The 72,089-nt window shown below is 41.1% G+C and overlaps 1 protein-coding gene and 2 pseudogenes across 1 annotated transcript; 2 read left to right on the top strand and 1 right to left on the bottom strand.

The window, feature by feature from the left end:
• Positions 1-36,649: 36,649 nt before the first annotated feature.
• LOC147457761 (uncharacterized) lies at positions 36,650-37,125 on the bottom strand (annotated as a pseudogene).
• Positions 37,126-40,094: 2,969 nt separating this feature from the next.
• On the top strand, positions 40,095-43,248 carry LOC147457760 (uncharacterized). The gene is made up of 8 exons (XM_086512574.1): positions 40,095-40,585; positions 40,815-41,019; positions 41,127-41,217; positions 41,302-41,447; positions 41,545-41,788; positions 41,871-41,975; positions 42,078-42,462; positions 42,599-43,248. The coding sequence occupies exons 1-8, from the start codon at positions 40,339-40,341 to the stop codon at positions 43,084-43,086; spliced, it is 1,911 nt and encodes a 636-aa protein (XP_086368700.1). The 5' UTR covers positions 40,095-40,338; the 3' UTR covers positions 43,087-43,248.
• A 1,011-nt stretch (positions 43,249-44,259) lies between these two features.
• Positions 44,260-45,352, top strand: LOC147457759 (uncharacterized; annotated as a pseudogene).
• The last annotated feature ends 26,737 nt before the right edge of the window (positions 45,353-72,089 follow it).

Here is a 72,089-nt window from a genome sequence, read left to right as displayed (position 1 = left end):
AGTTAAGGTTAATCAATTGGTCAAAAGGTGTGAGAAAGTTCCATCCATTTATGTCATTAAGTTAAATAAACCCAAGAAGAAATCAAATGGCTTACGACCCAAATGATATCAAGAAATATTTTTTTTCAAAAATATTTTGAGAAGAAAGATATCAAGAAATATTTTTAGAAGAATTGACAAACTCTCACCTTCCAGAGGTTGGTACACAAAATTGAGCTAATCTTGGGTATCCAATCCATCATTAAAGCCTACAAGATGGTAGTGCCAAAAGTGCTAGAACTTAAGAATTAACTCAATTATTTGATTTCACCCAAGAGTATCTCCCTAGGTTTCCCAATCCTCTTCCATGGGAATAATTATCCCACTCATCACGTAGAACCACTAGTTGTGGTTCATGCTGTCAAGAAGTGGCGACATTGTCTTTTATGTCAAGTGTTTGAGCTTGTTATTATCAATCACAAAGTCTGAGTTGGATTTCACACAGTCAGATCTTAATATGGGACAAAGGCAATGGGTTGAATTTTGTACAAGAGTTCACTTTTTGGACTAGGTAGGGAAACCCATTTCATGATATTTTAAATATTACTTTATTCAATATTGACTATTATGTTACAAGGTTTGATCATGCATACCTATAAGTTTAAGGATGCAAATTCTAAAGGAAGTTCAAGAGATTCCACTTGCAACTCACCCAAACTATCACAAAATAATTGCTTCTCTTAAATCAAAAGAAAAAATCTTCTTGCCTAAGATAAGAAATACAGTGGGGCATGTTAAGAAGTGTTTGTTAGACCAAAAAGTTAAAGCTTGAAGATTCAAGATCCTTGGGAAGCTACATCTTTGCAACGAACTGGGTATGGATTTTGTAACAAGGTTAATCAAGGATGCTAGAAATTTGATTTAATTTTTGTGTTGTGTTGGATAATCTTACAAAAGTGTTTCATCAACTTATTCCATTCAAGACCATTGTATCTACAATTGATATTGTTCAAGTTTTTACAAGAGAAATTGTCAAATTACGAGGAACCCCTACCAAGATAATAAGTGACCATGATGCTAAGTTATCCTCCAAGTTTTGGAAGGACAAGTTCCAATACTTAGGTCTTGAATTACACCTAAGTTCATCATATCACTGGAGATAGAAGTGAAAAACTAAAGTGTTAGGACACCGGCAAGGCCGGACTAGATAACGGCAGGGCCGGGCTAGGCAATGTGGAACGGGGAGTCCAACTAGGGCAAAGGACCAGAGGCTTGCCTATATAATGGGTGGTTGGGTGGTGGACTCTCAAGCTCTAGCTTCCCTTGTGTTACACTGGTTTTGGGAAAGGGGGAAGGACGTGGAGCTTTCTAGCCACTCAAGGCTTGCATGTCGGGGTCATAGAGAGTGGGGATCACCCCTTAGCAAGGTCGTCGATGAAGCCGTAGCCCATGGGAATGCGATCTTGGCAAGGGAGGACCACCGAGTGCATGAGCGCCAAAGAGTAGGTGCTTGGGCTCGTTAGCAGCACAAGGCCGAGCTGGGAACTTCATGTCACAGGGCCAAATCCCCTTGGGCATCACATCGACCGCCCCAAGCCCTCAAGGCCTCTATGCGCTGCCGTTAGGCGCCAGAGCCGACAATGAAGCTACGTTTCTCACTTGAAGGGCGCCCACCCCCTTAGGGGTAGTGTCCATACACAATAAATTTAATCTTAAGGGGTGGTACCCACAATGGGTATCCCACCCCCCTACTCCACTACGTACGAGTACGTCAAGGCCGAGCTAGGCGGTGACAAAGAAAATTTGGAATGGCGGCCTCTACACCAAAACAAACTCCATTGTGCCACAAGGGAAATGAGATGAGGGCACCACCTAGTCTTGGAAGCGTGGACTAGGACCGCTACACACACACACAGAGAGAGAGAGAGAGAGAGAGAAAGAGAGAGAGAGAGAGAGAGAGAGAGAGAGAGAGAGAGAGAGAGAGAGAGAGAGAGAGAGAGAGAACTATCACTATGAATGAAGCATTAACCTTAGTGTGTGTACAAGGAATGGATAACTTCAAGCACTCCCAACACAAATAGCATGTACATTACTAAACAACAACTCCGAATTAGCCAAAATCACATCAAGTACTCTCACACACACATAAAAGATATCTCTTAATTAACATAAGTAAGAGGAGGGGAGGTTACTAGCATAAAACAATTTTCACTCTGGAATGTGCAAGAATAGAGTGAATGAATGAGCTTTATGGGCTCATGATGAGTGATACAAAGACTCAATGGGGCTGAGGGATACTTGAAATTACAAAGGGGGGGCCTCTTTATATAGGAAAGAGAGTGATTAGGAGTGAGGTTAAGATCCAAGTGCAATTTGTACAAATGAAGCTTGATTAGGGACATTCAACCAATGAAGAAGCTCCTTCCAAGTGATTTGTTGACCAATTTGCAACTAATTGGCTCCATCATCACTTGTGTTTTCTTCACTCCTTCCTCCATAGCTTGAGTCCAAGAGCTTCCTTATTTTAAAATGAGTCCAAGAGCCTCTCCTTGCTCCAAAATGTGCATAATATCTTCTAAGTCCTCCTTTCCTTCCTGAAGTGGAAGTTGGATGGACACTGCTCCCACTATTGACTCATTTAACTTCGATGATGCTAGGTGGTCTGCCTCCTTGTTCTAGTCTCTTGGCACATGATGTACTTGTGCCTCCCTAAATCTCCTCATAAGAGCTTTGGCTTCTCTCATTTTAGTAGAGAGATTGGCATTTTTGCAAGCCCATGTAACTTGCATTTGCCTTACCAAAATCATGGAGTCACCAAAAGCATTTAATCTCTCAATTGAATTATCCAGGCACCAACAAAGGCCATGAATTAGAGCTTGATATTCTGCTTCATTGTTGGAGTGGACATCTTCTAGAGTGATCCCTTCACCATGAATCCTCTCTCCCAATGGAGATAAGACCACGATGCCTGCAGCCGCCTTATCCTTGGTTCTCTTGTATGCTCCATCAAAGTAGAGGCTATAAGCATTGACCAGAGCCTCTAGAGCTGGAGGTGGTGGAAGTTCCTTTCTCTTCAAATGGAAAATTTTTTCATAGCGCTTGTTTGTTAAAATGTCGGCTAAGCATGCTCGAGTTGTTCTTTCAACGTGTATTGTATAATCAAACTCTTGAAGTCGCACCACCCACTTTGCTATTTTGTCAGAGATTTCCATATGTTGTAGTGCATAGGGAAACATATCCTCCACAGTGATAATTACAAACCTCTTCGGCAACAAGTATGGCCGAAATTTGGTTACCGCAAATATGAGAGCTAACACTAGCTATTCCATCAGGGTGTAGGCCTTCTCTGTGTTTTCCATGAGGCGGCTAGAAAAATACACAGGCCTCATAAAGGATGTTTTTGGATCTTTTTGTAGGAGGGCAACACCAATGGCCTCTTCTCCCACACTAGGGTTTACAAAGAATCTTTCTTCCCAACAAGGTTGGAGGATTACAAGGAGTGACCCTAACATTTTTTTTATCTCTCTAAAATGCCCATCACTTTCTTCACTCGAAACAAGCGTCTCTTGACGAGTCAGCTGTTGTAGAGGAAATATCACTTGGGAGAGTAAGTGTATGAATCTACTCAAATATCTTAGCTTTTGCAAGAAAGAGATTAATTGTTTGATGGAAGTTGGGGGAGGTAGATTTAGCAATGTTTCTATCTTTTCAGGATCTACCTCGATTCCATCAATGGACACTACATGCCCCAATAGTGTAACCTTGCTTTCCCCAATGTGACATTTGTCCTTGTTTAGTTGTCCACCCAGCTTAGCTAAACGAGTAAATCCTTCATCAATCTTGCCGAGATGCATACTTTTGGAGCTGTAAATACAAAAGTCATCTATGAAAACCCTTATGGACATACCAAAGTAAGGTTGGAAGACCATGTTCATGAATCGTTGAAAGGTGGCTGGAGCATTGGTGAGACCAAAAAGCATGACTCGAAATGCAAAACAGCCCCATGGTGTAATGAAAGTAGTCTTTTTCTGGTCCTCCTCTGCAATGCGTATTTGAAAGTAGCCGGAGTAGCCATCACACACTGTGTATCGCTCATGGCCTGCTACTTCATTTAGAATCTCATCTTGAAATGGGAGAGGGAAGTGGTCCCTCTTTGTTGCAGCATTTAGTGGCTTGTAATCCACGCACACTCGCCATTTACCATTCTTCTTTGGCCGCACCACTACAGAGGAGACCCATTTTGAATCTTCTACTGGGTATATGAATCCTGCTTCTAAGAGTCTCTTCACCTCGGACAACAGTCCATTTTGTTGCCCAACTCCTAATCTTCTTAGTTTTTGTACTACTGGCTTGCTCCCTTCTTTTAGATGGATATGAGGCTTCACTGTAGTGACACCTGTAATGTGAGTGTAATCAGAAATAAACAATGATGCATGCTTCTTGAGAACATTTACATAACCCTCCTTTTCTTCTTCCTTTATATCCTTGGATAACATCTTCTCTAGGCTGGCATCCCACACATTCTCCATTTGGATCCTTGGGTTGTCTTCTGATGAGGTAGTTTCCTTTATGGTGACGCCCATGAATTCGAGAGTGCTATCACTCTCTTCACTTGAACTCTCTTCCTCGTCCATGGATGAGGAGCATCCACTTGAGCTCCACTCATCAGCTGACGTCTCTAGTTCAAGGTTCTCTTGTCGCCCATTCTTCAAGTTATAAACCACCTTCCGACTATGGCCACCCACTCGAGGCCTCAACTCCAAGTCTCCTGTTGCCCAATCTTGCCTAGCTCCTATACCCATGAGCCAAGGTCGTCCTAAAATAAGGGGGTATCCTTCTCCCTTTACTGGCATCACATAAGCATTAACCTTTGTAGTGATTCCAAAAACAGAAACTCTCAAAGCTTTCACTACACCCACACAAGTGAGAGAGACATTATTGGCCATTTTTTCCCTAAAGTTTGATGATTCCATTACCTCTAAACCCAATTGATGCATTAGCTTTTCTGTCATGACACAAACCTCTGCTCCACTGTCAATGTAAGTTTTTGGAATCCGTTGTCCCTTGATTTGAGCCTCCACCAAAGGCACTATATCCTTGAGACCATATGCTTTGATTACACTTACTAGCTTACTTCGCTTTGCCCTCGTGCTCACCATTTTTGACCATTGTCGTCGCAGCTTTGGGGAGATATGAAGTAGTTGTGGCCAAGTAATCTTTGGTCCTTGAGAACTCACATCAGCTGTCAAGTCATAAGGTTGTGTCTGAGATCCCATAGGGAAATCAGAGATGTCAATTTGAGACCTAGTACGGGTCTTTCTCTTCTTGGCTTCATCTTTAGTTGCTCGAGATGTACTTGCTTAATTGCTTGCATCCTTGCTTGTTTCTTTACTTACTTCATCTTGGACACGCACACGCTTGATAGGCATTGTAGCCACTTCATCTATCTTCATCTTCCCTTTAGCTATTTCTTCTTGGTTGCTTCTGCCCTTGACGACCTCCTCTATCCTTATGATGCTCACATTTGGTTGAGTAGCAGGGGCTTGAGCTTGAGCACGAGGTGGCTGCAAAATTTGAGGTTGTGGTTGCTCTTGTGCTTGAGATATAGCATGAGGAGGACTTACTTGTTGTCGAGGACCTCTGACAGGGTAGTCATATCTTCTGGGATGAGGGCAATTATACATGCCGTGGCCATTTTCCCCACAATTGTAACACAACATTTCCCTTGCTTGACGTCGTATTGGTGGCCGATTCCCACCATTCCCCTCAATAGGCCTTCTTGAACCCTGCACAAGATTTACTCTCAAACCCTCTAGCTGGTTTGTGAGATTGTTTATTTGTTGGAGCATATCTTCTTGTTGACCTTTATTGAGGTCTGGTGCATTAGGCACATTTGGAGGTACGTGAGAAGCTTCCATAGTTGTGATATTGCCTCCCAAAGCTAGCTGGCCAGCTTGGGCTTGATAGAGAATCTTTTGATTCTTTTCCCTAGCAATCCTTAAGGCATCTTTAAAAGTATTTGAAAATTTGCTCTTTACCTTCTCCCTTAGCAAGGGGTACAAACCTGAGATAAATCAATCCTTTTGGAGGCAATTGGGAGCTCGCTCACTAGGGTTTAGTGAGTCTGACCATTGCCCCCAAAGTTTTAGAAAACCTTCCTCATAGGTTGGATAACCATGAGGGTCAACTTGATGAAGGGCAAAAAGCCGTTGCCATAGTTCTTCTGCCGAATTGGCTTGTTGAAATATTCGTAGGAAAGCCGCCTTCAATCCCTCCCAATCAGCTCTTTGGGTTGGATCTAGAGACTGGAACCATACCCTAGCTTCTTCTTTGAGCACCAAAGGAAAAGCTCTCAATTTAAATGCTTCGTCATCCCTCCCAGAGACAAGGAAATCCATCTCCAAGTGATCCAAAAAATCCCTAGCATTTTCCCCACTACGCCCAAAAAAAGTAGGGAAAGCCATCATAAAATGGGTTGCCTTCCTCTCAATACAGCACAAAGATGAAAACGTCTAGGCCCAAATCATATCTTATTAAGGGTAGAATAAATGGATTGATAGATGCATTAATCTCAGCTAGACGAAGAGGGCCTAGTAAGTTCCTTATGATGTTTTGGAAGCTAAGCTTTGTGCTAGCTATTATATGCACAGCTTGTCTAGCAAGAGGTTGGAAAGGTCCATATAAATCCCTATGATTCATTGAGTATGCTTAAAGCAAGATGAAGATGTGAACATCAAAAGATACATTATACTCCAAAATAGGAAATATTATAGGGTTAGGGGACAACAATATCTCTCTCAACCTCTCAGCTCCAAAATAGAAGACCAATCTTTGTTAGAAAAAAATCTTTCTATCAATGCGCACATTCACCCTAATATTCTGAACTGATTGAAAGTTGTAGAAAATGGGATTATTCATTGGTGCATTAAATACAAACTTCCATGAAGCAGTTCATTGAAGTTCAGCTCTCTTGGATCCCACCATTTAAGAGATGCGAAGAATTTTCTCACCAGTGATTAGCCTAGCTTTGGTGTGACCATCTTCAGCTTTGTAGAGTTCATAGGGTTCAATGGCTACCCTCTCAACTACCTTGAGCCTTCTTGCTAGTAGTAGTTGGAGTGCATCACCATATGTAGCCTCTTGCCAATACCGCACCCCATTGATGTGTAGCTCCCCCTCCAAAAACTTGTTAATACCCGAGTTTGAAAGTTCTTTCACCACTTGAAGTCGAGGCTTCAAAGGAAGTGTCTTCACACTAGCCACGAAGCACTCAACACAATGCTTTGACCTAGGGACTTGATGACTACAAAATTTTCCTTGAAGCAAAGAAGGGTGTATGTAGTTAGCTCTCTTTACCCGCATATGTGCTGTTTGTTGATAAAGATGCTTCTTTTCTCGAGCTTCTTGGGGAGACCATAGTGGAAGTCTCGGAGAATTTGATGGACCTTCCTTCATAGGATTGACAGAGCGCTGCTTGAGAACTCCTCCGTGGGGGCACCAATTTATGACGAAGGAAATTTGGAATGGCGGCCTCTACACCAAAACAAACTCCATTGTGCCACAAGGGAAATGAGATGAGGGCACCACCTAGTCTTGGAAGCATGGACTAGGACCGCTACACACACACACACACACACACACACACACACACACACACACACACACACACACACACACACAGAGAGAACTATCACTATGAATGAAGCATTAACCTTAGTGTGTGTACAAGGAATGGATAACTTCAAGCACTCCCAACACAAATAGCATGTACATTACTAAACAACAACTCCGAATTAGCCAAAATCACATCAAGCACTCTCACGCACACATAAAAGATCTCTCTTAATTAACATAAGTAAGAGGAGGGGAGGTTACTAGCATAAAACAATTTGCACTCTGGAATGTGCAAGAATAGAGTGAATGAATGAGCTTTATGGGCTCATGATGAGTGATACAAAGACTCAATGGGGCTGAGGGATACTTGAAATTACAAAGGGGGGGCCTCTTTATATAGGAAAGAGAGTGATTAGGAGTGAGGTTAAGATCCAAGTGCAATTTGTACAAATGAAGCTTGATTAGGGACATTCAACCAATGAAGAAGCTCCTTCCAAGTGATTTGTTGACCAATTTGCAACTAATTGGCTCCATCATCACTTGTGTTGTCTTCACTCCTTCCTCCATAGCTTGAGTCCAAGAGCTTCCTTATTTTAAAATGTAAAGAATTTACATAAAATCAATGCATATCTAGTAATAATAGAAAGGGGTTGAATGAGAACTTATGAATTACAACAAGATTAAGCATGATTTGAGAGGTGATTAGAAGAGGAATTTGTGATGGTTTTTTGAGCTTGAGAGAGAGGAGGAAGGAGGGGAGGGTGAGAAGACTAATGGCTGATTTTTAGAGAAGGTCTCAATGTAGAAAAGGAAGGGTGTGTGTGTAAAGGTAGAGGGGGTGGTCTCCACCACAGTTGAAAAAATCGGCGTCCGCCATTTTGGCCATATCTCCTAGACCGTAGATGCAAAAATTATAAAAAAATATGGTCAAAATCTATAGCTCATCAGCTACAACTTTGATGAAGACAACTTTTCTTGGATCGGAGTGAAAGTATTTTTAAAAATCCAGCAAAATCATGTGTCTGTTTCCTTCCTTTACCAAGTCCTCCGCTTGGGTCCCATCTGTTTGAATCACCATATGGCTCCAAAGCCATGACGATATGAGCCACTCATGACCCTTGAATCATGGGTGCATGGCTCCACAACCACATCATATCTTTTCTTTTCACATTTACATATTTTCCCTTCCCTTTACCACTAGGTTCTCCCTCTACCTTTCACCTCCGGTGAACTAGTCAAGAAAAAATTCCCATCAAATCATTTTTTGAATTTTTGCAAGACGTTGTTCTCACTCTTTCTTTTATTGTAAACCTCTAGAAGCAAGGAAAACCAACAAAATATAGTAAACAAAAATTTGTGATAGGCTCGGATCTGCGGCATCAACAAAGTCGACACGCATTCCGATGAAAATTTCCTACGTATTAGACAGAAACTCATAAATTTCAAGACAACCAAATCGATGAAGTAGCAGTACATGTTTTTGTCGGCATCGATTACCGCTTCCAAGTCTAATCGATTCGACTATCAAGAGCTAGTGGAATTCCATATACGGCGGACAATTCAAATCATTTTCCACCGGATTACTCTTGATTTTGACGGAGTTAGCAAGGCTTCTATACTTTGCAAGTGCTCTCACTATCATGTATTTTTTTTTCCTGAGTACTTCTTTCACAGCACTGTGTAGCCATGGATTCAGATATCAGTATGACATTCAATTTTGAGCAAAGTACTCCTGATCCTACCAATGATGCTCTGCGGCCAGATCCTCTCATGGAGAGTACCCGCGATGCCACGACAGGAGAAGATACTTCCAAATTGCTCGATATTCAAGAATTTCGTGCACTTCAAACACACATGACAGTCATGGATGAAAATTTTAAAGCTTTAAATGAAAATTTTACTAAACTATCCACATTAGTAATTCAATTAATGCATCAACAGTCTAAGAGTCCTGCTGACACCCACATATATGAGCATGTTGCCACACAAGGGCAGGGAATTTCTAATCTAGGGCAAGGCCCAACTGCTGATACGTTGCATACTCTCACTGCCAAAGAGGTGGATGAATTGTTAAAGAACACTAAACCACCAATTTTTAACGGAGAAGACCGAGGTCGCAATAAGGATGCTGTGAATATCTTTCTCAACAAGTGGGATGGAATTCACATCTTACGGCGTACTCCGGATGCAGTCAGAGCTCTGCAAACGAGCTTAACTCTGGAAGGCAAGGCCTACAAATGGTGGATGTCTCTCAAGGAGAAGAACATCATACCACAAAGCTGGGTAGCTTTTGAAGCAATGTTTAGCAAGGAATTTTTGCCTACAAATGAGGCTGATCGGAATTTGATGTCTTGGGACACATGCTCCATGCGCCAATACCCATCACTTCTTGAATATATCTCTCACTATCGGGATTTTATCCGGGGGGCTCATACGAGTTCTGACACTCGAGCTTAAGAAGTATGTCAAGACCCAAGACCCTAAAACACTTGAGGAAGCCATAGTGAAATCACATATTCATGATGATCCTGATGAGAAGAAAACACATAATAGTCACGTGCCTGCTAGAATACATGGTAATACACGCACTCAGTATGGGCACAATAAAAGAAAATTTCTAGTTGCTAATTCAGATGCATCTAAAAAATCCAAGGGGTCCAGGGGTCCTCTTTCTCCTGAGTATTTTGATAAAGCAAAGAAAGAAAGGTTATGTTTTCAATGTTTAGGAAGAGGTCATGGAAAAAAGGATTGTCCCAAGGGAAAATCTGCTGCTCAGGGAAAGGAGAAAGTAGTGCACACGGTGCAACTGCTGCCTGTCGAGTCTTCCTCTAGATTCTCTACAGTGGAAGTAACACACACGGAGGTGGTGCATGAATGCTGTCTCACAGCTTGCATGTGTCAACTAACCTTTGGACCACATGAGTTAGTACGTATACACGAATATCTGCAAGGGCACAAGGTGCACATCTTGGTAGATGACGGTGCTACGCACAATTTCATCACTTACCGATTGGTGAAAAAGCTCAAATTGCCTCAAACTCCAAGTACCCACCGCTACAAGGTAGCAATGATGAATGGACATGATATTGATATATGGAATACTCAATGCCAAGTTGTTCCATTGGGGGTACAAGGGTACTCTACTTGCTTGGACTTTCAGGTTATGAACATGGAAAGGGATGATGTGGTTCTTGGTAGGGAGTGGTTGCATAGCCTAGGAACATCACTGAAGCGTAGCTATGAGCACAACACCTTGATGTTTGAGTCCCATGGCACACATGTGTTGTTGTTAGGAGAAAAAATTATACCTTCATCACCACTGATTTGTACCGCTGAGCTTATACAACTCGTTTCTGGTAATGAAATAGATTACGTTTTCTTGTGTTACTCACTATCTCATTTTATTTCTAACATTGAGTCTGTTGAACATTCTTCAACGCCGCATGCTTCTCTCTCCTCTATTCCACCAATTGCTAATTCTAAATAAGAAAACGTTGCTAGTCCATTATAGAAATTATTAATGGAATTTCAAGATGTATTTCCTAATGATTTGCCATCAGGATTACCGCCGACACGTTCAGTACAACATAGCATTGACGTGGCTGTAGGCTGTAAACCTGTTAGTAAACCACCGTACCGTATGAGTTATTCAGAGGCTGCTAAGGTGGATCGTCAGCTTGCTGACTACCTTAGCAGAGGGTTTATACAACCCAGTTCTTCACCATGGGTTGTACCTATCCTATTAGTGTAGAAAAAGGATGGCAGTATGCGCATGTGCGTAGTCTACCAGGGCTTAAATGCCGTTACACTTAAGAACAAATACCCATTGCCGAGAGTAGATGAGTTGTTTGCTACGCTTACTCATGCTCGCATTTTTACGAAAATAGACTTGCGGTCACGATATCATCAAGTCCGTATTTGACTTGCCGATATATCTAAAACTGCATTCCAAACACGGTTTGGACTTGGTAATGCCCTTTGGGTTAACGAATGCGCCCGCAATATTTATGACACTTATGGATAGTGTCTTGAAGCCATATTTGGGCAAATTTGTCATTGTTTTCCTCGATGACATCCTAGTCTATAGTGCTTCTGAAGAAGAACACTTACAACATCTCAGGTAGGTCTTTGAGTTGTTACACACAAACAAGTTATATGCCAAGGAATCTAAATGTGATTTTCTAAAGGATGAAATTAATTATTTAGGGCATGTTATTTCAAATAATGGCCTATAGATGAATCAATCCAAAGTGGATACCATAAGGAAATGGCCTCCTCCTAAAAATCTAGAAGAATTATAGATATTTTTAGGATTTGCATGTTTTTACCGAAGGTTAGTTAAAAACTATGCTTGAATTGCTGCTCCTATGAGACGAATCAACTAAAAGGCAAAGGTAAAGCTTTTCAGTGGGGATCCGCTCAACAGCAGAGTTTCGATACGCTCAAGGATGCATTAGCTACAACTCCTATACTGGCTATTGTAGATCCTTTGAAACCATTAGTTTTGGAAACGGATGCCAGTGACCGTGCTATTGGAGCAGCCCTATTACAAGACACACAACCGATTGCATTTGAAAGCAAGAAGCTTGATGCAGCTCATCAGAACTATTCTACTTACGAACGCAAACTCTATGCAATAGTGTCTGCCTTGAAAACATGGCGGCATTATCTGTATGGTGCTTAGTTCAAGATTGTGTTTGACCATGAAAGCATCAAATGGTTTACACAACAAACAGATTTAAAGGGTCGAAAGCCAGGTGGGCCGAGATCCTTCAGGAATATGACGCCAAGCTAAGGTATCGCAAAGGCCAATACAATGTAGTGGCAGACGCTCTAAGTCAAATTCCAGAGATCAATTTTCTCTTGTTCCCGGAACTTCGTAGTGAATTTTTAGATTCTCTCAAGAGCAAATATGAGCATGATGAAGCATATTCCAAAGTGTGGAGCCATGTTCAAAAGAGGGATCCTTCTTACTCCAATGATGGTAGTGTATAGTTAACCTCCACACCTAGTTCTCCTTTATCAAGTGATGAACTATAGTGATGGAAGCATTTTACCATCGACAATGGGTGCCTACTCCACAAGGGGAGAGCTTGTGTATACGGACACAGACATTTGGCGCCAAATTTTTTATGAATGTCATGATAGTCCAAGTGCAGGGCACTCGGGGATTAGAAAAACTTATGCTCTTGTACGACGACAGTTTTACTGGCCAGGTCTACATGGATTTGTTCAAGCTTATGTCTTGCACTGCCAAAAATGTCAAGTTAACAACGCAAAGCACTTGAAATCAGGAGGACTCTTACATCCTTTGGAGATTCCCAATGGAAAATGGGAAAGCATCTCCATGTATTTTATTGTAGGTTTACCAACCACTATACCAGGTCATGACTCAGTATGGGTGGTCGTAGACAGGTTGACTAAACTATGTAAGTTTATTTTGACCAAATCAATGATTAAGACACCAGAACTAGCCAAGTTATTTGTGGACGATCTATACAAATTGTATGGTTTGCCAAGTAACATTGTTAATGATCGTGATCCCAAGTTTAACAGCCACTTTTGGGGAGCTTTATTTAAATGATTGGGTACACAACTAAATCTCAGTACAGCTAATCATCCGGAAACAGATGGTCAAACAGAAAGGGTTAACCAGGTGCTAGAGGATATGCTAAGAGCATATGTTAGCAAGAAACAGTCAGACTAGGAAGAATACTTACCTATTCTCGAGTTTGCCTACAACAATGCTAAGCATGTCACAACAGATTTTAGTCCTTTCATGCTCATGTACGGGTTTCAACCTAGGTCACCAGTTACGGTGGGGTTGGCAACCAAAAAACTCCAACAGGTTAAGGATTTTCTCCAAGACCACATGGATATGCTGAAACTTGCTCGTCAGAATGTCCGCAAGGACAAGATCGGTATAAGAAGTACGCTGACGAGAAACGTCGACAGGTTACCTTTGAAGAAGAGGAGGAAGTATTTTTACATGTGCCAGAACATTCAAAAAGTCTGAAAACTGGGCTGAAGCCTAAATTATCTCCCCGATATTGTGGGCCTTTCAAAATACTCAAGCGAGTAGGTGATCATGCCTACAAATTATTACTACCTTCACATTCTCGCATTTATCCGGTGTTTCATGTAAGTCGTTTACGTTGTGGACAGGATGGAAACACACAGAGAATGCCTCTATAATGACCCGACACACACTCTTGGGATGATAGACACACACACTATGGGGCACCACTCGGCTTACACAATCCACCTGGCCGAGATAGGGAACACACCTATGGAGTGAGAGGAGAGAGACTACCCATTTACCCACTCCACACAGAGACACACACACACACCCAAAAAACTCAGCTCAAAAGAGGATAATTTCTGATGTTTAGATACAAATGATCTTGAGAAAACACCAATGGGGCAACTAGCTCACACAATATGGGTAAAATAAGCCAGATACAATCACAAACGGTGGAAGATCTCAAAGGGATCTTTGGTGGTTGCCAAGGGTGAAAAAGTCGGTACACTTTACTTGTGTACTGTTAGCACGCAACCTTCAGCTTGTGCAGCAACTACAGAAGTTGACAGTGCGGTGTGGCACTACCGACTTGGGCATATGAGTGCCAAAGGAATGCAAATCCTTCAAACAAAGAAGCTTCTACCAGGTTTGAAAGAAGTGGACTTAGAGTTCTGTGAAGATTGTTTTTATGGTAAACAAAAGAGGGTAAAATTTCAAAAATCAGGAAATGAAAGAAAAAATAAAAAACTTGAGTTGGTTCATTCTGATGTTTGGGGTCCTGCAAGTACACCATCACTTGGTGGCTCATTGTACTATGTAACATTTATAGACGATGCGACTAGAAAAACATGGGTTTATGTCATGAAGAATAAATCCGATGTATTTTCCATATTTCAAAGGTGGAAAGCCTTTGTGGAGAATGAAACAGGTACCAAGGTTAAATGCCTCAGATCCGACAATGGAGGCGAATATTGCAGCCAAGCTTTTGAAAGCTTTTGTGCTAGCAATGGCATTCGGAGGCAAAGGAAAACCCCAAGGACACCTCAAAAAAATGGGATTTCGGAAAGGATGAACAGGACAATCATGGAACGAGCACGAAGCATGCGGCTACATGTAGGCCTACCGCTTGAGCTTTGGGCAAAAGCTGTAAGTACATCTGTGTACTTAATCAATCGGTCACCCTCAACATGCACATAGATAGAAGCCTAAGATCAAAGTTAGATGCAAAGTCCAAAAAGTGTTTCTTCATTGGCTATGGAGAAGGAGACTTTGGGTATCGCCTATGGAATCCTGAAGATGGTAAAATCTTAAGGAGTAGGGATGTAATTTTTAACGAACAAAATATGTACAAAGATTACTTGGAAAGAAAACAAACAAAAGAAACAGGTGATGAGTACATGGAGCTTGAGGACGGTGAAGACTCAAGGATTGCAAACGGTGACAATGTGCAACAACGTCAACCAAATGAGGAGCCTCAACCTATTCCCCGAAGATCTACAAGAGCAAGTAGACCTCCAGAAAGGTTTGTTCCTTCCTTCAACCATCTCTTGATCTCAGATTCTGGAGAGCTAGAATCATATGAAGAAGCTATGCAACATGAATCCAAAGAAGAATGGGCGAAGAGCATGCAAGTGGAGATGGACTCACTACATCGCAACCAAACATGGGAGTTGGTTGAGTTGCCTAAAGGTAAGCGGACACTTCAAAGCAAATGGGTGTACAAGCTAAAGGAAGAAGAAGGTGGGAAGAAAAGGTACAAGTCTAGGCTTGTGGTAAAAGGTTTTTCTCATAAGAAAGGTATTGACTTCAATGAAATATTTTCTCCTGTTGTAAAAATGAACTCAATTAGGCTTGTCTTAAGCCTTGTGGCTTCTCATGATCTAAATCTCGAGCAAATGGATGTAAATACGGTATTCCCTCACGGTGACTTAGAGGAGGAAATCTACATGCTTGAACCAAAGGGGTATGAAGTAAAAGGTAAGGAGAAAATGGTTTGCAGATTAAAGAAGAGCTTGTATGGTTTAAAGCAAGCATCAAGACAATGGTACTTGAAGTTTTATCGATGGATGTTGGATCATGGATTCACAAGATGCAACTCGGATCACTACGTCTACACGGAGAATTTGGGAGATGGGAAATTCATCATCCTAATGTTGTATGTTGATGACATGTTGATTGCAAGTGCTAACATGCAGGACATCAAAGACCTAAAAGAGGAGCTGTCCAAATCTTTTTCAATGAAATATTTAGGTGCTGCAAAGAGGATACTTGGTATGAAAATATCAAGGGACAGGACGAAGAAGACAATAAAGCTATCTCAAGAAGATTACATCAAGAAGGTACTAGAAAGGTTTGCAATGCAAAGTGCAAAACCAGTTTCTACACCTTTGGGTCATTTTAAACTAACGAAGGATATGTGTCCAAAGACACAAGAGGAGATAGCCTATATGTCTAAAGTTCCATATGCTGCAGCGGTAGGTTCTCTAATGTATGCTATGGTCTGGACAAGGCCAGACATTGCACATGTAGTGGGAGTTGTGAGTAGGTTCATGGACAACCCAGGTAAAGAGCATTGGCAAGCTGTGAAGTGGATACTTAGGTATCTAAAAGGGACAACAACAAATGCTTTGTATTTTGGAGGAACGGATATTTTTCTAGAAGGGTATGCTGATGCAGATATGGCAGGTGACAAAGATACTCGAAGGAGCACTACTGGCTATGTGTTCACGATTGGAGGCACAGCAGTAAGTTGGGCTTCAAAGCTGCAGAAAGTGGTTTCACTTTCTACCACGGAAGCAGAGTATGTAGTGTGTGAAATCTATCTCTCTCCATTAAGTAATCTACTCAAAAATCTATTTAGCTACGTCTTATTTCCTAACAAACGAGAGAGCACCTAGGAAGCCTCCTTGCAAGACTTCCAAAAGAGGTCTCTCTCCGATTCGGGAAGAAGAAGAGGATCCATATGAAGGGCTCAAAACTTTACTCCGTGATGACACGTCTCCTTCTCAAAGGAGAATTCAAGAGCCCCCACAGAAGGAACAAGAAAGAAGTGAGTCTCTTGCCCTCGGCGGAGATGGCTCCACAAAGACGGCAAGCTAAACACTCTCCATCACCTCCAAAATGGAGAAGACCATTGCATGCTTCTCCACACCATAATTCAAAGAGGGATGACAAAAGGCAAGAGAACAAAAAGGCAAGAAAGAGGACACCCTCCTCTCCATCTTGTTTATCCTCTTTCTCTTATGAAAGTAATGGTGAAGACAAAGAAGATCAAGGCAAGAAAAAGTCAAGAAAGAGGTCACCCTCTTCCTCAAATTCTTCAACTTCTGAAGAAAGTGATGGTGCAACCTTTGAACCATCAAAAAGAAGAGGCCATAGGAAATCCTATGCCTCATGGAAGAGGACGTCCAAGCTCAAGAAGTTTAAAGAGGGAGGGAAGAGAATCTCTTTCCTTACCTACAATGGTACCTTTGGTGCTACGGACAAAGTCTTGGCCTTCATCCAATAGTTTGATGCGGCGTTTGGAGATGAGGGCTGCACGGAGTCCTCTAAGTTGTGCCATGTAGCTATGCACTTTCAAAAGTCCACCAGACAATGGTGGACTAGCCTATGGGCCAACGGTGAAGCTCCACGAACATGAAAAGCTTTAAGAGCTTCCATTATGAAGTAGTTTTTGGCCACCGATGCCAAAGACAAAGTACTCAACGAATGGAAAATCTGGAAGCTCTCTCCCTACAAATCCATTCACAAATATGTAGAAAAGTTTTGGGACTTACAACTCAAATACACTGTCTTCAAAAAGTTTGATTTTGGAGAGAAAAAGCAACAATTTTGTGCGGGCTTAACTGAAGATATGGTAGAGTATGTCAACTCCCTGGCGGAGTATGTCAACTCCCAAGGCCACGCACCATATTGGCGGTTATACACCATACTATGGTGGCTTGTCAAATCAATTTCCAAAAAGGGGGCTAAAAGAAATTTTTAGCCCACAAAAAACAAGGGTTCCAATGAGCCTAAGGGGAAGGACAATGTCCAAAAGTCTCCTAAGGGCAACTCCAATAAAGCTAAAGAGAAAGGATTTTACAAAGCCAAAAATAAACTCTCTCTTGAAGAGCTTGAGCGTTATTGCAAGGATAACCGTTGTTTCAAGTGCGGCAAGCAAGGGCATGTGTACATCGCTTATCCCCAAAAGAACACCCTCCATGAGCCTCCTAGAGCTACCTTGGTCGAAATCCGAGAGGAGGAAACTCACCACAAAGGATCTCCTCTATGCCATGCTTCGGGAAAGGTAAGAGAACATGATGCTTTTATTATCTTTGACCCTTGTTCTACTCACAATTTCATATCCACTGAGTTGGCCACCAAGCTAGGCATACAAGCTTATGAGATGGGAGATTTCCTACCCGCAAACGGTGCTTTCAAGGGGCAAGAAGCTTCAGTCACTCCCTTAATCAGGAAATTGAGGCTCCATGTCCAAAGCTATGTGGACAAAGAGGACTTCTTTGTCTCTCCTCTCAAGCATGAGGATGTAATCCTAGGGGCACCATGGTTTGGTTGCATGCTGCCAATGTTAAACTCCCTAAAAGGAGAATCTCCTTTAGGTTCAAGGAAAAAGATATGTACATAGATGCTAAGCAAATGGGTAACACCATACCCATTGTACATACACGAGCTTTGAATAATTCAATAAAGAGCTCTATTTCCGTGTACATGATTTTTGTTAAAGATTCTCAAAATGAACCTAATGTTTTAACAAAAGAAAATAAACACACTCACAAGTAATTAGAGCTATCCAATTTTCTCAAGGGGTTTGAAGATGTCTTTATTGACAACATCCCTTGTGAGCTACCTCCTAAACGAGGCGATGATGACCATGCAATTGAATTTTTTCCAGGAAGTTCACCGCCTAACAAACCTCCTTATAGAGTTTCTCAAGCTCAACAAGAGGAGATTATGCGGTAAGTGCATGAGTTAGTTGAGAAGGGCATGGTTAAGCCTAGCTCATCTCCATTTTGTTCTCCTGTGCTATTAGTGCAAAAGAAAGACAACACATATCATATGTGTGTCGACTATAGAGCACTAAATAGGATCACTATCAAGAATATTTTTCCCGTTCCATGGGTAGAAGACCTATTTGATAAGCTACAAGGGTCCACCTACTTCAGTAGGATTGACCTAAAAAGTGGCTATCATCAAATAAGGATAGTTGATCAAGACATTCTAAAGACCGCATTTTTCACTACGTTTGGTCTTTACGAATACATTGTCATGCCTTTTGGCTTGACCAATGTACCAGCCACATTAACCGCTTGATGAAGAAGCTATTGAGGCCTCACTTAACCTTTACTAGAGTGTTCTTCGATGATATCATCGTCTACTCTAATTCATTAGACGAACACAAGCAACACCTCTAGGTAATATTTCAAGTTTTAAGAGAGAATAAACTTTATGTTAATCAAAAGAAAAGTGAGTTTTTCTTACAAGAGATTCAGTATTTATGTTACATTATCTCTCAAGATGCATCCAAATGGATCCATCAAAGGTAGATGTAATAAAAGGATGGCCTAAACCAAGGAATCTTCATGAACTAAGAAGCTTTATAGGTATGTGTGCATACTATAGACGCTTCATAGAAAAGTTCTCACTAATAGCAGGACCATTACAGGACCTAACAAAGAAAAAAGTTAGGTACACATGGTCTTCCAAAGAGAAAAATTCTTTCAAAAATCTTATCTCTCAACCTGTGCTTACACTATCGGACTCTCAAAGCCATTCGAGGTCCAATGTGATGCTTGCGGTGATTGCCTTGGAGCTGTTTTTCTCCAAGAAGGGTACGCCATAGGCTATGAAAGTCAATGGCTCGACCCTGTTGAGCAAGCTCTAGGCATATATGAAAAGGAACTCCTCGCAGTTCTACATGCCTTAGACTCATGGAAGGACTATCTACTGGGGACTCCTTTCATTCTGCAAACGGATCGCCAAAGTCTTAAGTACTTCATGACACAGGCCAAGCTCTCTGACAAACAAATGAGACGGGAAAATTTCCTTTCACAATTTCATTTTCATATTGCTCACATTGCTGGCAAGCATAATCAAGTAGCCGATGCACTCTCAAGATGGCCAAGAGTGAATGCGGTTTCCATAACAACTCACAATGATCTATCTTCTATGATAGATGAGTATGCTATTGATCCCGATTTTAGAGATGTGATTTCAGCCCTTGTATTAGGGAAGAAAGAGGAACCATTTACTTTACACGATAGTTATCTTCTCTATGGCAATAGACTATGCGTTACTAGCCCACTACGTGAGAAAGTAATGTATGAATCTCATGCTCCTCCTTATGCAGGGCATAGAGGGATTCAGTCTACCCTAAAGGGGATTGAAGCATATTTCTATTGGCCTACCTGAAAGCAAACATACAAGAGTATGTTTCTAAATGTGTGGTATGCCAAAAGAAGAAGTTTGATAGAGGGAAGCAACCTGGATTTCTTCAACCTTTGCCAATCCCTAATTCACCATGGAAGAGCATATCCATGGATTTTATCTTTGGATTGCCTAAGTCTATCCATGGGAATACGGGAATATGGATGATAGTAGACAGGTTTAGTAAACAAGCTCATTTTACACCTGTCAAAAAGACTATCAAAGCCCATCAAATGGCAACCCTCTTCATTTCACAAATCCAACTACCATGGCTTACCAATGTCCATAGTGTCAAATAGAGATCCTAGAATTTAGGAACAAGGCTAAACTTCTCTTCGGCCTATCACCCGCAAACGGATGGCCAAAGTGAAATAGCTAACCTAACAATTCTCGATCTACTAAAAGCCTATGTAATGGAAGTAGATCAAAGATCCCAATGGGAGAAGTACTTACCCTTAGTGAAGTATGCCTACAATAACACTGTACATACTTCCACGGGAAAAGCACCTTTTGAGGTAATTGAGGGAAGGTCAAAAAGTCCCCTGCTACTTAAGGTACACAGGAAGATCTTCACTCTGCAGATGAGTATAGCCGAGATCTACAAGAATCTTTCCAAAAGATTAAGGATGCTATCTCTATCTCACAACAAAGGCAAAAGGCCTGGGGGATTCACTCTATATAAAAATGGGACGCCACCTGCGAGACGAGAGCGGACAACTTTGATAAAACCCCTATATACGACTTATATTAGGGAATATGATCCCCCTTACTACGCTTATACGACAATCAATGAAGAAAACTAGCATACCCCTATCTTACATATAAAATTTAGGTCTCAAATGATCTAACTGAATAAATGTAGTCAAAGAGTGTGTAGCATAGTGACTGGCAACTTACTAAGGAACCACTTCTGTGAATAACTAGATGTACTCTCAATGTGTCTTAGTTTGACTTCCAAATTATGTGGCCAATCAACATGCACTCTAGATACTTGTCCAATTCTGACCCATCCAAAGATGGTATAAATCAACACTTGACCTGCTCCAAATCAGCCCTTATCTATGACTAGCTTGATAAAAAATTGAATGGTGACTTGATAAAAACTTCCCCAAAATTCATCCAAGTTCTAGTGCACATCGGTGACCAATAATCAACCCGGGTCAGTCCCCCCCCCCCCATAGGTCTGATACCCCCCTCCCTTATTTTTAAGCTTGGGAGATAAATTATTGGGGGCCTGCCCCTAACTTATACGCTTATGTAACTTGTAAAGAAACCCCCCTCCCTTGCACTTACGTGGTGCAGTAAGTTTTCCATGGTGAATCCCCCGGGGCAAAAGGCTGCTGACAAGCACAGAAGATCCCAAGTCTTTAAAGAAAATGATTGGCTCTTACTCAAATTTCCCAAGGCTCGATTAAGACACACGACGGGCAAGAATCCTACGGGACACCAAAAGTACTATGCTAAGTTAGCAAAAAGGTACTATGGTCCCTTCCAGATTCTTAGGCCAATCAATAAAATGGCCTATCAACTCAAGTGCCCAGCCATTGGCTCATACACAATGATTTTCATGTGAGCCTATTAAAGTCTTACAAAGGAGAGCCACCTCAAGAACCTACTATTGAAGACCCACCAGAGATCAAGGACCAAGAAGAGGTGCTGCAGCCTGAGTCTATTCTCCGACATGAAGACAAGGTACTAAGAGGCGGTAAGACTATCCGATGATATCTTATTAAGTTTAAGAATTATCCTTTTGAAGATGCTAGATGGATGCAAGGCATACGATTAAAGGATAACCTAAACCTTGTCAATGCTTACAATGCTTCCCAAGAGTAAGCAAATGTACAAATGTTAAAAATCAACAAAGTTTTTGTCTTATACGACTCATTTTTCTTTATTATGCAAAAATGTGAAGTAGTATGCATGCTTAGATCAAGTTTGTGGAGACGACATCTCCCAAACACCAAGTAGAGCTTGTCACTCTACTATGGAAGATTGATAGGACTAATGTGTTGCGGCAGCTTAGGCTCTCAAGCGCCAAATGGACTAGTCATCCATTCTGAAACGATGTCGTAGGGTAGCATAGGGATCCTCTACCCGCTAGGAAAAATGACTAATGAGTATGCTTTATCTTCTCTACCGCATATTCGAGGACGACTATGATTTCAAGAGAGAGGTAATGTCATAATAACTAATATCTAGTTCTCCTAAATGATTTTCTCATATTAAACTGATCATTTAATATGGGGAAGTGTCAGGAGAGAAAAAGCTAGAATATTGGTTAAGCTGGCAGACTGGCCATAGTAAGGATCCAAAGGAGGAAAAATAGGAATCCAAATGGGGGGTCATCTGCAAAAGAGCTATGTGCAACAATGGGCTCCAAAGACCTTAGGGTTCAGCCCATCAAGACTTCCAAAATGCTCAGGTTCCAAAATTCAAAGGTTGTGTCCAATGGTCAAAGGCTTAGGAAAATTGGATACTTTTTGTGTGTCCCAGAAAGTCTTCACAAACTCCTACATAGGAGGGGGCGAGCCCAAGAAGTAGGGGATGAGAGAGAAACACACACACACACATACACACTCACAAGCTTCCTTTGTATACACGGGGAAAGAGGAACACATGTCAGCTCCCTAGGCCAGATGCCCACAAGGTGTACTCAAATCCTATTGGATGGACATGGAGGTGGACCAATGAGAATTAGGCTAGAGTAAATCTAGTTTAATCAATTTGAAAGGACTTAATAAAAGAACCAATAGGAATTAAGCTCTCTAGAAGACTATTGGACAGTCTCCCAAGGGGTCAAATGAGCATTCAACAGCCCAATGGCTTGCCTGATTCCTATTGGCCAGGAGACAAAGGGGTCCAATGAGAGTTTAATTGCATTTATTAATTACCTAAATCTCTCACAAAAGGGGAAAGGGAGACACATGTCAGAAGGCTATCACTTATGCTCCTGAAATTCTGTTGGCTAAGCCTGGGGAGGTCCAATGAGGTGCTAGCAAGAGCAAATAGCAAGAGGGGTCGACCAAGAGAGAGAGAGAGAGAGGGGGGGAGTTATCCACACACACTCACACAAGCTCATGTGTAGAGTAAGAAGACTCTCTCTCTCTCTCTCTTCTCAAGCTTTAATAGAAATATTATCACCTACTCCAAGCTTGTGAGAAGGGAGGCCTACACCAACAACTCTTGGCTTTGTGATGCAAATCCAACCAAGAGCCAAGATTCAATGCATGCTCATCTCCTCTACCATGCTAATTACTAAGATAAGCTATGCTAATATATAATATGAGTGATTATGTGAGCACATGTACATCTTTCTCGTAAGACTACTCCTTCTTCCTTTCAATCTACTCTCATACCCCGCTAGCTCTCACCATCTTTGAAGGTGTGTGAGTGATCTTGGGTCTGAGACCGTGAGGGAATTGATGTTGTGTTTGATAAGGGTTTTTCTTAGTGCTTGAAGTTTCCATCTTCATTGCACTAGCTAGTATTGAAGGAACACAAAGAATTGTATTGTAAAATGTCTCTCTTGATGGGAGATCAAACCATAATACAAAGCCTTTTGGAGGGGGTACCGGCTCCATGCAAATCCAGTCCTCAACTGTTATGCTTTTTGTTGATGTCTCCACCCAAGAACTTTGGTTATTCTCATTAGGAATCTAATCTAATGAAATGCTCCGTATGTTCATGCTATTTTCCGCTACACACAAGTTACTAGGCCATTAAATGTTACATGCATGAAGAGGAGACAACAGATGCCGTGGATTCTCAAGTGTCAATAGAGTGTGAAGATCATCATGCAATAGTGGAGATCAAGCCAACCATGGAAATGTCAGAGGCTCTACTTGAAGCAAATACAAAGTTGGAAGATCCTCAAGTATTTGAGCCATTGGTAAGTGGTTTCTATTTGATCCAGGAGTAGTTTGAATCACGCTTGGGAGAGATTATGGCTTTCCTTTTGACCCTGGGGGATTGTACATTTGATGGATTTCTCTCTTTGTATCTCTATATTTACCTATGTACATACTACATATCACTTTTATTATGCAAATTTATCATACCTAAATAATGATGTGGTTGAGCATAGCATAAATGCTCGACTAGGGGGTTGGGCAATGATTGTGTAGCCAAACACTGTCGAGTAAGGGAGAAGTTTGAAGCAGGTACATGGAAGATAGCAGGTGGGTGGTACAGTACTTGGGTGGTTTCTTGATATAAGGTACGGCTGGCACTACCAAGAAGTGTATGTCAAATGTGGGTTTTAGCAAATGAAAGGTGGTTTTCAAGCTCAATTGGTTGGAATACCTAGAAGTGTCAAAGGTTTTTGCTAGCTAGTTTGATGATAACTAACATTACAAACCTGCCAATCCCTTTTTTTTTCTTTGGCCGCTTCATGGAAAATTGTGGCAATTTTACACATTATACTACAAAGCCAACCCTATTGTTTTGTGCATGGCCTGGTGCACTTTTTGCAAACCACATATGGACAAAAAATTAGTTGGAAGTTGCAAATTTTTTTTGGTCCATGCATTGCCCCTACCGACTCGAGCTTTATAAATCTGCACACTATGTACATTCTTTGGAGCATTTATTTGTACATATGTTCAAATAACTAATCCTTGGTAAAGAGTTGGATTTTTGGTGCAATTGTGGACCATTGGATACAACTTGCAAATTAGTGCCACCATCACTGCCTGTTTTTGAGGTGCTCGACTGAGTGAAAAGGAGCCGCTTGCTGTCGAGGCTCCGTTTGAAGTGTATGCTCATTGAGCAAGGCCCTTTAGTGCTTGCCTTATTGCAAGTCAGATTGTGGATTTTTAGAGCACTTATTAAGTCCACTTATGATATTTAAATAAGAATTCTCTTTGCCATCAACTACTGAGCTAGGCCATCAACCTCCTACTTGCCTCCCCCCCCCCCCCTTTGGTCAACTCATTGCCTTACATCTCAAGGATGTCGATTGTAGATATAATAAGCACCATTTTTCCTAGATTTTATCTTTAGTGCAATTTATCTTCCTATCTTCAATGTTTTTTTTTTTTTGGCTTGTATCCCCTCTAGTAGGTGTTGTTCCCCAAGGATGGTAGACCCCTCTTCCCCCTCTTTAGTGCTTAGAGTTTTGTTCCAGCCCGGTGGTAAAAATGAAATCTAAAACCCTATCCATGGAAGAGGACATCATTACGTTTTTGCAAAGGCTTGCATCAAAAAAAATTTGGCAACTAATGGAGCAACTTTGATGGATGAAGGGGAAGGGACGTCTTTGTGACCTTCTAACAACGGCATGATGAAGAATGAGGCTTCCACAAGGCGTCTAGCCCAGTCGATCAATAAGACTGCCTTGGAGGACAAGGTCCTCTTGGTGAAAGAAAAAGGAAATGAGCTAGCCCAAAATACTCAAGAATTCAACTTCAAGGTGAAGACCCTCTAGAAAAGTGTGACAAATTGATATGAATGTAAACAAGGGATCCACGGTCTTTGAAGCCGGGAAGAAGGCCTCGATCAGACCTGCGTAAAATCCCTCGAATTCGGGCTCAGTTGGAGCGCAAGGGGAAGCTGCACAAGTGCCGACACTGCGACGCCCTCAAAATCGGGTCGAGTCGCGAGCTTGTTCCTCCTTCGTCATCGCGCAGTGACCCGCCCTCTGTTGCAGACAGAGAATTCGTCAAAAAAAAAATTTCTCTCTTCACTTGAGTTACCCTAAGACTCAGTGAAGAGCCTGTGGGAAGGGGTCCGAAAGGGGCTAGGAGCCTATTAAAGGGAGGTTGGGCGGATGGACCAGGCATGGCAGTCCCTTGGCCGAGTCCGTGACCCCTTGGTTTGGCCCTTGGCCTGACATACTATGATTATTTCCTCATGGGGACAGTCTCTTAACCAGTGGTCCCCACCACACTTATAGCAAGGTCCTTTTGGTTTTTGAGGTTCTCCCTGGGCTCCTCGTTGCTAATAAGCAGACCTTGGTCCTGCTAACACTCCATGTGCAATGAACATCAACGTTCTCTCAATTAAGCTATATCCACTTTCACCTGCAGCCTGTGTGGCAGTTGGTGGTCCAACATGTCCATTCAAGCTCCATGGTCCTGGTGCTCTCATCTTTTTGGGTGGATAATATACTTGGTTTTCCACATAACCATTTGGCTCTTCATAATATGCATTCGCAGGCACTAATGCTTGATCCTCTGGTTCCTCTATGGTAGGCATATATGTTACACCCACTCATCTCGCTCCTGGCAAGGGTGGTTGTTGCCCCAAGACTGGTTGTGGCCGTTCAACCCCTACAAGTCCTGGCAAGTTCCCTGTTGTATACCTAGGAATTGGTGATACTTGATGAGGTGCTACTTGGATTGGAGGGACATATTGTCTCTCTCTCACATATCCCTTGTCAAAGTAACACTCCTCCGTTGCATGATTGGTCCATTTTTTTCTCAATGGCACACCATTTCTCTTGCTTAGCCTATGGATTTGCAAATGGGCTTATTATTTTGAGCACTTTTGCAATGAGCTATTGATGACTCCCAACTAATTCACTCTTTTGTACAGACTTCACAAACCTAGTTCCACTATGTTGTGATGACGAATCATCATCTAAGTCCTTGTAGTCACCTTCCTTGTAGATTGCACAATTGTCTACTAAGTATAGAGCTTCCTTGGGCGGCTCATTTAGAGTTGAGCTCTTGTTCATATGCAAATCCTTCTAAAGATCCATATTTTTGAATCCTTGGATGAATATCAACATGAGACTAGATTGAGTGGGGAATTCTTCCACCGGGAAAAAATTTACGTATCATTTCAATCGTAAGGATGCTTTCTTGACAGATTCTCCCTCTTTCTTCTTGAAATTATGCATTTGTGAAATCGTATTGATCTATTCCTCTTTGAGAAAATTCCTCCACAAATTCATCAAATACTCCTTGGATGGTCTCAAAATCCCGTCTTTCAATAGAATCAAACCAGATGGCGGCGTCTTCCTCTAAGGTGAGTCCAATCGGGCAAATTGTGTATCAAAGTCTCTGACCTCTTTTGCTCGGATCACTCTCAAGAATGCTACCACGTGGTCTCTAGGATCTCTTTCCCTTGAATATTTCTTGTTAACCCATTTCTAGACTTGAGAGGGTCTAACACCTCTATGGTCTACCAGCCCTACTACAGAATCTCCTCGTCCATTTCCTCTTACAGGTCTTGATTTGGCGTTAAATGCTGCTCCCAACCCGTATCCTCTATAGGTTCTATGAACAGGTGGCTCCACTGCAAATCTTCTTTCCATCTTGATCCTATCCATATAGGGGACTCCTACCATGGTCGGCATCGTCGCGGTCCTTTGCCCTCCTTGGGATAAGAGTAAGAATAAGTGGGCATTGGTGATACTACAAGGGTCATATATGGTCCTGTTGTGATAGGGACTTCTTCTCTATAGAATTCCTATTCCCTCGTCGATGTGGTTTGCAACCAAGATTGAAAAGTTTCAAGGTTTGGGTTTAGATATGAAGCAAAAATTGGCGTTTCAACCACTCTAGCTTGACTAGATGGAAACTTGGTAGTATCCCTCACTTCATCAAATGGATTGGTAGATTTGCTAGGGGTAGGGTTTGGGCCTTGAGTTGCTAGATCTATTGGAATTACTCTTGTGCCTATCATTCTTGCTACTTCGATTTTTTCTATCGGCGTATACTCCCATCCATACTTGTTAGCATATATTATGAGACTCCCTTTACCTAATTCATACAAAAACAAGTATAAATTCTTTTCCGTGCTTGACTCAAAAGTTAGGGTGCTAAATACCTGAAATATGTTTTGGCCCTACCATTCACGTACTCGTACATTCCTACCACTCCTTGGTTTGTCGCTAGTTTAGTCACCTTCTTGTCAAACACCAGGATGATGTTAGGAATATCTATCCGAGGAGGCAATTCTGTCATCTCAGAAACCATCTTCCCTTTTGCAACATTTTCCGCGTATTTTTTATAGTTCTCAGGGTCCTTAACAATGAGGTAATGTATTCCCTCATCATCATGGAATCTATCCCCATCATCATACACTAGAAGGGCTTCCAATCCATTGACTGGTTTTTCCTCTATACATATGCTTTTACGTCTCCTTGCATCGGCATATACTAGAGCTCCATGGGCATTTGGTACTTCTAAGTAAAGGGTTGTATACCTTGTGGTTTGAGTGGGATTCCTAGAGGTGCTACCTCTTCCCACTTGGTTTTGTTGGTTAAAAGTGATGTTTTGTTCATCCATGAGGTGAATAAATTGCTCTGATGAGGTGTCCTCTATAATTGGTGCTAGTGGATCAATCCTTGCATGGTACTTCATGCTCTCCTGAGTTGACACTAAGATAGCTTGATCTGCTACCACTCTTTTCTCTCCTTGGATGCACCTTCCCGATCTCAAATTCATCAAACTCTTCGCTCAAACAACTATCAATCCAAACCTCTTACTTCAGAAGCCTGCTTACAATCGTTCCTTTCTCTCTTCTCTCTTTTAGCTGCTCTTCATAATGGTGGAGTACTTTGCACTTCCAAATAGCTATCGACTTGAGGGATTCTTGGTTCTGGGTGTCTGCAAAAAACTTCAGATTTTGCAAATCTTTTGTTAATAGATTGTTTGCCAAGTACTACTAAGTACAGAGACAAAATTCTTATGTGAGTCCCAATCTTTGATCCGTCAAGGCAGGTGGAATGCTAGGATCACAGAGAAGACTCTTGGAGTAGAAGATTCCCAATTTAAGAATTAAACTTTTCTGTAGACATCATACGTGTATGATGTCTAAAGTCATAGTTTTTACTCAAACTTGACCCCCAAGCTTATTTTAGGATGCTTGACACCCTAGTGAGATTTGTTGTTAGGTTTGGACTCTAAAATTTCTCTTGAGACATTATACGCATATAATGTCTTTTAGTTCAGAATGGAATGAGTTTTATCCTAGAGGTCCTTCACTACACCCTAAACTTCCAGAAAGCCTCAATTCTACCCGTTATTGAGCTAGATAGGATCAATTCAAGCATTCATCTTCTTCTTTTGTTTTTTGGATCTTTATAAGCCTCTAACTTGCTTCAATTTCAATGTAAGTTTTCCTATTTGAAGTGGTTCTTAATCAAAATGACTTACTAAGATGAGACCTTTTTGCTCAAGATCTGGCCTTTAGACATTATACGCATATAAGGTCTCTTTGTTTAGAATGGAGTTCTATTTCTGTCCCAAGTACCCCTTGATGTTGCATGTGTGCTCATAGCAATATTTGGATCACTAATTTTCACAATATCCTCACTTTTGTCAAGGAATTTCCCGGAAATAGTAAATCTATCTCAATACTCTCTCTATAAGCTCAATTGAAGTTAAACTTGGTTCATGTGTTCCACTCAACTTGCAGACTGTGGGTAAGCTGTCAAAAGTTTAATTTACATGCTAATTCTATCCTAGAGACATTGTACGCATATAATTTCCACTGGAGAACTTTTGTACAAAGCTCATGCACAAGCATCCCCTAGTCTCTGGTACTTCTTTTTGAACCCTTTTACCAATCTCCCCTGAAAAAGTTTCCCAAGTTTTTGCTTTTGACTCACAGCTTTTGTCTCTAGGGGACCAAATGTTTGTCAAGACTCTAGTCTCAAGGTGTCATTAGGGTATAACACCCCTTTTGAACACTCTTGTCTAGTCTATTTTGTCAAATTTGGTCTCCAACTAGGGCCTAGACATCATACACATATGATGTTTGCCGATGAAAATTTTGCATCAAGATCTGTTGCATATGTATTCTTTTATCCCCAACAACAATTAGCCATGCCAAATTGTCTACTGAAGCTTGCTTATTGCATTTCCTTCCAAAAATCTACCTTTCTAAGATTGTAAATGTAACCCAGCATAAAAGCAAAATTTTCAGAGGTGGACAACTCTAGACCATAATCACATGTCCTATTTATAACTACTCCTACAAAACATGTATAAGGACTTGTATTTATGAGTAGAGAAAATGCTTCACCGGAGGACATGATCTACTACTAGTCCTTGGAGGAGCACAAGCAACACCTCCAAGTAATTTTTCAAGCTTTAAGGGAGAACAATTAGATTTTTATCAATCAAAAGAAGAGTAAAGTTTTCCTTCAAGAGATTCAATACTTAGGTCGTATTATATCTCAAGATGGTATCCATATGGATCCATCAAAGTTGGAGGTAATAAAAGCATGGCCTAATCCAAGGAATCTACATGAGCTAAGAAGATATATTGATGTGTGCATACTATAGACGTTTCATAGCAAAATTCTCTCAATTAGCAGGACCATTACATGACTTAGCAAAGAAAAACGTTAAGTACTCATGGAATGCTAAAGAACAAAATGATTTTTCACAAGCTCAAAGAGAAGCTTACCTCCTAACCAGTCCTTATGCTTTCGGATCTCTCAAAGCCATTTGAGGTCCAATGTGATTCTTGGGGTGATTGCCTTGGAGCAGTCTTGCTTCAAGAAGGACATGCCATAGCATATGAGAGCCGAAGGCTCAATGCTGATGAACGGGTCCTAGGCATATACATAAAAGAGCTTAAATTTGTTCTACATGCGATCATAGAGGGAAGACATAAAAGTCCCTTGCTACTTTAATTACATGGGAAGATCTTCGCTGTCGATGACTATAGCCATGACCTACAAGAATCTTTTCAAAAGATTGGAGGCTATATACATCTCTCAAAAAAGATAAAAAGTTGTTTTTGTGATAAACACAAAAGGGTCTTAATGTTCAAAGAAAATGATTGGGTCTTACTCAAGTTTCCCAAGTCTTGATTAAGGCAAACGACGGGCAAAAATCCTACGGGCCATCAAAAGTATTATGCTAAACTAGCAAAAAGATACTACGGTCCTTTTCAAATCTTGAAGTGAATCAATGACATGGCTTATCAACTCAAGTTGCCCAACCATTGGCTCATACACAATGATTTTCATGTGAGTCTACTTAAGTCCTACAAAGGAGATTCACCAAGAGAACCAATTATTAAAGACCCATCAGAGATCAAAGATCAAGAACAGGTGCTACAACCCGAAGTTATCTGTCATCATGAGGATAAGGTACTATGACATGGTAAGATTCTCGAACGGTATCTTATTAAGTTAAAAAAATTATCCTTTTGAAGATGCTAGATGGATGCAAGGAATACAGCTTAGGGAAGTATGAACCTTGTCAATGCTTACAATGCTACATTAGAGTATGCAAATGTACATGTTTCTTTTAACTAATCAATGTTTTTTGTATTATAAGACTAATTCTCTTTTCATGGTGCACAAATTTAAATAGTATGAATGCTTAGAATCATGTTTGTGTTGACAACGCCTCTCAAACTCCAAGTAGAAATTGTCACTCTACTTTGGAATTATGGTATGGACTAAAACGAAGCCATGCCTATGGCAGCTACGTCTCCCAAGCACCAAATGGATTAAGCATCCATCTTGGAATGATGTCGTAGGGTAAAAATGGATCCTCTACCCCCTAAGAAACATAGACGAATGACTAAGGCTTTATCTCTTCTACCTCATAGATGAGGACATCTGTGACTTTAAGGGAGAGGTAATTTCATAAAATCTAATAACTAAACAACCCAAATTATTTTCTCATATTAAAATGATCATTTAATGTGGGAGAATAAATGGGAACAAGGGTTAGAATATAGACATGTGCTCATGGATCTATCTCAACACGGGACCGAAGTTATAGGGGTCCAAATGAGAGATGGTCTATCAAAGAGCAATGTTAGCTAACTAATAGAGATTAAAGACTTTAGGGTTAGCTTCATTAAAGACCTTCAAAATTTAGTGTTAAAAGTCCTTAGGCCTTATGCATTCTAGGGCTGTTTTGAGGTGGGAACCCGGCCCAAGCTTGAGGTGCTTATCGTGCCTGTTTGTGTCTAAGGTGCTTGAGGTGCTTTATGACTAAGGTACTTAAGGTGATCCATGGCTAAGATGCTTGAAGGGATTAAGGTGGGTCAACCAACATCCCTACTCATGGGGAGGCGAGCCCTAATTGTAGGGGCATGAGAGAGAACACACACACCCTCACACAAGGCAAGCCTTGTCTAAAGAAGCAACAAGGACACATGTCAAGTTCCTCTTCATGTTGCCCTCATAAGGTGCCTAAAGTCTATTGGTTGGCCTCTCAAGGGGTTCACTGATAATTTAGCTAATTAAATTAATTGTTTATGAAATTATCAAGTCCTCTCTCTCAAAGGGGAAAGGAGGACACTTGTCCTAAGGCAAGCATGGCTGTTTGATATGCACTCTGCATGTGATTGGCTAAGCCGGGGTCCAATCAATTTTAAGCTTGAGATACAATGAGGGGTCGACCAAGGAAGCTAGGGGCTTTCTTGCAGGGTATACTCCCTCCCCCACCCCCCCAACACACACACACACTCATTGTGTGAAGTGTAGTGCAAGAGCTCCATCTACTTCTCCAAGCTTGTTGAGAAGTTGAGAGCCTACACCAACACTCTTGGATATGGAATGCAAATCCAACCAAGAGCCATGCTTCAATGCTTAAGCTTGCCATCTTCTCCATCTTCATTACTATGCTAGTATGCTATGCTAAGCAAGAAGATTGATGATAAATAAAAAACTATTTCTTTCTCATATGAATGTTTCTTCCTCCTCTTCCCTACCCTCATTCCCCGCTAGCTCTCTCCACCTCTGAAGGTGTTTGAAGCCTTGGACTGGGATGGTTAATGCTTTTACAAAGTTTATGCTTGTGATGCATGAAGTTTTCCATCTTCATTGCATCACCTAGTCATAAGGAACACAAAGACTATATTGACCAAGTCTCTCTTTATGGGAGAATCTACAATACAGAGCCTATTGGAGGGGGGACGACGGGCTCCACATAAATCCTGTCCTCAAGTGCAGTCATGTTCTCTAATTCTCTCTCTTGCAAAAGTATTGTTCATGCTAAGTTAATTAAGTATAATGGTTATGTTTCTACCACTAATTAAGTTCACCCTCTATGTTATCAAAGTAGTCTCATAAAAATGCTCACTCTAATTCTCTTAATTCCGCTATTCTAAAAGTTCATAGGCCATTTCCATTACACTTTGCATGCAACGGGCATATATTCAGATACAAGAAAAATCGATCATCAAGTTGAAAGTTGATCTAAACCATCTATTGTTTCAGTGTCAAGACCAGGGTGACATGATACATTTTGATGTAATTAATGGCTGCACATGAAAAAACAATAAATCTAAGTAATTTTTCACACAGATGCCATAACATTGGGTGGTGATTCGTATATCTGATAATTTGAGAAATGGAAAAGATGTTAAATAATATAAAAGAAATTGTTGATGGAGAGCAGGTCTAAAAATGAAAGGCCACTGACTAAAATAAAGCTCGTCTTTCAAGCTAAAAAGCTATAATTGATTCAATCCTTTGGCTTGGATCCCAAATTCTACATGGGACTTTGTAACGCTTGGCTCGAAGTATAACTTGTAGTAGAGCAAGGTCTACTTACCTTTAAGCTCCATGCTGGTTCAAGTTTGGGTTTCTTTAATTTTAATTCCAGAAAACAACCACCACCCCTACATATTGAAAAAGAAAAGAGCCATGTTTAACCACAACTCCACCTAGCATGCACCTATTGTTGAGAGAAAGATGTATCCTTAATACTTGTGCTACAAATTATCCCTCTTTATCTTGCAAATAAATTCAAAAAAACACCACAGTACAAAGAATTAGTAGATACACATCAAAAGAGTTCTCATTTAATTTGAGCTACAATTAAGCTAGAAAAAAAAGACAAGCTAAGCCATAAATAGATCATTGTTTGGCCACCAAATTAGCCCATAGAGCTTGCCTTTTATGGGTACCAAGTTAGACAACTTCACTCCACAAACATCCCAACAATTGGTTGCCAAATCAGCCCGCAAAACTCACCTTCGTTGGCCACTGCCTAACAAATCAACCCTCTTTAGTAAAAAAAAAAGACCAACAATTGGCCACAAAAACAACTTATTTTGGGCACTAAATCAACCCACATATCTCACACATCATGGATAAGAGAGCCATGTTAAACTACATTGTTTGAGACAAAAAACAACTATTAATATTTTTGCTACAAATTCTCCCTCTGTAGCCTGCAAATAGATTCATAAAAAACACCACAACATAAAGAATTAGTAGATAGACATTAGAAGAGATCTCTCGCCATAATTTGAGCTAAACTAAGCCAAAGAGAATAAAGAAAAAATTGAGCTACAACTAAGCCACAGAGAACAAAGAAAAAATGAGCCATAAATTGACAACTTTTTGGCTACCAAATCAGCGCACAAAACTTGGCTTATTTTGGCACCAAATCAGCCTGTCAAATCATCCCTTTGCACTCCAAAAACCAACCAAAAATTGGCCACAAAATCACCTTATAAAACTACAGTTTTTGGGCACCAAATTAGCCCACTTCACTCCAAAAATGGTCTAACAATTGGCCACTAAATCAAACAAAAACAGTGCCCTTTTTGGGCACCAAATCATTCCACCTCAGTCCAAAAACAAACCAACAATTGGACATCAAGTCCGCCCACAAAACTTGCCCTTTTGGGCACCAAATCAGCCCAGATCTCCTACACATTTACGATAAAAAGAGATCAACAAAGACAAAAATCATGAACCTAAAAATAAAATGTAGCTAGCCGAGAAGCTAGTTGTTAGAGCACCCATATATGTCAATCTTCTCATGAAGTCATCCAACTGCAAACAAGAGCTATGTATCAATACGTTTAGCTCTTTGAAACTTCATCTTGGTTCACATCTCATTAATTTCATTTGATTCTAGTTTTTGAGAGTGTGTGATGCTAACAATCATAAGAGCAGAGGATTCTCCAACTTTTCAAAGTTAGACTACTCCTCTCATCATCTTTTATGCGATTTTCAAATGTAGCCACCCGAGAAGCTAGTTGCTAGAGCACCCATATATGTCAATCTTCTCATGAAGTCATCCAACCGCAAACAAGAGCTATGTATCAATATGTTTAGCTCTTTGAAACTTCATCTCGGTTCATATCTCATTAATTTCATTTGATTCCAGTTTTTGAGAGTGTGTGATGCTAACAATGATAAGTGTAGAGGATTCTCCAACTTTTCAAAGTTAGAATACTCCTCTCATCATCTTTTATGCGATTTTCAAATGTAGCCAACCGAGAATCTAGTTGCTAGAGCACCCATATATGTCAATCTTCTCATCCAACCACAAACAAGAGCTATGTATGAATATGTTTAGCTCTTTGAAACTTCATCTCGGTTCATATCTCATTAATTTCATTTGATTCCAGTTTTTGAGAGTGTGTGATGCTAACAATGATAAGAGCAGAGGATTCTCCAACTTTTCAAAGTTAGACTACTCCTCTCATAATCTTTTATGCGATTTTAAAATGTAGCTAGGTGCTAGAGCACCCATATATGTCAATCTTCTCATGAAGTCATCCAACCGCAAACAAGAGCTATGTATCAATATGTTTAGCTCTTTGAAACTTCTTCTCGGTTCATATCTCATTAATTTGATTTGATTCTAGTTTTTGAGAGTGTGTGATGCTAACAATGATAAGAGAAGAGGATTCTCCAACTTTTCAAAGTTAGACTACTCCTCTCATCATCTTTTATGCAATTTTAAAATGTAGCCAGCCGAGAAGCTAGGTGCTAGAGCACCCATATATGTCAATCTTCTCATGAAGTCATCCAACCGCAAACAAGAGCTATGTATCAATATGTTTAGCTCTTTGAAACTTCATCTGGGTTCATATCTTTTTAATTTCATTTGATTCCAGTTTTTGAGAGTGTGTGATGCTAACAATGATAAGAGCAGAGGATTCTCCAACTTTTCAAAGTTAGACTACTCCTCTCATCATCTTTTATGCGATTTTAAAATGTAGGCAACCGAGAAGCTAGTTGCTAGAGCACCCATATATATATGTCAATCTTCTCATGAAGTCATCCAACCGCAAATAAGAGCTATGTATCAATGTGTTTAGCTCTTTGAAACTTCATCTCGGTTCATATCTCATTAATTTCATTTGATTCCAGTTTTATGAGAGCATGTGATGCTAACAATGATAAGACCAGAAGATTCTCCAACTTTTCAAAGTTAGAATACTCCTCTCATCATCTTTTATGCAATTTTGTTTGGAAAATCCACACTCACATGTAGCCATACGCACTGGAATCACAAGCAATGCTTGCCACATTTTCATGAGATGGGAAAGAGAATTGATCCCGACAATTCAACCATACACCATGAAACCCAAAACTTCGATTAGGTATGTGTGATTGTAGACAAAAGAGATCTCCCTCAACCTGACATTGAAAAGCATTAAAGACTGCATTTGTGCCAGTTCCAAATTTTGCACATAAACGATCCTAATAAACTTTGTAATTTTATCCATGAGTAGGTACATCTTTATCAAAGCTCGTGGGAGAAAACAATTTAGCCGCATTGTTGAACTTTGCATCAAGCCCATCAATAAATTCTCGTATAAAATCTTGTGCAACTGCAATACAACCTTGAAGTGAGTTTCCACTTGTAAGATTTTCCAAAAACGAAGAGAAATACAAGGCATGACTTTCAAAAGACCCATTCTCCTTCACATATACAACTAATGATTGGCATTCAGTCTTCTTGTAAACGGTTGGCCGAAATGCGTACATCCATAACTAAATGAATCTCCCAAAAATTGCTCAATAACCACAACCAATGCATTACAAACATAAGTAATGTCTACATGCTCCTCTTGAAACTTCTTATTGATTCCATTCATCTCCACTTATACATCATTCATAAAGTGGATCAAGAATTGAACATGAAAAATACGTGCAACATTATACAAAATTACATCATCCTCCTTAAAATCATGCAACAAAGCACGCATCATAATGACTAGTCTCTTCACCACCTTGCCCCTTGACAACCATCTTACATTATGTATCTAGAGTATTTCAAAGGCTTTAGGCTAAATGGCCTCAACATCTTCTCCAACTTACTATGTTGCTACATAGATCTTCCAAACCCATGCATGCACTTTATTTGTAAGAGCATCCAAGTACCCAAACTCCACAAAAGCATCACAAGCATCCGGAACTACCAAGCCTTCTCGATTAAAAAAACAATGCGCACCTATAATATGAGGAACCTTTTGATGGATCTTAGCAAGTAACCCATTGCTAACTCCACGCATACATGATGCACCATCATAAGAAAAACCGATCCATTTTTCAAGTGACAAACCCATTCTTTGCAAGAGTGCCATCAAACTAGTCAAACTTAGTTTGTGCCTTTCCATCAATCAATGGAAGTAGCACCACAAATTTGCATACACAAGCACCTTTCCCCTCATCCTCTAAGTATGTGACGTACACAATCATGTGCTTCTCGAATGTCAAGTCCATGCTGTCATCAACCAAAACAAAGAAGAAATGATTCTTTACTATAGAAAGCTTTAAAGCATCCCAATAAAACTCCTTTGCGGCTTGGATGAACTCCATGCCGGAAATTTCTATTTGTCTATGCCGAATATTCATTATTTATTGGTATATTCGGGGTCCACAAATGTAATGGAAATGGCCTATGAACTTTGATTGACGCTTGGGGGGTATACTCTCCCACACACACACTCACACACACCCTCATTGTGTGTAGTGCAAAGTGCAAGAGCTCCATCTCCTTCTCCAAGCTAGTAGAGAAGATGAGAGCCTACACCAACACTCTTGGCTATGGAATGTAAATCCAACCAAGAGCTATGCTTTAATGTTTAAGCTTGCCATCTTCTCCATCTTCATTACTATGCTATTATGTATGCTAGCAAGAAGAGTGACGAAAAGTGAGGAACATTTTTCATTCTCCTATGAAATGTTTCTTTTTCCTCTTCCCTACCCTCATTCCCTGCTAGCTCTCTCCACCTTCGAAGGTGTTTGCGGCCTTGGGACTAAGGCTTGGGATAGTTAATGCTTTATACAAAGTTTATGTTATGCTCATGATGCATGAAGCTTTCCATCTTCATTGCATCACCTAGGTCACAAGGAACAGAAAGATTGTATTGTACCAAGTCTCTCTTGATGGGAGAAACTACAATACAAATGCCTATTGGAGGGGGGACCGGCTCCACATAAATCCGGTCCTCAACTGTTTGTTATGTTCTCTAAACTCTCTCTCTTGCGCAAAAGTATTGTTCATGCCAAGTCAACTAAGTACCATGTTTATGTCGCTACCATCAATTAAGTTCACCCTCTATGCTCACAAAGTAATCTCACAAAAGTGCTTTACCTAATTTCCTAATTCTGCTACTCTCAAAGTTCATAGGCCATTTTAGGGCCAATGTTTCCCGAGTTTTTGCACAACATACCTACATAAGAATGCGTGAGTCTTTAAAACCATACATGATATGAAACAACGTAAATGAAAAAACCATACGAGTTAGAGTCTAGACTGTGTGGGGCAACACAAACACACCTCTTTATTATGCAAGCGGTGATGGACACATACTACTCAATGATTCATGAATCTATGACAAGCCGGAATACAAGAGAGGAATTCAAGAAGTGATTGCAGTGTACCGTGAGAGGAGTTGACTTTCGAGGATTTCAAGATTGAAGCATGGCGCTTAGTTGCTACTTGCCTCTTCTTGCTTGCCCTTCTCTCTGCCCATGTTCTTTCCCTTCTTGATGATAGCGTCTCCACTTCTTCCTACTTACATCCTCCTCCTCCTACGGGTGCCTATGCTCATGAATTCATGTGGGCACCAAGCTGCCTTTCTTTGTTGGTGCGCTATTTGCGGAGTAGAGATTCACGAATCACTCCTCTCTTTGGCTTCTCGAAAACCCATGCTCAGGCTTGGGTGCTAAAATGTTTTTTCTGTGAGAAATGTGAGCGCTAAAAGATTTGTTCTTTGGAAGTTTACAGAGCATAGACACGAAAAGTTTTGCTCTCTACAATCGTGGGGTTCTCTAGAGACCAAATGTTTATAGATTTCACATCTATACTATATATAATGGGAGAAGGCATTTCGGCCCCTCGCTAATGCCACATGTCTACAACTCCTTGCTTCGACGAGTGTCCCCTTCAGCTCGGTGATTGCACAAGAACGTGCGACACACACACACACACACACACACACACACACACACACACACACACACACACACACACACACACACACACACACACAGAGAGAGAGAGAGAGAGAGAGAGAGAGAGAGAGAGAGAGAGAGAGAGAGAGAGAGAGAGAGAGAGAGAGAGAGAGAGAGAGAGAGAGAGAGGCGGCTGGCCACACTAGTAAGGCTAGGTTCACACTAAAGCGATGGCAATCACACTCCAAAAGGTGCATTTCCAGTCGGAAGAGTTTTGCCATGCACTCTTCCACCGCCCATCGGTTCACACAGGAGCGGAAGAACCCGTTTCAATAGTTTTCATCCGCCGCCCATTGTGAACACTCGAGGCCGGCGAAAATCAACACTAAAGTGCCTCTTTTCAAAAGGTTTGAGGTTATTAAAAAATAAATAGAATAATTTGGACCTCCAGCAAGGATTTGTCTGCGGACGTGGAGGGTGGAAGCGTTTTGTGCCCGGGGGGGAGGGGTCGGAAGAAAATGTCGCAATCACTTCCGTGTGTTGGCAAGGTTTTCTCTCTACTGCCTCCGAGCTATGTGAACGGGTCTGCCTACCTAGCGCAGGGTGATTGGCTGCATGCGTGCGTCATTTCCCTTCCGCCGCCTGCTGTGAACCCAGCCTAATACTCAATGTCCAGAGTCTACATTTTGACCCATCGTCCCAAAGTCTTGTGTCCCGTGTCTATGGACGGTTGTCCACCCTCCCAAACAAGTTTAAGTCTTCGGAAGCCTTCGAGAGAAGCTTAGTAATTTATATGACATTTATTTCATTTGCCACCTAAATTTAGTACGAAGGTCCAGACGAGCAAGAAGGCCGTTGCAGCCTTCAAAATTCAGCATTGGCGAGCTTGCGGCCTCGAAAATTATTTTCGATGAAGAGAAAATGGTTTTTAAGCGTATTTTTGACTAAGGATAATTTTGCCACCGGTGCATTTTTTGAAAAAAAAAAGGGGAAAAATCCGTCTGTTTCTACGAGGCAGATTGCAGAATAAGAAGCGCAGCTGAATGAAAGCCGTGTGCGTGTTTGCTTCTATAACCCTACTGTTCTTCTCGTTCTCATCGCCCTTATCATCACCATAATCACCATCTCCATTATCTCAACACACAGAAGTGAGGACCCATCAATGCACATTCTCTGCTAGTCTTCATAGACAAGCTTTCTGGTAACCCATCTCCAAGTTTTCATGGCTTTCTCCAAGTGGATTGCAAAGAAGAGGATGCCGTTTTCTGCATGGACTTTCTTTTGCTTGATGTCTCTGCTTTTTGGCTGTGGTGCGGCCGATGTTCTTCCTTACAAGGACCCCTCCTTGGCCATAGAGTCCCGGGTGGACGACCTGCTGTCGCGCATGACATTAGCAGAGAAGATTGGACAGATGACTCAGATTGAGCGCTCGGTTGCAGACCCGTCTGTTATGCAAAACTACTTCATAGGTATATTATCAAACACTAATCTCTCTCTCTCTCTCTCTCTCTCTCTCTCTCTCTCTCTCACACACACACACACACACACACACACACTCTTTTGTGCTTATTGGTTCTGTTTCATGGGTGAATTAATGAAAAATCATGAAGATATATTTGCATTTGATGGCTATGCATTTTTCTGTCTCTAAGTGCTATTTGAAGGTCCCATTGTAGTCAATGGTTTGTGGATTGATAGGGAGCATATTGAGTGGGGGTGGGAGTGCTCCGTCACCCTTTGCCTCGCCTAGTGCTTGGGCAGACATGGTAGATTATTTTCAGACAGCCGCTTTGTCGACCCGCCTCGGCATTCCCATGATCTATGGCATTGATGCTGTGCATGGACACAACAATGTCTATGGTGCAACTATCTTTCCTCACAACATTGGTCTAGGAGCCACAAGGTGAGGATCCTCTCTTCCACCAATGGTGTATTCCTGTGGCACTTTTGACGCCATTAGAATTGTATTGCCCGTCGCTCACTCTATGAAGTATATGTGTCGGTCTACAGAGACGCGAACTTGGTTCAAAGAATTGGTGTCGCAACTGCATTGGAGGTTCGAGGCACGGGTATTCCTTATGTGTTTGCACCTTGTATAGCTGTGAGTATACTACCTCTAGCTTTTCTGAAAAATTTCATTATGTACTTTAGATGAGAAGCTGATTGCTAGGGTTCACCCTTTTAGGTATCTCGCGATCCGCGCTGGGGTAGATGCTATGAAAGCTATAGTGAAGATCCTGCGCTTGTACAGCAAATGACTCAAATTGTTAGTGGTCTTCAAGGAGTGCCTCCTGAAGGCTACCCCCAGGGTCTTCCTTATGTTGCAGGAGGGTAAGAAATTCACTGCTGTTGCTTCGTATCTCATTGCCTATCTATGTGCCACGAGTATGAACTGATCATTTGAGTTGTACACATGATGGTGTTTCAGGTCAAATGTGGTCGCCTGTGCAAAGCACTATGTTGGAGATGGTGGAACAACCGGAGGCGTCGATGAAAGCAACACCGAGGTCTCTTTCAATGAGCTTCGAAGAATCCACTTCCCCCCTTATTATAATGCTATTGCGGCTAGTGTGTCAACAATAATGATTTCCTACTCAAGCTGGAATGGCGTAAAGATGAGTGCAAATGAGTTTTTGATAACGACAACGCTGAAGGAGAAGTTGGGATTTCAGGTATTTTTTGATCCTAGTATGCTCTTCTGAGCTTCTTCTTGAATAGGAGTTTTTAACCGCGAGCACCATTGCCTTTGTGTAGGGATTCACTATATCTGATTGGGAAGCTCTCGAACGGATTACGACTCCCCCAGGTTCCAACTACAGCTACAGCGTATATGTCGCTCTAAATGCAGGCTTGGACATGGTAGGAAGATAGCACATGGCTTTGTCTTATGAGCCTATCATGTTGACATGCACATTTCGACACCTACGATGATATGTTTCTGACTATTTGCTTTGTTCTCAGGTGATGGTTCCAATCAACTATCAACAGTTCATTGGCCTTGTCACTGACCAAGTCAGCTCTGGTTTTATAAGCATAGATAGGATCAATGATGCCGTGCGCAGGATTCTCCGAGTGAAGTTTGCATCCGGTCTCTTTGAGCATCCCATGGCAGACCGAACCTTATTTGGAATGGTGGGCAATCAAGACCACAGGAACCTTGCTCGAGAAGCAGTGAGGAAGTCGTTGGTGCTTCTGAAAAATGGCAAAGACTCGAGCAACCCGGCACTGCCTCTCAACAAATATGTTCCCAAGATACTTGTTGCAGGCAAGCATGCAAATGACATAGGCTTGCAGTGTGGGGGGTGGACGATAACTTGGCAAGGAAGCAGTGGAAATGTTACAGTGGGTAAGCTCATTGGATTATATATGCTACTACTATCAGCACTGTTTTGATGCATGTTGTGGTGTTATTGACGGTCATGGAAGTTCTCTAAGATGGCATGCCATTTGCGTCTAAATGACATATTTTTCTTTGATTTCAGGCACTACCATCCTCGATGGCATCAAGAACACTGTGAGTGCTTCAACTCAGGTTGATTATCTAGAGTCTCCAGATCCTGGCTTTGTCGCAAACGGTGGCTACTCATATGCAGTGGTAGTCATTGGAGAGCCACCATATACAGAAATGTTTGGCGACAACGACAATCTCAGCATACCGCAAGATGGAATCGTTACAATGCAAAATGTGTGCGGTGCAGTGGAATGTGTAGTCGTGTTGATTTCAGGGAGGCCATTGGTGGTGGAACCATATCTGTCTGTGATGAATGCATTCGTGGCTGCATGGTTGCCTGGATCGGAAGGGCAGGGGGTGGCAGATGTGTTGTTTGGGGACTACGATTTTCAGGGGAAGTTGCCCCGCACTTGGTTCAAGACAGTAGATCAGCTGCCTATGAATGTTGGTGATGACAAGTACAATCCTCTTTTCTCTTACAACTTTGGGTTGACAACTGGAGTGGGGAAGACAGGTTGAAGTTAGCAGCTGGTTGGAGAGGAGAGAGGGGGGTGCCCTTACAAAGCATCTCTTTTATACCATTGAACCTCTGTCATTGGCAGCTCGTGTATTTGGAGCTTAACCATTGGCTGAAATTTGTTGTACAGATAATTTTATAATACTAGTAATGGCATTTTTGGAGATTGAGCATTGAATTGACCTTGTGTTTTGGGTGCGTTGGGGGTTGGGGGGAAGCAAGATCCTTAAAATGAAGGTAGAGTCTAGCCTTTAGATTGAATTGAGTATTTATTTACAATGGGACTTACCATTTGAGTTTTCACTCTTCGAATATACCACTAGTATATTTTAAGTACGTAGGTAGGACAGGGGAACTCTACTCTTGTTATTTTAGAAAAGATTCGTTTTGATGTGCGTACCATTCCAATCCTATCACAATGGAACGGGTAGATTCTTTAGCTCCCGAGTGAGTCCTCTCTCTCTCTCTCTCTCTCTCTCTCTCTCTCTCTCTCTCTCTCTCTGACGTAGTCTGCAATAAAACATATTTGAACCGGCTAAAATCGCAAAATCCCTACTAGATTCCAACCTTGCCTTGAAAAGAAAATTAACAATATTTCACGACTTCTAAGTGATTTTAGGTGGGTATTTCGGGGGGCGTTTTTTGCTTCAAATTTTTGGTCTAAAATTGAAACTTTTTAAAATGTTTTTGGCAAGCTTTGCACACATACTGTAGGGAAACAGAAATAACTTATAAGGAACGAGGCTTTGGCACTGCTTTGATTGACTTACATCTATACTGCTCTATTAAGGAGAGAAGAATTCCGGCTGCCACATGGCAATATCCCTTCTTTTCTCTTTCATCGGCCCTGTTATGCTCCCCCGACTATTCTTCTCCAGTATTCTTGAACAGGATTCAGCTCATAGACGTTACGTCTCTCTCTCTCTCTCTCTCTCTCTCCCCCTGCTCCTGCACACCTGGCAGTCCATGAATCACCGTGCATTCTAGGAGGAGAAATGGAGGGTCGAAAGGAGGGCCTGTAGTCGGCTGCAAGGGTCTCTCTCTCTCTCTCTCTCTCTCTCTCTCTCACGTTGCGTCCATGATTCTCCATCATTCCAGGAAAATAAAGGGAGGGGCGAAACTCGAAGTACCTGTAGTCGGCCGCATGTAGACGTGGGAGAGTGGGAAAGCCAAACTACGACGTTCGAGCATCTCAGGAAGCTCAATAGTCGTGGGGGGGCGGGGGATCTCACTGACTGTAGCTAGCTGCCTCATGTCGGCAGAGAACTGCTTGCAGGCAAAGATAACTACGAGAGAGAGAGAGAGAGAGAGAGAGAGAGAGAGAGAGGGATCGGAATCCGGATAAGGTGCAAAGGACTCAGGTCGAAAGGATGGCACATGGTAGCATATATGCTGGCCTAGCTCATGCATCCTGATCTTCTGGGCGACCCTCTCTCGCTCAATCTCATTTTCATACAGTCAAAGGTCATAGATTTTGAGATGATTCACAAGTTAATCAATGATCTGAAATGTGGGCTGGCGACGGTAGGGAGCTTGAAGCAAAGACATCCTATAATGGCAAGCTTACAACCGAGGAGGGCACACACATGGCTGCAGCTATGGCGATGGTTGCTTCTGCAATGGCATGTGCATCTTCGTCATCTTCTGTGTCCTCCTCCCTTTCGTATTCGTCTTCATCTTCATCGACACCATCGCCCATCCCAAGGCAGGTCCGCTTTCTGATGTCTATCCCTAACACGTCTTTTTCGACGACTTCCTCGACCTCCCTTCACGACACTTCTCTGCAATTCGCAAACATGAATATGTGGTTCATAGGTGCTTATAGTACGCAAATATTTTTGGGCGAGAATGAGCCTGCAGATTCTGTAGTGAAGCGCTTTCGATGTGCCCTCATGCAGGCAATGCAAGTATGATCGCAGATTGCCTGTCGCCCGCCGTTTCTTTGAAACCCCACATGATATTGCAAAGCGAAAGGGCCAAGCAGCCGAGCATAGCCTAGACAATCCAAGTCGCAGCTCCTTCCAAGCGGAACGACTGATGCGAGGAAAACAAGTCAGGCTACGTCGGTTGTGTTGATGATGACGACAATGACAACTGGGAGTATCATGAAGTGGCTTAAGCGAGTGTTTTCTTAACTAACATGTGACGAGCCTTGGACCTGGCAAAGATCGAGAAGGACCACTAGAATTTTTCCAAAAGGTTTCGTCGCCCGACTGTCCTTATATATAGTTGCAAAGTATGCACTATGTTCAATTTTCTTTGTGTTGGCCAAATGAATTTTATACGGTATAAGATTTATTAAACTAGATTCGTTTCGTCATGCAGTTGATCTCATTCTATCATCTCATAGACTAGTGCATTTTTTCTATCCAAAAAATATAAAAAAAGAGAGAGAGAGAGAGAGGTTGTGTCTCAGCTCGGCTATGTCTGATCAAATCTATTCCCTCATCATAGCATGTTGCGCACACCTCCACTATAGAAGAGTCAGAACACTTTGATGAACAATTGCGGATTGGGTTTCCCCAAGCTCCTCTCTCTCTCTCTCTCTCTCTCTCACATGGTTCCGCTCATTGCAGAAATCATAGACAAGGAATTTTGAGGACATAAATACTCCAGTTGCAGGATGCAAACTAGATACCCATGTAGAACTCAGTGATAGAGAACGCTAACGTACAACATCGTTCTCTCTCTCTCTCTCTCTCTCTCTCCCCCCACAATTCTCTCTTGCCATCATGCATGAAGCAGCCAAGTGGCAACTCAACCGCCATGTGGTGAATACAGATATTGGTAGCAGGGAGGCACGAGATCATAGTAGTTACAATTTTCGTTGTTGCTGTTGTTGTTGTTGTTGTTGTGTGTGTGTGTGTGTGTGTGTAAGAGAGAGAGAGAGAGAGAGAGAGAGAGAGAGAGAGTTTTCTAAGTAACCTGATAGATCTGTTTGAGAAGAGAGAGAAGATATATTAACATTTTAAAAAGGCCTATCTGTACTACTCTATAACGCATCAGTGTTTCATGCTAAGCCACGTAGTAGGTTTGCAAGAGGCAGTTACTCATGTGGCCAACTAGGAAAAGACGTCAAATCTTGAAATGGAGTACCACCTAGAGTTGCCGCTCTGTTCAACACCTTTTTCATGAACGTTAGCAATCAGCGCTCGAGGAAAGCCGTTTAGTAAACTTTAGTGTAATCCAACTAAAATTTTGAGATCTACGTCTAAATTTTATAATTTGAAGGTGAGAAAACCTACAAAAGTTACAAATAAGTGTAAAATTTTCATATATGGATTTAAAAAGTTTTTGTAAAAAGTTTATTTCAAGGGGTGCAACTTGGCATCGTATATTAACAACGCTATGCTCAATTGTGAACATAGATACATAAATGCATTGGAAAGGGGGAATAAAGACATAAGAGAGATATAGTGTGAGTGTTTCTAGGTGTGATCATGAGTAAGATTGAGAGGTTGTATAGTATTGGCCCATTGGTAAGAGTGAGCGAGGCCCGAATTCAGGCATGCCACGTGGAGGCTAAAGCATTTTGCATGGAATTGGTGGACAAGAGGATGGACTACGGGAGGTGAGAGACCATTATAACTTACACTCCTTCACGTTGGCACCACTCTCTCCATGCATGAGTATGCTCAGTGCACACTCAGATTGCTCTCTCTCCATCGTGCGTAGCCTTAGGCCTATGCTCAACGGCTTGGTCTCTCTTTGGGGTCTGACTCAAAATCTCTTACCTTGGAAGTTGGGAGAACTCCGAGGTTGTGCACGTGCAGCAAACACTCAAAGGTTGAAAGTTGTTGATAGGTTTTGAAACTTGGGGCAAACCGGAGAGAAAGAGAGAAAGTTCCTTGACTCCTGAGTCGTGTGTGCGTGTGTGAGAGAGACATGGAGAGAGAGAGAGAGAGAGAGAGAGAGAGAGAGAGAGAGAGAGAGAGAGAGAGAGAGAGAGAGAGATGCGTTGCTGGCTTGATGAGGAGTCGACTACCTAGAGTAGCTAGACATAAATGGCCGTGTGCAGCATGCACATGTGCGAGAGAGAGAGAGAGAGAGAGAGAGAGAGAGAGAGAGAGCGAGAGAGAGAGAGAGAGAGAGAGAGAGAGAGAGAGAGAGAGAGAGAGAGAACAGTGGAGCAGCCGACCATATTGCTAAAAAATTAGAAACAATATTTTATGGCTTAAAGACAATATTTAAGAGCACATTCGCATATATATTAAGCTGAGCAGCATTTCAAAAAAAAAAATTCAAACATACACAAATCCACGTATTAGTAATATTTTCTACCCATTCCAAAGCGAAAGTTTTCCTTCTGCCGCTGCTCTCAATGGACCATTACAATTTTCTAACCGGCTCAAAATCTATATTGCCTCTATTTTGGTGAATAATCTATTGATCCTATAATGGAGATCCATTCTTAGGCTGATCTCCATGTGGCTCAAAGCAAGATACAGGAGTCGTGAGAAAAAGTGAGAGCGAGAGTGGTCAGTCAGGTAGTTGAGAAGTTGATGTGCTTGAGTCGATTGGTAAGAGCGAGCGCGACTCGCCGGAGGCGGGTCGCATGAGCTTGTGGTTAAAGATGTGGGCTCATTCCTTCTCATGTTCGTTGAGGTAACTTTGACCCTTTGATGTTGTCATGTTCGTGACACGGTGTCATGGTTCGTCACGTTTGTTTGATTGGTATTGTGAGTTTTGCCACCAAAAAAAAAAAAACAAGAATGCGCACACACACAATGCACACATACACATGACAACTCATGATTAAATGAAAGAGGACTCTTAGAGGCGCATTTTTGGTTTGCTCAAACAAACTTTAGTGACAAAAAGGAGTTAGGGAATACATTTAATGTGAAATATTGTTTGATTGAATTCTTATTAGATAATTTTGTTTGTAAAAGGGTCCTTTCATTCAAGCTTCCCATATAGTATCCATTTCATTACATTGTTTTAGAATGCTAACGTGACCTTTCACCTTGTTCTTAAAAAATAAAGTTGATTAAGATCGCAGAAGAAATGTCTTTGTCACTTTCCTTTGAAAAAGATTAAAAATGCACATATAGAAAACTTAATCATTAATTTGAGCCAAGAGAAAATGTTATAGAATGCCTACATAACCCTTCACCTACTGGTGGCCATGGTTATGATTATAACAAAGAAACACATAGGAGAGATTTCTTATGGGACGGGAGGGACGAAATGGTTAAGCTTTGCAGTACTAGACAAAGTAGAAATACTAGTAAAACTTTACAAATTTGAAGGATTTTTAAACTATTACCATATTTTACAGATTTCTTTTACTTTACCCTAATTTGAAACTGACTAGTATAGATTTTCATATAGCTCTAGGCTAAGTAGAGGCAAACCTTTCTCAAACACTAGTAGTACTAGTGTCACAATCTTGTTGTTATGAACAAGAGTGATGGACCATGGTGCTATCTTAGCTTATGTATATGTATCATTATAAAGAAGAAGCCTTGTGAGGCTTGCTCATGTTTGATAGTGCTCACATGGACTAGCAATACTTTCTAAATGCCCAAAATTGTAAGATGAGGCACACTTTGGTGTGAGAATGGTGTCGATGCTATGCCTTGTTTAATTCAACATGAAACAAAAGTGTACTTGGCAAAGAAGTTATGGGTGAATGGAAATGCAAAGTGCCTAAATGATATCTTTTGGTCATTCCTTACTCCACTCAAAGGTGTCCAAACAATTGCCAAGTCCTCTCTCTCTCTCTTTGCAATTTTGATAGCACTGTGGACCATCACTCTTGTTGTTATAAACAAGAGTGATGGACCATGGTGCTATCTTAGCTTATCTACTGTGTGTAAGTGCATGATATCCTCTTAGAAATTCATAGCTTCCTTTCACTACATAATATGGCATCAAGTGCATGGTCAATTGGTAGCTGCGGACTAGGATGTATCTGATGACATGCACAATCGGATGAAAATGCTTGAGGTGCGGTGTGGACTTGACCTGGTGATAGTTCTTAAAATTTAGGTAATGCCACACTATGACAGGTGCATGAGGACTTGAAGAATGAGATTGACCTCAACTTGCCTGCAAAATTTCTTTTCCAGTGAAACATGTAGAAGGTAGTACATTTTGCTGTTGCATATTTTCCTTCTCTATACATCATTGTCACAGTCTTTTGGCCTGTTGGAAGATTCCAACATCAAGGATAGTCAACTGTGTACCAATAATTTTTTCATCTTTGTAATCCTAATTGATTATAATATTTTTTCCAAAACCTGTACCCACTATCATTTTGTAATTTTGAAGCCATTAATGTTATGAGCCAAAGTTGTAATCGTTGTTAGTATTGTGGAAAATTTAGCCTTTGTACATAAAACTTGGAGCTAGGGTATAAAAGGAAACTTTGTAAAGTATTATTGTTTTTCGAGTTCGATAGAGTTTCCTTAGGTAGATTAGTAGATAAAATATTTTAGAAAAGGAGATCAGGGTCTCCTTGGTCTTTGTTTTGTGTGATTGGTGAGCTTCTCGCTGCAAGGGTGTTAGCTACTTAGGGTTTAAAGTGTTTTTGATAGGTTTAGGGCTTAGTGCAAGACTTTGTTGACTGATAGAGTGGTAAAGCTTGCACTAGGCAAGAAAAACGTAAGAAAACAAAAAAAAATTCAGAGTTTAGTTAGGGAGTTGTTTGGTGAGTATTTTTAGCTTATTCTCATTTGATTTCTTTCGTCTTAGGAGTAGGGTAAGTGGACAAATTCAACAAGTTCTCTCATCATTCTAGACCTGCATGTTGTTGAAAAGATCTTTCGTTTAAAGTAGTGAAAGCTCAAGCGAGGATAGTGCAGTTTTGAAAATTGGTGAATTAGAGCATGAAATGCTTGCACAAGAGTGTGTGAGTGCATAGCCACAACCTGCATTCTAAAAAATTAAGTCATGAGTTTATGTGAGAGAAAATCACAATTTTCTCTTGCAGATTTGTGTTTAATATTTGACCAATGTGTTTAAATTGCTTGCTTAAACACATGAATGAATTTTTGTTGCAAATTGATCTATAGAAGGTGAGAAAGAGCCAATCGGGGGGATGTCAAGAGGATTAACCACTTGTTGACTCCAACCTACAAGGCTAAAACAAGCTACAGGTTAGTAGTTGTGACTAAAAAAGAGGTGTAAAGACCATATATTTGGAAAAAGTCCAAAAAGTACATTCCTAAGGTGAACCCTAGAGAAAGTTGTGTTTTTTCTCCTCTTTTCACCTTTGGACTTAGAAGTCTACAAGGTTGATATCATGAATTCACTTCAGTCTAAGACGGCCATCCATAAAGTCCAAAATGAATTTGGGCATCTGGAGTGAGTGTAGAGTCAAAAGTTGGTTTTTAGACTTGAAAATTTGTTAAAATTGTGCTTGTGATCTTATCACTTGTTCAAATGGGGTAAAAATGGGTAAATGCACTCTCGAAGAAGGGCAGGACACTTTGAGATTGATCAAAGTTTAAAAAAAGTGGTCAAAAGAAATACTAAAGGCAAAAATTGCTATTTTTTCTTGAGTTTTTGATAGAAATGAAAATTTTGGCAAAGTTTTGTACCAAGGGTCTATCTTAGGGTAAGAATCACATCAATTGAGTTGGAATTGAAATTAGGAATTTTTCTAGCTAGAGTAGGAAAAAATTGCAATTTTCTCTTGGTTATATGCTATCTCAAGCATTTTGGGTCAACACTTGCATCATAGGAACATCTCAAGGCAAGGAACACACCCATAGAGTCAAATTTGGAATTAAGTCTGAGTGCATGAGGTTAAGCCAATTTCTAGCTGGGGAGTAGACTAAGGTTAAGTGACCCCAAAGACCATCAAAATAGTCTAAACCTTGGGATTGTTGGAGGATTGAGTTTTTGGGAGTGTAGGGCATGCCTCTAAGAGAGTTGAAGTGAAAATTATCTAAAAAAGACCCTAGGGAGGACAAAATCATCATTTTCTTCCACAAAAGGCAAGAAGCAAAATGTTTTGGCAAACTTTGGTTCCACCGTTTGAAATGAGATCTGTAGAGCATTAGTGGGCCTTGAGATTTAAGTAGCATGAAGTTTTGTGATTTGCTAAAATTGTGTATATATTAACTGCCAGCATGACATAACTCCATCACTATTCTAGTTTTTGTTGGATCTTGTACATGCAAGGATATTGATGCACGAGAGGAATTTTAGTACTAAAAAAATTCCAAGGGATCCATAAAATTCTAGGTAACAGGTCAGGTTTGAAATTTCTTTATTGTTCATGCCCTTGAGATCAAGAGCTTGGTATCGTTCAGGTGCTAGACTGCTGCCTAGGGATCAAGTAAGTCATGGATCTACTGAAGAGAGTGTCAATTGGGTTGACCTAGAACACTTATCGATTGTCCAAGAAGAGGTGGTCTTTGAATTTCTTCTGAACAAGCTTTCACTATCCTTATGGCTGCAAAAGCACTAAATTGAGCTATCATAGAGGGAAGCGGGTACTTCACAAAAACCAGAAATTCCTTCGACCATGCAACTGTACTATCATTAAAGTAAGGGTAAGGGAGAAAGAATCTATGTAGACATCAATCATAAGTGTAATGTTTGTGAAGACTTGGGAAACCCTGAGTTTCAAGAACAAGTTAAGGTTATCCATAACAAAGACCGATGTATTGATGAGAGAGGGGTTTCCTATCTTAGGATGGTGAAAACGTTTGAGAGACCGCCTTGTGATTCAAGCAATACATTGAGAGATGTCTACCAAGTGAAAAAACTCAAGAAGATCACCAAGTAGTGTTGTTCATTGAGGGGCTTAAGAATGAGCACCTCAAGAAGGATTTGCACTTGAAAACGTGTAAGACACTAGACGAGGTCACAAAACAAGCTCTCTGCTTAGTGAAAAAGTGCTAGATTTATGGAGAAGTGTCACAAGATGCGGATGTGATTACCAAAAATATCAGTCTTTGTAGCTAGTGGATCAAATACGATGAAAATTCCACCACAATAGTAGACACCCCCATGAATACTGCATCTTGCAGAGGAACTTGTGAGGAAAATGGGATAGAAGTTGGAAATTCAAAATTAGAGAGTACCACCATTAAGGTGATGCTTGACATGTGGAGGAGACGAATAGACGTAACAGTGCATTGTGTTTCCACAACCATGTCCTAAGCAGAAGTGATGTGCCATTGAGAACAAGTGGATAAACCATACCAATGAGGAATGCTACTACAATCAAGGACAAGTTAGGAAAATGCCTTATTAGCTTAACCCTCAATACCCAGTAAATCCTTGTTATATAAAAAAAATACTAGCACCCCCACTACATAGGTATGCATTAGGACCAACAAACCCACAACTAGGAGTAAAGAGACCAAGACCGGTGTTAGGCCATCAACCACCACTACCTAGAGAAGATCATGTAGTAGTGAGGTATGTGTATCTAGATCGGTATTAGGAAGAGAATTCTCTAGTACCAATATAGACGTATTACAAAGAGAAAAACCACAAACACTTCCATCCAAGTGATCCTTATCCATCAAGGGCCATGGAATTCTATAAGCAAGAGAGTGTTGTTTCATTCTCTAGCGCTTCAGAGTCAATGATGGGTAATGTAACTCAGAGTGAAGGGTTTACTCTAAGTTAGGGAACACTAATGTTCATAGCTAATCAGGGTGAGGCTAAACCAAAAGCATATCCCCAAAGACCATATGCTCAAAGCAGCCTAGGAAATAGAGAACTCTTGGACCTTGTTTGAGGTGCAATGGAGACCATTTGGCTAGAGACTTCCCTAAGGACCAACCGAATGCTGTACTCAACACTCCTCATGTGAATAAGGGAGAAGAAGGATTTTGTGGAGGATGTATGATTAAACACTTGTACCCAGATTTCCCTCAGAACCCTTCCAATGGGGAAAAATAACTCGTCATTATTCGAGTATTATCGTAAAATACGAGGTATTTTTGAATATTTTGTAATCTATAGTCTATCCTTTGATACTTTATCACTTGATACTCTATCGATCGATAAAGTATCGATCGATACGCTAGATTTATATTAAAAAAAATGCACATTGTACTTCGATATGTTTTCGATTGATACCAATTTTTGAGCTTTCTAGTTGCCTACAGCTCACACTCTCTATCTCATACTCTCGAGCAGATTAGCTTCGCGTACTGGTAAGCATCTTTTCTCTTCAAATTCATTTTTATACGTGAATATTTTAAATTTTACTTTCATGTGATTATATTACTGTATGTGTCTCTGATACGCCTTCAGGCCCTCTTAGTCACATAACAATTTAAAAATTAGTATGGTTTGTCTGATTTTATATCTTACTTCCATAGTAATAAAAAAAAAAAAGAAAATATTGACTCTTGTTCTGATATTCTTTGCAACACTCTTACTTGATTCAATGTTTTAAGAATTTAGATAACACCGTACATTGTTTTGATATGCTTGTCGGCACTCATACTTTATATGGTGTTTTAGGAGACCATTAGATAGCATGTGCATTTGTTTGATATGTCTCACGACACTCTTACTTTGTACGATGCTTTAGGTAAAATAAGTTCCAATAAAATGTGAGCTTACAAAAAACATACTTCTTTCTGCATCTGAGTCTTGGTTCTTACAACAGGAAAAGATACTCCTAGACACGATCTGTGCAAATTTTTTTATCTAGTGAGTGTTTAAGCTATACACTTTTCAATATACGTAATCATGACCACATGATTTGTAGATCTACATTGTAGATCTATATAATGAGAAGTGTAATATTTAAACTACTCCCCGCGTCACGATCTTCGGTTCTTACAACGAGAGGAGTTTCTCTTAGAGACAATTTGTGGAAAAAAAACCATTATTTGATGAGCTACTGATTTTTAAAGTGTAATCGTTCTTGGCATCTGGATCGAATGTTTATTTTTCCTCTTACAACGGGAATAAAACCCCTGTGTCTAGTGCTTAGGACTTTCTTAGATCCTTACAATGAGAAGGATACACGTGACACCATATTTTACATTAATCTTTGTAATTTGTAAAATAATGCGTATTTCTATGACTTTGTCACATTCCTATTGATAATGTCTCATACATGCGAGGTTTTTGATTCGAAAAATCATAACAATATATTTCTTTGTGATATGAAAAATCATAATTAACGTCATGCGTAATAGTGTGCATGTTCTTGTGTATATTAATCATAAATTACATTCATGTAAACCTATGGTTTAGGGTTTAGGGTGATTGCCCAATGATTGTGTTGTAAAGAATGACTAGAATGTATTATATTACGTGTCACTTATACTGCTGAGAAGTTTTGATTTTTTTTTTTTGGTTTTAGCTTCTACGCACATCATGGGTACTACAGGCAAGATAGCAAAAGTTGAGCGCAAATATGTCGAAAAATTTGTATGCACTCATCTTTATGGATTACGAAGTGATTGCCTCCAAGAAGTCTTGCAAGAGTCCTAATACAAATCATTTTTGGATGAGTTATGTAGTGCTACATATACAACACTAGTTGTAAAATTTTGTGGTACTTCAAGTGGGATTGAAGTCCTTACAGGTGGTCAGTTGGGCCATGACGTGAGTCTAATCATAGAGCAAGTTTGCAGAGTTGCAGAAACCCTTGATAAGCAAATTAAAGGGAAGTATGGCTTCATGGAGCGTATGAAGGAAGTAGAGGTCCTCTATAGAAGCATCAAGCAACAGGGAAAGAGACCAAGGATCGAAGAAGAGCCCAAGGATATACTCGAAGTGCCTGCCACTTCGGAAGTACCAATCTCTAGAAATGATCCAATGCCGCCCAACATGGGAATTTTAGACCCATGCAACCTCGTCATCATGCGCATGGCTTGCATTGAATTTCCACAAATGGCAAGCATTGGAGAAGGTAGATACAGTGAGTAGCGTTAAATGGTAACCTTGCATTTGCACTACATTTCTACTTAAATGTATATATTTTTTATCAAAGTTTTAACCTAGTGTTCATTCTCTCTTTCCGTAATAGCCTTTTTCCATACAAACACCTTACCCCTCTTAGATCTTTATGCATTTACATCATATTTCTCTCTTCATGCTAAATGTAAATAGTAAACTTAATTCTACCCTCCTACTTTTTTTACTGTATATTCTTTTAACTAATTACCTTTACTAATTTAAATAGCTATCTACATCCAATAATTTGTAAATAAATAATTTATGGGCACTTATCTTACCCATCTTCTCTCCAGGGTAGGGTTAACCTTGTAGGCCTTCCCTTCCCCACCACTATGTGACCCAAGTCTTGGATCATTTACTTGTGTTGGTCAACAAATATTAAATATAATGTATATCCCCAATAAATCAAACTTTATTGGAGCCCACCTCATTTGTTTAAGGTGGATTCTCTTTTGAAAAAGCATGCTACACCTTGGATGCATGCTAAAGGGGCCCCTACAAGGAGACTTTGTTCAAAAGGTGTTTTGGATGCATCTTGAACGCCTTAGCTCGTGGGTATACTTGAGGAACACTCCAAAATCAGCTTAAACACTTTGAGAAGGTCAACTTTGCCTTTTACAACACCCAATTCTGAGTTACAGGCTGAAAGTTATGGTGAAAACAAGGTGCTGCGGACACTGTTACTGCAGGTCAAAGTTACAATCAGGTAAACCACAAAGGTGAAAAGTTTTCTTGACTTCTTTAACATTCTAAAATACCAATGGGGAGTTAAAAACCACTTGCATGTGGAGGGGTCGGCTCAAGATGCTTCCAAAGACACAACAAACAAAATGGGGACACTCTGCAGGGGCCACTGGAGGGACATCATGGTGGGGCCCACATACATTATCAACCCTTATGGAACCTCCACGACCTAAAAGGATATTTTTAATGAAAAAATAAGTCCCTTATTTGAATAATTGAAGGAATGGTCAAAAGGGAACCTAACTATGGTTAATTCCTACCCTAGTCAAGTTTAACCTAACCCAAGGTCTTGTACAGCTATAAAAAGGCCCTTTGGCAAGCACAAAAGTACACACACCTACTCCATTGCTACAAATAAGCTCCTCTAAGGTTAGGGAAGCCCTAATCTCTCTCTCCTCTTGTCTCCCTATCCATTTCCTAAGCTCGCTATCATAAGCGGCACCATAGAGAGAGCATCAATATGCTATTGCTACCATTCTCTTGCAAACATTTCTCTTATCATACTCATCCCTAAATAAGGATTGTAGATTCTATATGAGAGCAAGGATATCAAGTTCAATGATCTATCTCATGGTTTAATCAACAAATTGTTGCAATTGGGGTGTCGTCGTCACACTTTTGCTCTAAACGCATGTAAAATTGGTAAGCCTATCTTGGCAGCTTCTCATATTTTGTGCTCATTGGGTTGCTTGTTTGTTGAGAAAGTTTTTTGTGCGCCATGGTGTCTATTTGCTTGGCTTCTCTCCTTATGTTGTGTGTAAGTAAGTCTTGGGGCTGCATAGATGGAGAAGAGCTCTCTATGCATGCCGCCTTATGTGTGTAAGTAGTCTCTTCTTTTGGGAAAGAAAAGGAGTAGTCAAGTATTTGTGCATTATGGTGTTTTGAGTTTTGAGGTTTTGTGCTTGCTTTTCTTAGAAGTATATGAGCACTAATATGGTGAAGGTAAATCTTTGCATGTGAGTTTGTGCAGTGTTCAAAGGGATTGCTTAAGGAGTGTGTGTTGAATGGTTGAAGGGCATTTTGTGTTGAAGCACATAAGGAAGGTGTGAGTGTGTGTGTGTTGTATATGGTTTGTTTTGGTTTCCTTCTTTCTCCATAAAAGAGGGTGGTGCCCCTAAGAAATATGCATGTGTAGGGTCTCACGGAGTGGTTGTCTGGTGGGAGCCTTGAGTTGAGCCCCATCTCAAAAAATCCGCTCTCATAAAAGTGGTGCCCCCACTGAGGAACTTTCCTAATTGCCTTCTATTCTCCTCATGAACAATAGAGTTGCACCATATGCTTTTCATTTTTCATAACGCATCAGAATTAACATTTGTGTAGATCGCAAATTTTTTTACCAACAACGCATTGTTTTTATGTTTGGAGCAGAAAGACTTGGTGAAATCTTGGCATCTCCAAATCCCATCATTCTTCCATTCATTAATTATGATGATTCATTTGATGTCCATGTTTTTATTTTGTTTTGAGGCAGGGACAAGAGGCGCTTAGATAGAGATCCACTCAAAGGAAACTTTCTTCAAGAGAAAGAAAAAGGAGAACACATTGTCACATGAACCAACCTGGAGCTGTTTCTCTTTTACACCCATAGCTCGTCAATCTGTGCACATCATAATTACTACAAAATTTAGATTTCAAGCAACCATTAGGAGAATTTTTGGACCCACTCGCCTTAATGAAATTAATGCCTCAATCAACCCTTTTATTTTGCCTATGATAAATTATGAACTAACACTTGATGTATATATTTTCATTTTGATGTGATCACTCATCGTAGTCAAAACTTTGTGGTACACAAACCTCCTTGTATTGTAAAAATGTCAAGCACTTTTCCTACCTTTCATTCTAAAAATGGTGAGGATGCACAAGAATTTCTGGATAATTTAGAGATGGCACACCTCATCTCTGGGAGAGATCAAGAAGAGGTAAAGCTGCATGCTTTTCCACTCGTTCTCAAAGGGGAGGCTAAGGCATGGTACGAGGCCTTGCAACCTCAAAACAAAACCAATTGTGAGAAGCTACGTACAATTTTTCTTGCCAAATTTGGGCAAGGAGATACTCCAGAGGGTCTTTGGAATTGTCTACTTCAACATAAACAGGTATTCCTTGAAGACTACCCATCTTATGAGGCCATTTTCCTTAACCTATGGGATAGATGGGAGGCTACCTTACAAAACCAAGGTGGTGCACCAAACTTTCTAAAGAAAGATAGGTTCATGGATGGCTTGTATTCAATTTTGAAGACCAAGGTAGAGTTAAAATTCCCATCAACATTTGAGGAAGCACGTGAGGTGGCCATGGTCAAATTCAAGAAGTTAAATTTTCAAGCACATAGAACAAGGGACCTAAATGAAGTCATTGAGAGGGATTCTTCACCAAGCATGGGAGCACAAGTTAGGGGCTCTCTTGCCCAAACTTCACAAATAGGGGAAGGATCACAACAAGAGATCTTGCAAAGATTAACTCAACAACTAGAGAATCTCACCTTGAATCTAGTGCAGGGCCTACCTCAACAACGACAACCAAGAGAAGGGAATCGCAATCAACGACGTCAAGCACAAGAGTTGAGATGCTGGAATTGCAATGAAGTTGGTCATGGCATGTATAATTTCCCTCACCCTCGAAGGCTTCCAGGGGACATATACCCTCCTAGACCCCCTCCGCTCATGGTGCAGCAAGAGCATGCTCAAGCCCCGCAAATTCTTCGTCGACCACCACCACCTCCAGTGGCAAACATCCCTCCTGTCCCACCAGTGGAGGAAGAGAGGGGAGTAAATGTCATAAAGCTGGAAGAGGGATAGAGGTGAGCCCTATACATTTTGATGTTATGCCAGTAGAAAAGCGCAGAAGAGCACACAACAAGGATGAAGACACAAGGAATGAAGAGTCAGAACCTGCAAGGAAGGAGAGGAAGAAAAAGTCAAAGAAGGAGGAAGGAGGCAAGAAGCAGAGGTCAAGGCGAAGGGAGATCGGCATCAATGATTTTCCATTAGGAAAGAATATGGAACCCTAAAACATCTTAGAAGATTTGCAAACTCAAAAGCCCAATATTTCTTGGCCTCAACTCCTACATCTATCACCCAAGGTGAGAAAGCACTGGTCCAAACTTGTAAGCACAAGACTCCCAAGAAAGAAAGAAAAGGTGACAGTAAAGGCATTGACTTCAAAGCCACAACAAGATGTGGAACCTATTGTAGATGCTTATGTAAGGGGTAGGAAGGTATCCAATGTGTATGTTGATGGTGGAGCACAAATGTGTGTGATCACGGAAAGAGCCATGAATAGACTAGGGCTTGAAATCACTAAATCCTCTAACTGTCAAGCTAGGCTGGCCAACAATGCAAGTGTGAAGTGCCTAGGGATCATCGAGAATGTAAAAGTTTCTGTATGTAATATAGATGCACGTGTGGACATGTATGTTATGCCAGCCAAGGGGGAGGGCTATCCCATCATCCTAGGGAGGCCTTGGCTCATTGTTGTAAATGCAGATCAAAAATGGGGACGAGGACAATTGATTCTCAAAAAGGGGCAACATGTAGTATACGATTGGCATGAAGGAAAGCAGCTTGACATCAACTATGAGACCACGGCTGATGAAGAAAGTGAAGAGGGTTTTGGCTCAAGCGACGAGGAAAGTTCAACCACTACATCCAATAGCGAAGAAGAATCATCTTTGGAGGTAATGGGAATCATCTTCAACACATCAAAAACTCCATCAATAGAGGTTGACCCAACAAAGGAGCAAACAAAGGATGACAAAGGTGACCACAAGCACTTTGAAGACTTTGAGAGGATGCTTGCAAAAGATCTTACCCCTGAGGAGAAGCGGTCCTACATCAATATGCTCAAGAGGTATCCCAATTTGTTTATCATTGATTACTCACAAATTAGAGGTGTGGATGTTATAGAGCATGGCATAGAATTAAAACCAGGTACTAAACCTGTGGCTCAAAAGCTAAGGCGCCTAGGAAAAATACAACAAGAGGCACTTTTGACAGAGGTTAACCGACTCCTCAAAGCTGGTTTCATTTACCCTGTGTCTAACTCTGAGTGGGTGTCCCCAATTGTAGTAACTCCTAAAAAGAACGGAAAATGGAGGGTCTGTGTTGACTACAAACCGCTCAATGCTGCAACAAAGAGGGATCATTTTCCTCTTCCTTTCCAAGATGAAATCTTAAACGAAGTAGCCGGCTATGAATGTTACACAGTGTGTGATGGGCTAATATGAGTAGCGTTAAATGGTAACCTTGCATTTGCACTACATTTCTACTTAAATGTATATATTTTTTATCAAAGTTTTAACCTAGTGTTCATTCTCTCTTTCCGTAATAGCTTTTTTCCATACAAACACCTTACCCCTCTTAGATCTTTATGCATTTACATCATATTTCTCTCTTCATGCTAAATGTAAATAGTAAACTTAATTCTACCCTCCTACTTTTTTTACTGTATATTCTTTTAACTAATTACCTTTACTAATTTAAATAGCTATCTACATCCCATAATTTGTAAATAAATAATTTATGGGCACTTATCTTACCCATCTTCTCTCAAGGGTAGGGTTAACCTTGTATGCCTTCCCTTCCCCACCACTATGTGACCCAAGTCTTGGATCATTTACTTGTGTTGGTCAACAAATCTTAAATATAATGTATATCCCCAATAAATCAAACTTTATTGGAGCCCACCTCATTTGTTTAAGGTGGATTCTCTTTTGAAAAAGCATGCTACACCTTGGATGCATGTTAAAGGGGCCCCTACAAGGAGACTTTGTTCAAAAGGTGTTTTGGATGCATCTTGAACGCCTTAGCTCATGGGTATACTTGAGGAACACTCCAAAATCAGCTTAAACACTTTGAGAAGGTCAACTTTGCCTTTTACAACACCCAATTATGAGTTACAGGCTGAAAGTTATGGTGAAAACAATGTGCTGCAGACACTGTTACTGCAGGTCAAAGTTACAATCAGGTAAACCACAAAGGTGAAAAGTTTTCTTGACTTATTCAACATTCTAAAATACCAATGGGGAGTTAAAAACCACTTGCATGTGGAGTGGTCGGCTCAAGATGCTTCCAAAGACACAACAAACAAGATGGGGACACTCTGCAGGGGCCACTGGAGGGACATCATGGTGGGGCCCACATACATTATCAACCCTTATGGAACCTCCACGACCTAAAAGGCTATTTTTAATGAAAAAAAAAGTCCCTTATTTGCATAATTGAAGGAATGGTCAAAAGGGAACCTAACTATGGTTAATTCCTACCCTAGTCAAGTTTAACCTAACCCAAGGTCTTGTACAGCTATAAAAAGGCCCTTTGGCAAGCACAAAAGTACACACACCTACTCCATTGCTGCAAATAAGCTCCTCTAAGGTTAGGGAAGCCCTAATCTCTCTCTCCTCTTGTCTCCCTATCCATTTCCTAAGCTCGCTATCATAAGCGGCACCATAGAGAGAGCATCAATATGCTATTGCTACCATTCTCTTGCAAACATTTCTCTTATCATACTCATCCCTAAATAAGGATTGTAGATTCTATATGAGAGCAAGGATATCAAGTTCAATGATCTATCTCATGGTTTGATCAACAAATTGTTGCAATTGGGGTGCCGTCATCACACTTTTGCTCTAAACGCATGTAAAATTGGTAAGCCTATCTTGGCAGCTTCTCATATTTTGTGCTCATTGGGTTGCTTGTTTGTTGAGAAAGTTTTTTGTGCACCATGGTGTCTATTTTCTTGGCTTCTCTCCTTATGTTGTGTGTAAGTAAGTCTTGGGGCTGCATAGATGGAGAAGAGCTCTCTATGCATGCCGCCTTATGTGTGTAAGTAGTCTCTTCTTTTGGGAAAGGAAAGGAGTAGTCAAGTATTTGTGCATTATGGTGTTTTGAGTTTTGAGGTTTTGTGCTTGCTTTTCTTAGAAGTATATGAGCACTAATATGGTGAAGGTAAATCTTTGCATGTGAGTTTGTGCAGTGTTCAAAGGGATTGCTTAAGGAGTGTGTGTTGAATGGTTGAAGGGCATTTTGTGTTGAAGTACATAAGGAAGGTGTGAGTGTGTGTGTGTGTGTGTGTGTGTGTGTGTGTGTGTTGTATATGGTTTGTTTTGGTTTCCTTCTTTCTCCATAAAAGAGGGTGGTGCCCCTAAGAAATATGCGTGTGTAGGGTCTCACGGAGTGGTTGTCTGGTGGGAGCCTTGAGTTGAGCCCCATCTCAAAAAATCCGCTCTCAACGGCATGGTCACGAAGGTGAAAGTCAACCATCAAACCTTCACATATGAATTTTACGTTGGCAAGCTAATCAAGGGTGATGGCCAGAAGAGTGCCAATGACATAGTGCTACATGAAGCCACAATTATGAATATCACTCATAGTGGAATCATTGTGGCTTTGGGATTGGCGAGACATGCCACGTGAGCGCCCACCCTCATCTTCAAGATGTGGAATGGTGGAAACCTCGACCACGGGCTAGAGAGACTCCAAAAGGAGGGGAAGAATGTGGCCATGAGCAAGGGTTTCAGAGACACCAAGGGGACCGCTGTAGGCGTCAATAAGAATATATGGCCTATCGTTAATAGATTGCTCTAAACCTTCATCTTTTTGCACACAAATAACATCACTCACAATGATGTTCTTGGGAGTAATATCTTGCTGCATTTTGGATGGGCTAGAGTATATGTAGGCGTATGTGATTGGGGTAGTGCAACCTTGTTCCCCACAGAAAACACATTTCCAAAGTTGCCAGATCTTCTCCCATCGACAAGGGAAGCTTGGAGTAAGTGATATTGGTGGGTGGCTCCCGAATGTATATCGACAAATCCTCCAGTCTTCACGTGCAGCCGAGATATCTACTCCCTTTGTAAATACATTCAAGAACTCCTTAAATATTTACCTAAGGATGATGACACTAATATTATCGCTTTCCTCATACGCTTTCAGGAAGTCCTACGCACTTGTGTATCTACCAATTCCACGCAGTGCAAGTCCTCACATGATCTCCTCAGCATGTTACAAGGCATTAAGCGTGTTGGTCGCACACTCCCAGATAGTGCAGGATTGAGGCCATCCAATGATTGAAATTTGAAATCATACCTTGTAATTTGAAAACGTGTCTATACTTTGCAATGATATAGTTTTGTCTTCTCTCATGTCCATTGATTTAAAATTTCATGCTATTTTATCACATTGCTGTTGTCAAATTAATGAGAGAGATGTGAATAAAGGTGGTTTTGCAAGATAGACCCGATGGCCTCGACACCAAGGCTAATGCATGATGGCCTCAACATGAAAGGCAAACAATAGGGGGATGCCACCTAGCTTGGGATGTGGCTAGGATGCAAAGACAAGACTAAACAACACACCCACTTTTACTCCATATTGTGATACTTATGAGCATACTAACTTTTTGTTCCATTAGCTTTGCAAACAATTTTTCATTAGCACCTCGCACTCTGAAAGTGCTCAATCGCTGTAATTTTAACCACTTTGTGCACAAAACATTGAGAAATTGCCATATTCCTCCGATATTAACCTTCACAAGCATTTTTCATCAATGTTTGCAAAAACTACTCTTTAGGTACATGAATTGCGATCCATGTTTTGTGGCCAAATGTTTCCAAATTTGGTGGGAAGAGTCCCGATAAGTTTCTTGAGCTATTGGTCATCACCTTTTTCATTTTGGATCATTTTTGGCTCTCTTGGGTCAATATGATCATTTGCAAACTAATTTTTTTATTTTCCAATGTTTTGGGGTCAATTGGTGTCCATTTTAATTCAAATTTTGAGTGTGATACCCCTTAAGTGATATCCAATTGTAGGCCCACAATTGTGCAATGTGGCACATGTGCTATTGCTTGGTTAAGAATCATATGTGTGACATCCGGTGCAGTAAGAAGCCTTTGGGTGGCCGTAGCTGTCAGGACACCGGCAACGTCGGACTAAACAAGGGCAGGACCGGGCTAGGCAGTGTGGAAAGGGAGTCCAACTAGGGCAAGGGCTAGGGGTTATGCTATATAGTGGGTGGTTGGGTGGTGGACTCCTATGTTCTAGTTCCCCTTGTCTAACATTGGTATCAAGAGCTTGGTTCTTTTTTGGGAAAGGCACAGCTCTGGAGGAGGAAAGCCACACAACCTTGCATGACCAAGTTGCATGTCGGGGTCACCAAGTCCTGGAGCACCTCTCCTGTGATGAGGAGGATGACAGGGCAAGCAGTCCGTGGGCAACCCCCCTTGCAAGGAGGAGCCCCCGAGGCGGACCTGCGTCAAAATCGCCCCTCACGGGCTCTACGGCTGCGCGTTGTGCGGGGGAGCACTTCACGACACTAGGCCGAAGCCCCTAGCTCCCCACAGTGACGGCCATGGCGGATGTCTTTGAATGCGTACTGCTCTGAGCGGCCATAGCTACTGTGTGTGTGTTTCTTTTGCACGACACAGGTGTCCAACCCCCTTGGGGGTTAGTGGCCACACCCTATTTTCAATAACAAGAGGTGGTACCCACAGTGGGGTACCCCACCCCCTTCCTCATGTGAGGATTCGGCAAGGCCCAGAGAGGTGCGGCATCTCGGCACAGCCGGCACAAACTTTGAGCACCAAATTCTCTGTGTATTACCAACAAAAACTCAGAGATTTAAGAAAACCATTCCGACGGGAGTTCAAAGTACAATTACTTTGCAAAATCAATTAACAATTGCAAGTCTAATTGATTCGTCTCCCAAGGAATTGCGGATTTCCCTATACGGCGGACAATTCGAATCAATTTCCACCAGGATACTATCAATTTTGACGGAATTAGCAAGGCTAATTACGCTTTGTGAGTGCTCTCAATCTAAGATATTTTTTCTGAATACTCCTTGCACTGCACTGTGTTGCCATGGATTCGGATATCAATATGACATTTGGTTTTTAGCAAAGTACTCCTGATCCTGCCAATGATAGCCCGCGGCCGGATCCTCTCAAGGAGAGTACCCGCGACCCTACGGCAGGTGATGATACTTACGAATTGCTCGATATTCAAGAATTTCGTGCACTTTAGACATGCATGACAGTCATGGATGAAAATTTTAAAACTTTAAATGCAAATATTACTAAACTATCCACATTAGTAATTCAATTAATGCAACAATAGACCAAGGGTCCTACTGACACGCACATGCATGAGCACGTTGCTACACAAGGACAAGGCCCTTCTAATCTAGGGCAAGGCCTAAATGCTAATACATTGCATACTCTCACTGCAAAAGAGGTGGATGAATTGTTGAAAAACACCAAACCATCGATTTTTAAGGGAGAAGACCGAGACCACAATAAGGATGTAGTGAATATCTTTCTCAGCAAGTGGGATGGAATTCACGCCTTACGGCGTACTTCGGATGCAGTCAGAGCTCTGTAAATGAGCTTAACTATGGAAGGCAAGGCCTACAAATGGTGGATGTCTCTCAAGGAGAAGAACATCATACCACAGAGTTGGGCAGCTTATGAAGCTATGTTTAGCAAAGAATTTTTGCCTACAAATGAGGCAGATCGGAATTGGACGACTTGGGACACATGTTCCATGCGCCAATACCCATCATTGCTTGAATATATCTCTCACTATCAGGATGTTATCCTCAAATTGGAAGGCTTAGATAACTTTCAACAAGTACGGGGGTTCGAGGTTTGACACTAGAGCTTAAGAAGTATGTCAAGACCCAGATCCTAAAACACTTGAGGAAGCCATAGTGAAAGCACATATTCATGATGATCTAGATGAAAAGAAAGCACATAATAGTCACGTGACTGCTAATACACATGGTAATACACACACTCAGTATGGGCACAATAAAAGGAAATTTATAGTTGCCAATTCAGATGCATCTAAAAAACCCAAGGGGTCCAGGGGTCCTCTCTCTCCTAAGGACTTTGATAAAGCTAAGAAAGAAAAATTATGTTTTCAATATTTAGGAAGAGGTCATGGCAAAAAGGATTGTCCCAAGGGAAAATCTGTTGCTCATGGCAAGGAGAAAGCAGTGCACATGGTGCAACTGCTACCTCTTGAGTCTTCCTCACGCTTCTCTACAGTGGAAGTAACACACATAGAGGTGGTACATGAATGCTGTCTCATAGATTCCATGTGGCAAAAAACCTTTGGACCACATGAGTTAGTACGTATGTACGGATCTCTGCAAGGCCACAAGGTGCACATCTTGGTAGATGACGGTGCTACTCACAATCTCATCAATTATGGATTGGTGAAAAAACTCAAATTGCCTCAAACTGTGAGTACCCATCACTACAAGGTAGCAATGATGAATGGACATGATACGGAAATCTGGGATACTCAATGCCGAGCTATTCCGTTGGAAGTACAAGGTTACTCCACATGCTTGGATTTTCAGTTTATGAACATGGAACGGGCAGATGTGGTTCTTAGTAGGGAGTGGTTGCATAGCCTAGGACCATCACTGAAGCGTAGCTATGAGCACAACAGCTTGATGTTTAGATCCCATGGCGCACATGTATTGTTGTTAGGAGAGAAGGATAAACCTTCATCACCATTGATTTGTACCACTGAGCTTATGCAGCTCGTTTCTGATAATGAAATAGATCAAGTTTTCTTGTGTTACTCACTGTCTCATTTTCTTTCTAGCATTGAAACTGTTGAACATTCCTCAAAGCCGCATGCTTCTCTCTCATCTCTTCCACCAATGGCTAATTCTAAACAAGAAAACATTGCTAGTGAGTTACAAAAATTACTAAAGAAATTTCAAGATTTTTTTCCTAATGATTTGCTATCAGGATTACCGCCGACACGATCGGTGCAACATAGCAGCGACGTGGATGCAGGCTGTAAACCTGTTAGTAAACCGCCTTACCGTATGAGTTCTTTTGAAGCTGCTGAGGTGGAACATCAGCTTGCTGACTACCTTAGCAGAGGATATATACAACCTAGTTCTTCACCATGGGCCTCTCCTATCCTATTAGTGAAGAAAAAAGACGGCAGTATGCGCATGTGCGTAGACTACCGTGGCTTAAATGCGGTTACGGTTAAGAACAAATACCCATTGCCCCGAGTAGATGCGGCCTTGGCAGTGTCCTAACATTACTCCCCCCTTAAGAAGAGTTTTCATCCTCGAAAATAAAAGTGGGGAACATCTTCTTAAGAACATTAATGTTTTCCCAAGTGGCACCTCCTCAGGTTGGTCTTTCCACTTGATTAAGGCTTGTTGATGTACATGATGACGTATACGCAACGCATGGTAATCGAGAACACGTTCAGGTTCATGCGATAAGGTAGGAGGTTCAATTAAATTTATTGGTCAATGACATTGTCATCCCCATGTAACCGCTTACGTAAACGGCTTACATGAAACACCGGATGAATACAAGAACATGAAGGTAGAAATGATTTGTAGGCACGATCACCTACTCGCTTGAGTATTTTAAAAGACCCACAATACCGGGGAGATAATTTAGGTGTTGGCCCAGTTTTCAGACTTCCTGAATGTTCTGGCACACGTAAAAATACTTCCTCCCCTTCTTCGAAGGTAACTTGTCGACGTTTCTCATCAGCATACTTCTTATACCGATCCTGTGCTTGTCGGACATTGTGAGAAAGTTTCAACATATCCATGTGGTCTTGGAGAAAATCCTGCACTTGTTGGAGTTTTTCGGTTTCCAACCCCACCGTAACTAATGACCTAGATTGAAACCCATACATGAGCATGAAAGGACTAAATCCCATTGTGACATGCTTAGCACTGTTGTAGGCAAACTTGAGAATAGGTAAGTATTCTTCCCAGTCTGACTGTTTTTTGTTGACGTATGCTCTTAGCATATCCTCTAGCACCTAGTTAACTCATTCAGTCTGACCATCTGTTTCAGGATGATTGGCTGTATTGAGGTTCAGTTGTGTACCCAATTGTTTAAACACAGCTCTCCAAAAGTGACTGTTAAACTTGGGATCATGGTCGCTGACAATGTTACTTGACAAACCATACAATTTATATAGATTTTCTACAAATAACTTGGCTAATTCTGGTGTTTTAACCGTTGATTTGGTTGGAATAAACTTACCTAGTTTAGTCAACCGGTCTAGGACCACCCATATCGAGTCATGACCTCGTACAGTGGTTGGTAAACCCACAATAAAGTCCATAGAGATACTTTCCCATTTTCCATTGGGAATCTCCAAAGGATGTAAGAGTCCTCTTGCTTTCAGGCGCTCTGCTTTGTTAACTTGACATTTTCGGTAATGCAAGACATAAGCTTGAACAAAGCCATGTATACCTGGCCAGTAAAACTGTCGTCGTACAAGAGCATAAGTTTTTCTAATACCCGGGTGCCTTGCACTTAAACTATCATAACATTCATAAAGAATTTGGCATCGAATGTCTGTGTCCGTCGGTACACAAACTCTCCCCTTATGGAGTAGGTACCCATTGTCGATGGTGGAATGCTTCCATCGCTGTAGTTCATCACTTGATAGAGGAGAACTAGGTGTGGAGGTTAACGTTACTCTACCATCATTGGAGTGATAAGGATCCTCATTTGAACATGGCTCCACACTTTGGAATATGCTTCATCATGCTCATATTTTCCTTTGAGAGAATCTAAAAATTCTCTACGAAGTTCCGTGAACAAGAGAGAATTGATCTCTGGCATACGATTTAGAGCGTCAGCCTCCACATTGTATCGACCTTTACGATACCTTATCTTGGCGTCATATTCCTGAAGAATCTTGGCCTGCCTGGCTTTGCGACCCTTCAAATCTGTTTGTTGTGTAAACCCTTTGATGCTTTCATGGTCAAACACAATCTCAAATTGAGCACCATATACAGATAATTCCACCATGTTTTTAAGGCAGACACTATTGCATAGAGTTGGCGCTCAAAAGTAGAGTAGTCTTGCTGAGCTGCATCAAGCTTCTTGCTTTCAAATGCAATTGGTCGTCCGTCTTGTAACAGGACTGCTCCAATAGCACGGTCACTGGCATCCGTTTCGAAAACGAATGGTTTCAAGGGATCTACAATAGCCAGTATGGGAGTTGTAGCTAATGCATCCTTGAGCGTATCAAAACTGTGCTGTTGAGCGATCCCTACTAAAAAGATTTGCCTTTGTCTTTTAGTTGATTCGTCATGGGAACAACAATGTTACCAAAGTTTTAAACGAACCTTTGGTAAAAACTTGCAAATCCCAAAAAAATATGTAACTCTTCCAGATTTTTAGGAGAAGGACATTTGCGGATGGTATCCACTTTGGATTGATCCATATATAGCCCATTAGCTGAAATGACATGCCCTAAATAGTGAATTTTGTCTTTTAGAAAATCACACTTAGAGTCCTTGGCATATAATTTGTTTGTTCGTAACAACTCAAACACTTGCCTAAGATGTTATAAGTGTTCTTCTTTAGAAGCACTATAGACTAGTATTTTATCGAGGAAAACAATGACAAATTTGTCCAAATACGGATTCAAGACACTATCCATAAGTGTCATGAATGTTGCGGGCACATTGGTTAACCCAAAGGGCATCACCAAGAACTCCTAGTGTCCAAATCATGTTCGACTTGCTGATATATCCAAAACTGCATTCCGAACACGGTTTGGACACTACGAGTCCTTGGTGATGCCCTTTGGGCTAACCAATGCGCCCACAACATTCATGACACTTATGGATACTGTCTTGAAGCCGTATTTGGAAAAATTTGTCATTGTTTTCCTCGATGACATACTAGTCTATAGTGCTTCTGAAGAAGAACACTTACAACATCTTAGGTAGGTGTTTGAGTTGTTACGAACAAACAAATTATATGCCAAGGAATCTAAGTGTGATTTTCTAAAAGACAAAATTCACTATTTAGGGCATGTTATTTCAGCTATGGGCTATATATGGATCAATCCAAAGTGGATACCATCCGCAAATGGCCTTCTCCTAAAAATCTGGAAGAGTTACATATTTTTTTGGGATTTGTTTTTACCGAAGGTTCGTTACAAACTGTGCTAATATTGTTGTTCCCATGAGGGATCAACTAAAAGGAAAAGGCAAAGCTTTTCAGTGGGGATCCACTCAACAACACAATTTTGATACACTCAAGGATGCATTAGCTACAACTCCCATACTGGCTTTTGTAGATCCCTTGAAACCATTCGTTTTCGAAACGGATGCCAGTGATCGTGCTATTGGAGCAATCCTATTTTTACAAGACGGACGGTCGATTGCATTTGAAAGCAAGAATCTTGATGCAGCTCAATAGAACTACGCTTCTTATGAGCGTGAACTCTATGCAATAGTGTCTGCCTTAAAAAAATGGCGGCATTATCTATATGGTGCTCAGTTTAAGATTGTGTTTGACCATGAAAGCATCAAATGGTTTACACAACAAATGGATTTAAAGGTTCGAAAAGCCAGATGGGTCGAGATTCTTCACGAATATGACGCCAAGCTGAATTATCGTAAAGGTCGATACAATGTGGTGGCTGACGCTCTAAGCCGTAAGCCAGAAATCAATTTTCTCTTGTTCACGGAACTTTGTAGCAAATGTTTAGATTCAAAGGCAAATATGAGCATGATGAAGCATATTCCAAAGTGTGGAGGCATGTTCAAATGAGGGATCCTTCTCACTCCAATGATGGTAGTGTAATGTTAACCTCCACACCTAGTTCTCCTCTATTGAGTGATGAACTACAGTGATGGAAGCATTTCACCATCGACAATGCGTACCTACTCCATAAGGGGAGAGTTTGTGTACCGACGGACACAGACATTCGATGCCAAATTCTTTATGGATGCCATGATAGTCCAAGTGCAGGGCACCCAGGTATTAGGAAAACTTATGCTCTCGTACGACGACAGTTTTACTGGCCAAGTATACATGGCTTTGTTCAAGCTTATGTCTTGCATTGCCAAAAATATCAAGTTAACAAATCAGAGCGCCTGAAAGCAGGAGTACTCTTACATCCTTTGGAGATTCCCAATGGAAAATGGAAAAGCATCTCTATGGACTTTATTGTGGGTTTACCAACCACTGTACGAGGTCATGACTCGGTATGGGTGATCGTAGACCGGTTGACTAAACTATGTAAGTTTATTCCAACCAAATGAACGATTAAGACACCAGAACTAGCCAAGTTATTTGTGGACAATCTATAAGTTGTATGGTTTGCCAAGTAACATTGTCAGTGATCGTAATTCCAAGTTTAACAATCACTTTTGGAGAGCTATGTTTAAACGATTGGGTACACAACTAAACCTTAGTACAGCCGATCATCCAGAAACAGATGGTTAGACTAAACGAGTTAATCAGGTGCTAGAGGATATGCTAAGAGCATATGTCAGCAAAAAAGAGTTAGAGTGGAAAGAATACTTACCTATCCTCGAGTTTGCCTACAATAGTGCTAAGCATGTCACAACGGGATTTAGTCCTTTCATGCTCATGTATGGGTTTCAACATAGGTCACCAATTACGATGGGATTGGCAACCGAAAAACTCCAACAGGTTAAGGTTTTTTTCCGAGACCACATGGATATGCTGAAATTTGCTCGTGAGAATGTCTGACAAGCACAGGATCGGTATAAGTACACTGATGAGAAACGTCGACAAGTTATCTTCGAAGAAGGGGAGGAAGTATTTTTACGTGTGCCAGAACATTCAAAAATTCTGAAAGCTGGGCCAACACCTAAATTATCTCCCCGGTATTGTGGGCCTTTCAAAATACTCAACCGAGTAGGTGATCGTGCCTACAAATTATTGCTACCTTCACGTTCTCGTATTCATCCGGTGTTTCATTTAAGCCGTTTACATAAGCGGTTATATGGGACGACAATGTTATTGACCAACATATTTTAGTTGATTTCATTGAACCTCTTACCTTACTGCATGAACCTGAACGTGTTCTCGATTATCATGAGTTGCGTACACGTCAGCATTATGTCAACAAGCCTTAATAAAGTGGAAAGACCGACCTGAGGAAGGTGCCACTTGGAAAAACATTGGTGTTCTTAAGAAGAAGTTTCCCACTTTTGTTTTTGAGGATGAAAACTCTTCTTAAGGGAGGAGTAATGTTAGGACACCGGCAAGGCCGGACTAGACAAGTGCAGGGCCGGGCTAAGTAGTGTGGAAAGGGAGTCCAACTAGGGCAAAGAGCCAGGGGCTATGCTATATAGTGGGTGGTTGGGTGGTGGACTCCTAGGTTCTAGTTCCCCTTGTCTAACAGTAGCAGGCACAAACTCGATAGCTCACTCTAGGTCATAACTGCTCTCTCTCTCTCTCTCTCTCTCTCTCTCTCTCTCTCTCTCTCTCTCTCTGTGTGGATCTAAAAATGCAAATGAGCTCTATCCTGCCCACCAACATACCACCTTTGGGCCTCAGACAGTTCATCATTTGGATGTCCAGTTG

This window comes from Adiantum capillus-veneris, chromosome 5 (assembly GCF_014529385.1).
Source record: "Adiantum capillus-veneris isolate H3 chromosome 5, ASM1452938v2, whole genome shotgun sequence".
Lineage (NCBI taxonomy): Eukaryota > Viridiplantae > Streptophyta > Polypodiopsida > Polypodiales > Pteridaceae > Adiantum > Adiantum capillus-veneris.
Note: the sequence above shows the minus strand (reverse complement) of the source record. Positions and strands in the feature narration are given on the sequence as shown.

Coding starts and splice junctions, on each gene's coding strand:
- LOC147457760 (XM_086512574.1), top strand. CDS start 40,339: ATGGCTTTCTCCAAGTGGATTGCAAAGAAGAGGATGCCGTTTTCTGCA. Junction 40,586..40,814: donor TATGCAAAACTACTTCATAG/GTATATTATCAA, acceptor GTGGATTGATAG/GGAGCATATTGAGTGGGGGT. Junction 41,020..41,126: donor ATTGGTCTAGGAGCCACAAG/GTGAGGATCCTC, acceptor GTCGGTCTACAG/AGACGCGAACTTGGTTCAAA.